The following is a 72,089-nucleotide window of genomic DNA, read 5'->3' on the forward strand; positions in this document are numbered from 1 at the left end:
CCTAAGAACTCCTAGATATGAGATCCTACTCACTCCCCATCAATCACAGCAGTGATATAAAACAAGAATTACAATTAAAAGAATACACTCTTCAAAGACACATACTTGATCTTGCTTAAAAGCTTCAATCAAGTAAACACACACTCATGCTTCAAAGCTTAGAGTGGACAAATTACAACTCAAAAATCAGTCAAATTCAATCATATATGGATGAATGAATGGCTTACAATACACATGACCACACAAACCTAAAACCCTTATTCTCTCTCAATATTTCGTTCGTTATTTCTTGTGTATAAAACCAGGTTTTCCATGTCCTTTATATAGAAGTGTTTGGCTGGGCTTGGACATCATAAAACCCTAAAACTATTTTCCATTCATATCTTCTCATGTCAGCTGATTATATCTCGTTGGGAAATAAGTCAATCTGGTTGTAATTACTGATTGAGGGTGCGTTCAAATACTACATCAATCACACATAGATTAGCACAAAAAGCGCAATCACACAATACATAACATTCAGACTGAATATTCTGTATACAGATGTCATGACATCGGGTCTGACATCTCAGTAATATTTTGCATATTCACATTTTAAACACCTGATCGCTCGACTTTATGAGTCGAATTGGGGTACAAACTGCAAGTGCACAGTTCTATCGCGTAGTTTTAAAAGATATCGATCCCACAGGGACTTATGAATCGATATACCGTTATCTAAGGTTACTTCGTAAAGCTAAGGCAGATGATATTTTGATTGTTTGGGGGAAACGTTAAAACTAAAATAAGATCTAAAATAAATATCTAATAAGCGGATATCGGTATGTAATTCGTCGTAATTTGGGAATCAATTCTTTATTGGTTTCTTGGTTTTAAAGTAAATCTTTTCAGTTGACACTATTGGTTAAAAGTTTTATCTCAAACTCTCGCTCTGTTGAATAAACTATGATTTTATATTAACGTAGCTGTCACTTATAGTTAAGTCAAAAACCACTTTTTGAAAACAGTAGAATCCGCAGAAACTCTTTTTAAGAAAATACTAATCGTTTAAACACCCTTATCTCAAACTCTCGCTCTGTTGACTTAGGTTATATAATTAAACTCAAATGCTTAACTCTCGCCCTCACATTCAATCTTTAAAAATACTTTTTGAAAAAGGTTAGAATTTAATTAACTCTAAAAATTGCACTCGCCCTGATCTAGAATTAATGTCCAATTTACACTGTCCAGTCAAAACCTCAAACTCTCGCTCTATTGATTTTAACTTCTTTATGTCTTTTACTTTCGTACAAAAACTTTGTTATTAAACCTGTAAATTGAGACCGTAAAAAGAGTGATTTTAATTTTAAACTTAATTAAACCAACTTAGTTTTGATTCCTTCATTCCGCTTACTTTACATACCGATACCTAAATAAATCAACCAGACATGCTAAACAGACTTAAATAAATAACATGCATAAACAGATTCATCACAGGCAAGCAGCAAAAATTAATAATAAAAACAAGCATATATAAATTCAACAAATAAATAAAGAACCTGAATAATTAAATAGCAGTCTTGAACACTCCACCACAGACCGGTTGGATTTGTTCTTGAGTTCTTCAATCAGGCAGAAAAATAAAACGAAGGAATAAAAAAAACTAGATTCTAACGTAAGGTTAGATCCGGTAAAAGGTACACAATAGTTTCCGGTGTAGAAACTATTGTGCGAAAAATTAATTAAGAGCTGGAAAAGAAAATAGAATTGCAAAAGGAAAACAATATAAAATTTTTTCAAAGTAATACTGTAAAAATATGCCTAAGTTGCTGGAAGAAGAAAAAATGCGAAAATGGCAAAAATCTGGAAAAAGCGTGGAACCCTGAGCTTTCCAAAAAGCTACTATTTATATGCCACCTCCTGCAACTGCTTCCGCGTCAAAAGTCTTCAACGTGCAGAATAGTTGGGCGTGGAAATAGGGCTCAACTCTCTCTCAACGTCTCTGAAGCGTTCCTTGTGCCTCAAATATAGGGGAATGGTGTGACGTCCGTCACACCATGTGTGACGCTCGTCACACAAGTGCATATAGCGTGACGCTCGTCACAACCTCTGTGACGCTCGTCACAGGCACAACGCCTGTGCCTTCTTTGGGCTGGGCTTGGCTTTTTCTATTTGTTTCCAGAAACTTCTTTTTGCACCTCCTTTTCTTCCTTTTTTTACTTTTCCTTCAAATAGATACCTGAGATAAATAGAAAGGAAATACCGCGTAATATCTGATAAAATGAAATAAATTAAAGTAAATAATAATATAATTTAATTGAATTAAGTCCTAAAATGTGATATAATTTCATGTTATCAAACTCCCCCATACTTAGATCTTTGCTTGTCCTCAAGCAAAATACGGTATAGAACTTAAAAAATTTAGCCAGATGAAATTTCAAAACACGCATCAATTCGTATTAGGTTGCATGTAAACTTTGTTTAGAAGTGACTTGAGTTTAATCTTGACATTGACAACCACCGCCACATCCTCAGATAACCTCACCTCATGCAAACCAGTTCAAGTAATGCCCTTATAGCTGTCCTAGTTCCTTTACTTTATTTCACCCGTTTTCATTCTAGCGAAATCACATTAAGCCCTTTATCTTTTCGCGCACATAGTGGAGTAACCGGTTAGTGATTCTGATCCCCTTTTAGCTAGAAGTTCTGGTACATAAGTCGGATAACTTCGTTATTCAGTCCATTGCAAATTGCGGGGGATCGGACCGTAGTCCGCCCTACCAAGTTCAGTACCAGATACCTACTGAACCAACTCATAATGGATCTCTCGTATTATGCTTTTGTATGATCTGCAACCTTTAGATTAAATGATCTGGTAAGGATCACCTAACTTAATTAGTGCATTTCCTGATATATATTTTTTTATGTTACTTTGGGAATCATTCACTTATATTCATCGGCTCTCCACGTAGTTTGCTATTAAGATGGTGTTGACTTCTCGTATAAACTACTTGGGGTTACTATAAGGTTAAAAGTCCATGGACTTGATATAATAGGTACTTATCCTGATCTAACGTGTTGAGGTTCTCAGAGCGTTGTTATGGTAATAATTTTTGTTTTTGATTTCATTCAAGTTTTATAAAATAAGCAACCTTTATACTTATCGGGTGTGTTGAATTTTTGTTATGGCTCATGAAAATTTGAGGGGAAATAGATAATAGAAAGTTTTTTCATGCTAGGTACTTAACTTAAAATAAATCTATATTATTATTATATATATATATATATATATTTTAAATAAGAAAGGGAAATAACAATGAAAGGAAAAGTACATACTTGAAAAGGAAAGTGGAGGATAGAAAGAACATGGTTTTTCCCCCCATACTTAAATTAAACATTGTCTCCAATGTTTTAAGGAAACGAAATGAAATATGAAAGAGAAAGGAAAAAGGAAAGTTAAGGTTGCCTTCCGCCTATTGTTCTTGGGCCTGGTGATCGCTGACGTAAGTCTAAGTTGTCGAACCTGCTAAACAACTCAGTGAACCGCTGATTGGTTATGGTATTCCTCTCTTCCTGCTGTTGTTGCATTTGACGCATCATTTGCATCATCTCGACATTATGTGCTTGCATACCATCAATAGCATCCATGATGTCATCGTTGGTTGCAGGCCTTCTTCGTCGACGACGTCGGGAGGATGGGCCTGCTGCAGTATCGGAAGGGTTGAGCGGAACTGATTGTTGTGCAGGAGGGTTATCACCTTGCTCCATTTCTTCGAACTCGTCTGCAGACGGGTTTGTATGCGAAGGCTCGGTAGCTTCGGGAGCATTCAGATCATAGAGGTGGCGGTTGGGATTGGTGACATCGGTTAGGGAAATGTTGGGGAGAACAACGCTTGGGACGGCCTGGTTATTCACCATAAGGTAATATTTTCCGCCTATTCGGTTCTTTATTAGGCGGCTGGACCGACGGTAGCCTATATCCATAAATAGGGAAGGTAAAGATTCTAAAGTTTGGAGTCGGTCCCCTAGGTTTAAGCCAAGTGCTATGGTGGTGATTAATCCACCAATTATAAAAGGTTGCCGGCCTCTAGCACATAAGGTGCGGATATGATGAAATAGAAAGGAGGCGGCGTTTACTGTAACACCCCGATAAAATAAGATAATTATTTAATTTAAGTTAATATTATATTTATTAATTTAATTAAATAATTTAGAATATTATTGGATTTTATTATTGGAATATATAAGTTGGAATAAGAAAAAGAGTTTCATTTGGTAAAAAAGAGTTTTCACGTGAAACAGAGAAGCGATTGAGAAAGTGGAGAAAGGGCAAAGAGGCAGAGCAAGAGGAAGAAGATTGGAGAAGAGAAAAGCTTGGAGCTTAGAGATTGCCGGATTAACTCAGGTAAGGGGGGTTTATCGTCGTTTAATGGGTATTATAGGTTAACATGTAATGGGTAGTGATAAACCGTTGAATTGACCCTAATTGGGATTAGGAATGCTAACAATTGTGATGAATAAGTTGTGTTAAATCTGAAATTGAATCGGTAATTGGATGGGTAGTGTTTTCCCGAACGTATAGCTTTTTACGGAATTGGAATCGGAGGTCCGGAAGTCCTCCAACGGCGGAAAATGCGGAGAATTCTGCATTCTGCTTTGTGTTAGCGCAGGAACAGCTTTCTGTCTTGCGTTAACCGGTTAACCCAGGGTGTTAACCGGTTAACACTGTTTTGAATTGTGTAAATTTTCTGTTTTGTCTTCGTTAACCGGTTAACCCAGGGTGTTAACCGGTTAACACTGTTGTGAGTGGTGAAATATTGCTGTTCTGTTTGCGTTAACCGGTTAACCCAGGGCGTTAACCGGTTAACACTGTTGTGAATTGCCAGGAAGCGTGTTCTGCCTGCGTTAACCGGTTAACCCAGGGCGTTAACCGGTTAACACTGTTGAAAAGTGAAAAAAATTGTTATTTAAAATGTTGTGTACCTATTTGATGGTTGCCTATATCGGTGTGTGATATAGTAGGGATTATTTCCCGCTGTTTTGAGCAGTATAGGTATTAGTAGAGTGTGCTAATACTGTGATTGAATTATTTGACATGATATGATGTTTTGAGACATATGTTAATGATGTATGATTGTATGCAAAATGCTTTGAATGTATCAGTTATGTATGCATTTGTGAATAGATTGTTTTATGGCTTAGAGTGTGAGCATATGTCTATTCTTGGGTTGTTGTTGATGTTGCATTGCTAGGTGATTAGCATGCATATTGTGGCCGTTATGGTGGTAGCTAATTCCCATGGTGAGGAATTAGTGAGTAAATCATTTTGGATTTGTTGTTGATGTTTGCATGCTAGGTGATTAGCGTGCATAGCATGGCCCTTGAGGGGTGGTAGCTAATTCCCGTGGTGAGGAATTAGTGAGTGAGTCACTAGGTCTCAAATGAGTGGGACTAGTGGGCTTGGTAGCCGTGCCTGGATTTGGACGGTGAGGTGAACTATATGTTCACAAATAGTCGGTACCGCATGCATGGAGTCTCATTGCATAATATATGTATGGCGTATAATATGAATGGATGTATTCCAATATTATACGTGTAATTGTGTTGATATTGAGTATGACTATGAGTTGTATTGGTATTGAATACGATGTTTGAGTTGATGTACCGTTACTGAATGTGTTATGTGATTAGGGTGATTAATGTGTTAAATTACTTAACATGACATGATATTTTATAATGCTTATTATATCGATTGAGGAACTCACCCTTACAACTATTTTTCAGGTAACGAGCAGTGATTGAGTAGAAGCTAGCGCTTAGAGTCTAGAGTAGTCTCCTTAGTGGGTCATGCTCTGATAGATGTAACATCGGGATGGGATATTTTAATTGTTTGTTGTGGTTGTTGAACCAGTTTACATGTACTGTGCTACATGTTTTGAATGATCGATTTGATCTCTATCCGCTGCGTATTGTGCAATGCTTTATGTTTTGAATTAAATAATGAGCATGACTAAATATTATGATGAATGGTGTGAAATAATTGTGTGACACCCTTGATTGCATATTACTCTGATTGATATGTTGTTATTTTAATTAAATATTTGGGGTATTTTAGAAGGGTGTTACATTAGTGGTATCAGAGCATAGTCGGTCGAGTCGAGTCGTAATTATTCTGTTCCCCTGTACGGGATAGGTGTTGTGTAACCCTATCAGTACTTATTGTTTTAGCTTGTTGGGTTTTCAGACTAGAATGGCTGGAAGAGGTAGAGATGATGCTGCGATTGCTGAGGCTCTGGGTATGCTAACTGGAGTACTTGGAGGGAATCCGAATGTTGTGGGAATGGGAGCTGCTCGTCAACTGAGTGAGTTCCAGAAGAACAATCCTCCAATGTTCAAGGGAGCATACGATCCAGATGGTGCTCAGAAGTGGTTGAAGGAGATCGAGAGAATCTTCCGAGTGACTGAGTGTGCCGATAACCAGAAGGTCAGGTTCGGTACGCATATGCTGTCAGAAGAAGCAGATGATTGGTGGGTGGCTACCCGCACTGAGTTGGAATCTGCTGGGAATGCTGAGATCACTTGGGCTGTGTTCAGAGAGAGATTCTTGAGGAAGTATTTTCCAGAGGATGTCAGAGGAAAGAAAGAGATAGAGTTCTTGGAATTGAAGTAGGGCAATCGGTCTGTTACTGAGTATGCTGCTAAGTTCACAGAGCTGTCAAAGTATTACACTCCCTATGATGAGGCTACTGGGGAATTCTCGAAATGTGTGAAGTTTGAGAACGGGTTACGTCCCGAGATCAAGCAGGCTATTGGGTATCAGCGGATTAGAGTGTTTTCTGACTTGGTTGACTGTTGCAGGATTTTTGAACAGGATACCAAGGCCAGAGCGGAGAGCTATCAGCAGAGGGTTGATAGGAAAGGCAAGAATCAGAATGATCGTGGGAAACCGTATGCAGCTGGCAAAGGTTTCCAGAGACAGAGTGGGATGAAGAGGCCTAGTGGGGGAGACTCCAGTGCCCCTGCTAAGTGTTTCAGATGTGGTCAAGCTGGACATCGTATCCATGAGTGTACCAGTAATGAGAAGAAGTGTTTTAAGTGTGGCAAAGGTGGTCACTTGGCTGCAGAGTGTCGGTTGAAGACTGTGACTTGTTTCAACTATGGAGAGGTGGGTCATATCAGTCCACAGTGTCCTAAGCCGAAGAAAGAGAACCAATCGGGAGGCAAGGTCTTTGCTTTATCGGGTTCTGAGACTTCTGCAGATGATCGTTTGATCCGAGGTACGTGTTATATTAATGGCTTTCCTCTTGTAGCTATTATTGACACAGGTGCGACTCATTCCTTTATATCTTTGGATTGTGCTGTGAAACTTAAGTTAGAGATATCTGAGATGCATGGAAGTATGGTGATTGATACTCCTGCGAAGGGTTCAGTAACTACTACTTCAGTTTGTTTAAATTGTCCTTTGAGTATTTTTGGTAGAGACTTTGGAATGGACCTAGTGTGTCTTCCACTAGTGCAGATTGATGTTATTCTGGGTATGAACTGGTTGGTGTGTAACCGAGTCTATATCAACTGTTTTGATAAGACTGTGATCTTTCCTGAGATTGAGGAAGGAAAGAGTTTGTTTCTATCAGCAAGGCAGGTGAATGAGGAAGTAGCCGATGGGGCAGAGTTGTTTATGCTGTCAGCGACTTTGGAGGCTAAAGATAAACTGGTGATTTGCGATCTAGCCGTGGTGTGTGATTTTCCTGATGTGTTTCCGGAAGAAGTGAATGAATTACCGCCAGAGCGTGAAGTTGAGTTCTCGATCGATTTGGTACCTGGTACTAGACCGATATCGATGGCTCCGTATCGTATGTCTGCTGTTGAGTTAACTGAATTGAAGAGTCAGTTGGAAGATCTACTGGATAAGAAATTTATTCGTCCGAGTGTGTCACCGTGGGGTGCACCAGTGTTATTGGTTAAGAAGAAAGAAGGTACTATGAGGTTGTGTGTGGATTACAGGCAACTGAATAAAGTGACGATCAAGAATCGGTATCCTTTGCCGAGGATTGATGATTTGATGGATCAGTTAGTTGGTGCGAGTGTGTTCAGCAAAATAGATTTGAGGTCAGGATATCATCAGATACGTGTGAAAACTGAGGATATTCAGAAGACTGCTTTCAGAACAAGGTATGGACATTATGAGTATTATGTAATGCCTTTTGGTGTGACTAATGCGCCTGGAGTATTTATGGAGTATATGAATAGGATTTTCCATCCGTACCTAGATAAGTTTGTTGTGGTGTTTATTGATGACATATTGGTGTATTCGAAATCTGAAGAAGAGCATGCTGAACATTTGAGAGTGGTTTTAGGAGTTCTACGAGAAAAGAAGTTATTTGCTAAACTCTCTAAATGTGAATTTTGGTTAGAAGAGGTTAGTTTTCTTGGTCATGTGATTTCAAGAGGTGGTGTTGCTGTTGATCCTTCTAAGATAGAAGCGGTATCTAAGTGGGAAGCTCCTAAGTCTGTTGCTGAGATTCGAAGTTTCCTTGGTTTGGCTGGTTATTATAGGAAGTTCATTGAGGGATTTTCTAAGTTGGCATTACCGTTGACGATGTTGACTAGAAAGGGGCAAGCGTTTGTTTGGGACTCAAAATGTGAAGAAGGTTTCCAAGAGTTAAAGAGAAGGTTGACTACTGCTCCTATTCTGATATTACCGAGTTCGTCGGAATCATTTGAGGTTTACTGTGATGCTTCATTGTTGGGTTTGGGTGGTGTGTTGATGCAGAATAAGCAGGTTATAGCTTATGCTTCGAGACAGCTGAGGGTTCATGAGAGGAACTATCCGACACACGATTTAGAGTTGGCAGCTGTGGTATTTGTTCTGAAGTTATGGAGGCATTACTTGTATGGGTCAAGATTCGAGGTTTTCAGTGACCATAAAAGTTTAAAGTATTTGTTTGATCAGAAAGAGCTGAATATGAGACAGAGGAGATGGTTAGAGTTTCTGAAGGATTATGACTTTGGTTTGAATTACCATCCGGGTAAAGCAAACGTAGTGGCTGATGCATTGAGTCGGAAATCATTGCATATGTCTATGTTAATGGTTAAGGAATTGGATTTAATTGAGCAGTTTAGAGACTTGAGTTTGGTGTGTGAGAGTACTCACAATAGTGTTAAATTGGGAATGTTGAAGTTAACGAGTGGTATTCTGGATGAGATTAGAGAGGGTCAGAAATTCGATGTGCTTTTGGTTGATAAGTTGACTCTAGTGAATCAAGGTCAAGGTGGTGAATTCAAAGTTGATGAGAATGGTGTTTTGAAATTTGGTAATCGGGTGTGTATTCCGGATGTTGCCGAACTTAAGAAGAGTATTCTTGAGGAAGGACATCGTAGTGGCCTGAGTATTCATCCTGGAGCTACGAAGATGTATCATGATTTGAAAAAGTTATTTTGGTGGCCGGGAATGAAAAGAGAAATTGCGAGTTTTGTTTATTCCTGTTTGACTTGTCAGAAGTCAAAGATTGAGCATCAGAAGCCGTCTGGGCTAATGCAACCGTTGGCTATTCCAGAGTGGAAGTGGGATAGTATCAGTATGGATTTTGTGTCTGGTTTACCGAGGACAATTAAGAATTTTGAAGTTATTTGGGTGATTGTTGACAGATTGACAAAATCAGCTCATTTCATTCCGATCAGAATGGATTATCCGTTAGAGAGATTAGTTGAGTTGTATATTGAGAAAATTGTAAGTTTGCATGGTATTCCGTCGAGTATTGTTTCGGACAGAGATCCTAGATTTACATCGAAGTTTTGGGAAGGTTTGCAGAAGGCTTTGGGAACTTGAGAGTCAGATGAAGGAGTCTTATCCCGAGTTATTCGCTTGAGGTATGTTTTCGAGGACGAAAACTCTTTTAGTGGGGGAGAGTTGTAACACCCCGATAAAATAAGATAATTATTTAATTTAAGTTAATATTATATTTATTAATTTAATTAAATAATTTAGAATATTATTGGATTTTATTATTGGAATATATAAGTTGGAATAAGAAAAAGAGTTTCATTTGGTAAAAAAGAGTTTTCACGTGAAACAGAGAAGCGATTGAGAAAGTGGAGAAAGGGCAAAGAGGCAGAGCAAGAGGAAGAAGATTGGAGAAGAGAAAAGCTTGGAGCTTAGAGATTGCCGGATTAACTCAGGTAAGGGGGGTTTATCGTCGTTTAATGGGTATTATGGGTTAACATGTAATGGGTAGTGATAAACCGTTGAATTGACCCTAATTGGGATTAGGAATGCTAACAATTGTGATGAATAAGTTGTGTTAAATCTGAAATTGAATCGGTAATTGGATGGGTAGTGTTTTCCCGAACGTATAGCTTTTTACGGAATTGGAATCGGAGGTCCGGAAGTCCTCCAACGGCGGAAAATGCGGAGAATTCTGCATTCTGCTTTGTGTTAGCGCAGGAACAGCTTTCTGTCTTGCGTTAACCGGTTAACCCAGGGTGTTAACCGGTTAACACTGTTTTGAATTGTGTAAATTTGTTGTTTTGTCTGCGTTAACCGGTTAACCCAGGGTGTTAACCGGTTAACACTGTTGTGAGTGGTGAAATATTGTTGTTCTGTTTGCGTTAACTGGTTAACCCAGGGCGTTAACTGGTTAACACTGTTGTGAATTGCCAGGAAGCGTGTTCTGCCTGCGTTAACCGGTTAACCCAGGGCGTTAACCGGTTAACACTGTTGAAAAGTGAAAAAAATTGTTATTTAAAATGTTGTGTACCTATTTGATGGTTGCCTATATCGGTGTGTGATATAGTAGGGATTATTTCCCGCTGTTTTGAGCAGTATAGGTATTAGTAGAGTGTGCTAATACTGTGATTGAATTATTTGACATGATATGATGTTTTGAGACATATGTTGATGATGTATGATTGTATGCAAAATGCTTTGAATGTATCAGTTATGTATGCATTTGTGAATAGATTGTTTTATGGCTTAGAGTGTGAGCATATGTCTATTCTTGGGTTGTTGTTGATGTTGCATTGCTAGGTGATTAGCATGCATATTGTGGCCGTTATGGTGGTAGCTAATTCCCATGGTGAGGAATTAGTGAGTAAATCATTTTGGATTTGTTGTTGATGTTTGCATGCTAGGTGATTAGCGTGCATAGCATGGCCCTTGAGGGGTGGTAGCTAATTCCCGTGGTGAGGAATTAGTGAGTGAGTCACTAGGTCTCAAATGAGTGGGACTAGTGGGCTTGGTAGCCGTGCCTGGATTTGGACGGTGAGGTGAACTATATGTTCACAAATAGTCGGTACCGCATGCATGGAGTCTCATTGCATAATATATGTATGGCGTATAATATGAATGGATGTATTCCAATATTATACGTGTAATTGTGTTGATATTGAGTATGACTATGAGTTGTATTGGTATTGAATACGATGTTTGAGTTGATGTACCGTTACTGAATGTGTTATGTGATTAGGGTGATTAATGTGTTAAATTACTTAACATGACATGATATTTTATAATGCTTATTATATCGATTGAGGAACTCACCCTTACAACTATTTTTCAGGTAACGAGCAGTGATTGAGTAGAAGCTAGCGCTTGGAGTCTAGAGTAGTCTCCTTAGTGGGTCATGCTCTGATAGATGTAACATCGGGATGGGATATTTTAATTGTTTGTTGTGGTTGTTGAACCAGTTACATGTACTGTGCTACATGTTTTGAATGATCGATTTGATCTCTATCCGCTGCGTATTGTGCAATGCTTTATGTTTTGAATTAAATAATGAGCATGACTAAATATTATGATGAATGGTGTGAAATAATTGTGTGACACCCTTGATTGCATATTACTCTGATTGATATGTTGTTATTTTAATTAAATATTTGGGGTATTTTAGAAGGGTGTTACATTTACCTTAGTATCCGGTTCGAAGACGCAATGGAGGAAGAATAACTCCTTTGAGTTGACCTTGCTGTTGTTCGGTCTTCCAAAAACGGTGTTTTGCAAGATGCGGATAAAGTACCGGATAGTTGGGTTATGTATGTGGGAAAGAAGGAGCTCTTCCCAGTTGTTGGCATCAATACCGGAAATTCGCTTGAAAAGATCGAAAACGGCAACTGTGTTCCAGTTTGAGTTTGGAGGTATTCTGGGGTGTACCTGACCTTCTATGGGAAATTGTAGCATGGTACTCAATTGGTTTTAGGTTAAGGAGTACTCGGTGTTGAACATACGGAAGGTTGCGGTACCGGTTAAAAATTCGTCTTCACCGGCGGGAGTGGTGTATTCGTATGAACTTAAGAATTCTAAGGTTAGGGAGGGGTAGGTGGGTTGGTTATGAGTGCAAAGGAAGGTTAAGTCGGCAAGGCGGAGCATCCACTCGATACCTTGGAGTAATCCTAATTGTTGTAAACAAGTTAAATCGGGATACCTGGTGGAGACGACGCCTCGCTGTTGGAAACGCTCGAATTGCTCCCTTTGATAATTTTCATCTTCGGATCGGAAGATGATATTTCCGAAATTCTGGTTTTCTGCCATAGTGATGAATGAATTTGAAGGAGTAATTTGGAAAGAAAAGAAATGTATTTGATATTAGAGAATGGTTTGTGGTGAATGAAGGGAGGTTTGGTGGGTATTTATAGGAAAGAAATTTGGAAATTGGAAAGGAGGTGGTTGAAAAGTAAATAAATGTGGGTAAATGTGAATAAATGAGGAAGATAAAAAGTTGAAGGGTGTAACGTTCGTCTCCAACGGCACTGTAACATGGAGGGTGTTACGCTCGTTACAGATGCATGACGGGCGTCACAAGTACTTGGCGTGCCGTTCGTCATAGATTGTGTGACGCTCGTCACACAGTCTTTTTGGCAAGGCTTCAGCTAGCGTTCTTCATAGTTACTTTGGTAATATATTTATTTTTATTATTTTGTTTTGCTTTTGCTTTTGATTATTTTATTTTGCTATTTAATTTTCCTGCACGTCATTCTACTTTGCACAATGATGCATATATATATTGTTCTTTAATAAGTCATGTAGGCAGCAACAGTAGAGAGCATAATAGATATTACATAATAAAATGAATAAATAGCTTCAATAAAATAATCATAATGTAACAAGGAGAAAAACAAAAAGTTTGAAAGAGAAACAAATACGAATATAATTTGAAATAACATTAACGAATTAATCTAGCTTAAGACTAAATAACTAAGAAAAACAAATAAATTCTATCCATCTGCACGATCTCTGGCCGGAGGAGCAAAGGAGTTAACACGGTATAGCAACTCGTGAAACTGGTTTGTCATACTGTTCATGTATCCCAGAAATTCGTGCCTCAAGCTAGTGAACTCTTCTCTGAGGGCATCTTGTTCTGACATCAAAGCTTCCATGGCAGTGTTATAATCAGTTCCGGGCATATGATGTCTAAGGTCGGGTATTGCCGATTCTTCGGTCTGAGCAGGTTGAGGAGGAGGATCAATATCATGATATCCAGATGGTGTCTGAGGATCTGATTCAGCATAAGGAATCTGGTCATCATAAGTCTCATAGTCATCACAAATCTCATAGTCCTGGATGGATTCAGTGGATCTAGCAGGAGAGGGGGTTTCGTTCAGATTGTAGAGCCAGTTGTTGCGGTTGTGAACACTAGTCCTAGGATCGGGCATGGTGAATAGGCAAAGAACTTGGTTATCAATAATAAGCTCAAACTCATCAGACCCTAGGTTTGCTATAAACAAAGTGTTGAAGAGGAAGGGTATACTCATAGTAGTAATGCCACAAAAAGGGCTTAAGTCAAGTATAGGCTGACGTAATCCAATAGCATTACCTATCATAGTTATCAAACCGCCTATTCGGATTGGTGCTCGCTCATCTTGGATAAGGTGGTCCAAATTTGCTAACATAAAAGTGGCACCGTTTACTGGACGGTTCTGGGAAGCACAAAATATGATGAAGAGTTTATCACGTGAAACTGTGGGACTGTTTGGCTTCTTCCCAAATAAGGTGTGGGTCAGGATCTTATGGAAATAGCGAAAGGCCGGGTTATGTATGTTTCCAGAGAGAAACTCATGTTCCTCGGGATCGTCATTTCCAGTCAAGTTACCCCAAAAGTGTTCAAGTTCTCTATATTCGAAAAGTTCCTCTTGGCTCACTGTGAATGTGTCAAAGGATGTAGGGAAGCCTAAAAGGTTGGTAAAATCTTGAATATTAAATTGGTACTCCATGTTAAACATTCTGAACTGTATAAAACCTCTGCTTATTCCTTTTCCATGGTTGGGTAGATAGATCAGAGAACTAAGGAATTCTAGAGTCAGTCTCCGGTAAGTGACAAACTGTCTACGGATAGGAGCGGTTTCCCACCCTATCTGATTCAGCAAATACAGGACACTTTGTCTTAGTCCAAGGGCATTCATTGCCCAGTCATCAGCATACAGGCTAGGTAGCATCTCTCTCGTGGCTAGTTCCTCAAACTTTTGTTTCTGAGCTGTTCCTCTGAATTTGATACCCATACGATCAATATGTCCCATCAGGCTAGTGTTAGCTAGAGAAAAGAAAAACAATAGTTTTAGTCAGGATTTGGCCAAATGCCGAAAGAAGAGAAAAGTTTTTAATAAATTAAGAATGAATACTAAACAGAAATTAAAAGAATCATTAAGGAAGAAATAAAAAAATAATAATAATAGAATAATAAAATAATTTGTGGGATGTCTCCCACTAAGCGCTTTGTTTAATGTCGCAAGCTCGACATAAAAACAATCAATTATAATCTATGATTTCTGGAGGCATTTCGTCTAAGTGCAAGACTTGCGAATCTTCATTGTTTTCTGCATAGTGATAATGTTTTAGACGTTGCCCGTTTATGATAAATGGTTCCATAGATTTACCTTTAATTTCTACTGCTCCACTGGGAAAAACATTAGTGATTTGAAAAGGACCTGACCATCTAGATCGTAGTTTTCCCGGAAATAACTTTAGTCTGGAGTTAAATAAAAGGACTGTATCGCCTTGTTTGAAGATTTTCCTTGATATGCGCTTGTCATGCCATTGTTTTGTTCTTTCTTTGTAGATTTTGGCATTTTCGTAAGCGTCTCTTCTGAGTTCCTCTAATTCGCTTATATCAAGGATTCTCTTTTCACCGGCGGATTTATAGTTTAAATTTAGATTTTTAATAGCCCAATAGGCTTTATGTTCTAATTCTACCGGGAGGTGACAGGATTTTCCATAAATTAGCTTAAATGGGGTTGTCCCTATGGGTGTTTTGTAAGCAGTTCGGTATGCCCATAAAGCTTCTGGTAATTTCAATGACCAGTTTTTCCTTGAAGTGGCGACTGTTTTTTCTAGTATCTGTTTGATCTCTCTGTTAGATACTTCCACTTGCCCACTGGTTTGAGGGTGGTAAGGTGTCGCTACTCTATGTCTTACGCCATACTTAAGCAGTAGTTTTTCGAGTACTTTGGATATGAAATACGATCCACCATCACTGACAACTATTCTTGGGACACCAAACCTTGGAAATATTATATTCTTAAAGAGTCTAGTTACTACTCGTGTGTCGTTTGTTGGAGAAGCTATAGCTTCAATCCATTTTGATACGTAGTCAACTGCCACGAGTATGTATTTGTTGCCGAAAGAGGATGGAAAAGGTCCCATGAAGTCTATTCCCCACACGTCGAAAATCTCGACTTCCAAAACGCCCTTTTGTGGCATCTCGTCACGTCTAGATATGTTTCCTGTGCGTTGACATCTGTCACATTTCTTAATAGTTGCAGGTACATCCTTCCATATACTTGGCCAATAAAAACCGGCTTGTAGGATTTTAGAGCAGGTCCTGGATGTACTTGCGTGTCCACCATAAGGAGTGGAGTGACAGTGTTGGATTATACTTTCTACCTCTTCTTCGGGTATACACCGATGGAAAATACCATCGGGACCTCTTTTAAAAAGTAAGGGGTCATCCCAGTAATATTGTTTTATATCATAGAAGAATCGTTTCTTCTGTTGGTACGATAAGGTAGATGGAACTATTCCGGCAGCTAAATAATTGACGAGGTCAGCGTACCACGGTGTAACAGATATTGCTAAGGTAGTTTCTACCTGTTTATCAGCGTTATTTTCTTCTAAAGTAGCTATAAGCTTATCGTACGAGAAATCATCGTTAATTGCTGTTCTTTCCGGTTCAAGGTTCTCAAGTCTAGAGAGGTGATCTGCTACTACGTTTTCAGTTCCTTTCTTGTCCTTGATTTCCAAATTGAACTCTTGTAGTAACAGGATCCACCTTAGGAGTCTAGGTTTTGCATCCTTTTTAGTTAAGAGGTATTTGATAGCAGCGTGGTCAGTGTAGATGATTATTTTGGCTCCGACTAAGTAAGAACGAAATTTATCTAGCGCAAACACTACTGCTAGAAGTTCTTTCTCGGTTGTGGCGTAATTCATTTGTGCTTCATCTAGAGTTCTACTTGCGTAATATATAACATGAAGCTTTTTATCTTTTCGTTGTCCTAAAACAGCACCTACAGCGTAATCGCTGGCATCACACATTATTTCGAATGGTTCATTCCAATCTGGTGTCTGCATTATGGGTGCGGAGATCAGTGCTTGTTTAAGCGTTTGAAATGCTTCTAAACATTTATTGTCGAATATGAATTCAGCATCTTTCATCAATAATCCGGTCAACGGTTTAGTTATTTTAGAGAAGTCTTTAATGAATCTTCGGTAAAAACCGGCATGTCCTAAGAAGCTTCGTACTTCTCTCACAGTCTTCGGAGGTTGAAGGTTTTCGATTACCTCTATTTTGGCCTTGTCTACTTCAATTCCTCTATTTGAGATGATGTGTCCTAAAACAATTCCTTCTTGTACCATAAAGTGGCATTTTTCCCAATTAAGTACTAGGTTTACTTTTACACATCGCTCTAGAACTTTCTCTAGGTTTTCAAGACATTCTTCAAAGCTTTGTCCGCATACGGAAAAGTCATCCATAAATACTTCCATGATGTTTTCTAGAAAATCGGCGAATATTGCCATCATGCATCTTTGGAAAGTTGCAGGAGCATTACACAAGCCAAACGGCATTCGTCTATAAGCGAAGGTACCAAAAGGGCACGTGAACGTTGTCTTTTCTTGGTCATCAGGGTGAATTGGTATTTGAAAGAAACCTGAGTAACCGTCTAGATAGCAGAAATGTGAATGTTTTGCTAATCGTTCTAACATTTGGTCAATGAATGGTAAAGGGAAATGGTCTTTTCGGGTTGCTTTGTTTAGTTTCCTATAGTCAATGCACATTCTCCATCCCGATTCGATTCGTTTGGTTATAGTTTCTCCTTTTTCATTTTCAATGACTGTTATGCCTCCTATCTTTGGTACTACGTGTATAGGACTAACCCATTTGCTATCAGATATAGGATATATGATACCTGCCTCTAATAACTTGGTTATTTCCTTCTTCACTACCTCACTTAGGATCGGGTTTAGTCTTCTCTGGTGTTCCCTAGAAGTTTTACAGTCTTCTTCTAACATGATGCGGTGCATACAAATAGAAGGACTTATTCCTTTAAGATCGGTGATGTTGTAACCTAATGCGGTTGGATATTTTCTTAAGATATACAGGAGTTTTTCTGTTTCGAGTGTTCCTAGGTCAGCATTAACTATCACTGGTCGTTCAAGCTTTAAGTCTAGGAATTCATATCTCAGATTCTTGGGAAGTGTTTTCAGGTCTAAGGTTGGTTTCTTGAGGCATTGCGTAGGGTCCGGTGTTATTGCTAAACATTGGTTAAGTTTGTCTTCTACAAGGTAGTCAGATGATTTGTCTTTTTCTAACTCCGTTTCTTTTATGCATTCATCGATGATATCCATGAAGTAACATGTATCTTCTATTGCAGGTGCTTTCAAAAATTGGGAAAGGATGAACTCAATTTTCTCTTCCCCTACTTCGAAAGTGAGTCGTCCTCATTTTACGTCTATGATTGCACCGGCGGTTGCTAAGAACGGTCTTCCCAGTATAATGGGTGTAACTTCATCTTCTCTAATATCCATAATTATAAAATCAGTTGGAATGTAGAATTGACCTATGCGCACTGGAACGTTTTCAAGAACTCCTACAGGATATTTTACGGAACGAACTGCTAGTTGCACAGACATTTTAGTTGGTCTTAATTCTCCCATTTCAAGTCTCTTGCATATGGATAAAGGCATAACACTAATACCGGCTCCTAAATCGCATAAGGCTTTGTCAATGACAAATTTTCCTATGTGACAGGGTATAGAGAAACTACCTGGGTCTTTAAGTTTAGGAGGCATATTCTGTATTATAGCGCTACATTCAGCAGTAAGTGTAACCGTTTCGCTATCTTCAAGTTTCCTTTTATTAGAAAGAATTTCTTTTAAAAACTTGGCATATGAGGGCATCTGCGTAATAGCTTCTGTAAACGGAATAGTGACGTTTAATTGTTTTAGTAGGTCGACAAATTTTTTAAATTGGTCCGCATCTTTGGTTTTAACAAGCCTTTGAGGGTAAGGGATAGGTGGTTTATAAGGTGGTGGAGGTACATAAGGTTCCTTCTTTTCTACGGTTTCCTTATTACTCTCTGCCTTTTCCTTAGGTTCACTTTCCTCAGTTGACCTTTCAGAGTTTTGGTTTTCTATCCTTGGGTCAGACGGTCCTTCCACTTCCGTTCCACTTCTCAGTATAATTGCATGAGCGTGGCTTCTTGGGTTAGGTTGGGGTTGGCCAGGAAATGTACCAGTTGGGGCAGCAGTATGCGCTTGTTGTTAAGCTACTTGTGATATTTGCGTTTCCAGCATTTTGTTATGGGTAGCCAGGGCATCTACTTTACTTGCTAGTTGTTTAATTTGCTCGCCAGTGTGTACATTCTGGTTTAAGAAATCTTTATTGGTTTGCTGTTGAGAAGCTATAAAGTTCTCCATCATGATTTCCAAGTTAGATTTCCTAGGGGCGTTATTGTTAGATGTAGATGGGGTCGGCTTCTGATATCCCGGAGGTATAGCTGGGGCTTGATTTGGAGATTGTCCAGGTGCGTATAGAGCATTATTACTCTTATATGAAAAATTTGGATGATTCTTCCAATTTGAGTTATAGGTATGCGAATAGGGGCTTCCTTGAGCATAGTTTACTTGCTCCGCTTGGATTCCTGTTAGGAGTTGACAATCTGCAGGAGTGTGACCTTGGATTCCACAGACTTCGCAATTCTGAGTTACGGCAACTACTGTGGCTGGAGGTGATACATTTAAACTTTCAATTTTCTGGACCAGAGCATCCACTTTTGCATTAACATGATCAAGGTTACTTATCTCGTACATGCCAGTTTTCGTTTGAGGTTTTTCCACCATTGTTCGTTCGGTTCCCCACTGATAGTGGTTTTGAGCCATGCTTTCGATAAGTTGGTAAGCGTCTGCATAAGGTTTGTTCATTAGCGCACCACCTGCGGCGGCATCTATTGTTAACCTCGTGTTGTACAGGAGACCATTATAGAATGTATGAATTACTAACCAGTCTTCTAAACCATGGTGTGGATAAAGTCTCATCATGTATTTGTATCTTTCCCATGCTTCGAAAAGAGACTCGTTATCTTTCTGTTTAAATCCATTTATTTGGGCTCTTAACATAGCTGTTTTGCTTGGCGGAAAATATCGAGCAAGAAAAACTTTCTTCAACTCGTTCCATGTGGTGACTGAGTTGGAAGGAAGAGATTGAAGCCATCTTCTAGCGCTATCTCTTAGTGAGAAAGGAAAAAGACGAAGTCGAATTGCCTCTGAAGTGACACCATTAGCTTTAACAGTATCAGCGTATTGGACAAATACGGATAAATGAAGGTTAGGATCCTCGGTAGGATTCCCAGAGAATTGGTTCTGTTGCACTGCCTGCAACAGTGAAGGTTTGAGTTCAAAGTTGTTTGCTTCGATTGCGGGTGGAGCAATACTTGAATGCGGTTCATCTTGCGATGGAGCGGCGTAATCTCTAAGAGCACGAGCTGGTTCTGCCATCTCGGGTATCGAAGGGAAAATATTTTTGAAATCAGGAAGTTCTACAGGAGAGAGATTGTTTGCAGCACGATATTCCCGAATTCGTCGTAAGACTCGGAGATATAGTTCGATATCATTGATTCGTAAGTAGAGCGGTTCGCCTTGAGAGCGAGTGCGTGGCATACAAATCAACGAAAGAAAGAAAAGAAAAAGAAAAGCCTTAGTCTCTACAGCGTAACAGGAGAGTTACGATATCGACTAAATAAAAGTCCCCGACAACGGCGCCAAAAACTTGATCGCTCGACTTTATGAGTCGAATTGGGGTACAAACTGCAAGTGCACAGTTCTATCGCGTAGTTTTAAAAGATATCGATCCCACAGGGACTTATGAATCGATATACCGTTATCTAAGGTTACTTCGTAAAGCTAAGGCAGATGATATTTTGATTGTTTGGGGGAAACATTAAAACTAAAATAAGATCTAAAATAAATATCTAATAAGCGGATATCGGTATGTAATTCGTCGTAATTAGGGAATCAATTCTTTATTGGTTTCTTGGTTTTAAAGTAAATCTTTTCAGTTGACGCTATTGGTTAAAAGTTTTATCTCAAACTCTCGCTCTGTTGAATAAACTATGATTTTATATTAACGTAGCTGTCACTTATAGTTAAGTCAAAAACCACTTTTTGAAAACAGTAGAATCCGTAGAAACTCTTTTTAAGAAAACACTAATCATTTAAACACCCTTATCTCAAACTCTCGCTCTGTTGACTTAGGTTATATAATTAAACTCAAATGCTTAACTCTCGCCCTCACATTCAATCTTTAAAAATACTTTTTGAAAAAGGTTAGAATTTAATTAACTCTAAAAATTGCTCTCGCCCTGATCTAGAATTAATGTCCAATTTACACTGTCCAGTCAAAACCTCAAACTCTCGCTCTATTGATTTTAACTTCTTTATGTCTTTTACTTTCGTACAAAAACTTTGTTATTAAACCTGTAAATTGAGACCGTAAAAAGAGTGATTTTAATTTAAACTTAATTAAACCAACTTAGTTTTGATTCCTTCATTCCGCTTACTTTACATACCGATACCTAAATAAATCAGCCAGACATGCTAAACAGATTTAAATAAATAACATGCATAAACAGATTCATCACAGGCAAGCAGCAAAAATTAATAATAAAAACAAGCATATATAAATTCAACAAATAAATAAAGAACCTGAATAATTAAATAGCAGTCTTGAACACTCCACCACAGACCGGTTGGATTTGTTCTTGAGTTCTTCAATCAGGCAGAAAAATAAAACGAAGGAATAAAAAAAACTAGATTCTAACGTAAGGTTAGATCCGGTAAAAGGTACACAATAGTTTCCGGTGTAGAAACTATTGTGCGAAAAATTAATTAAGAGCTGGAAAAGAAAATAGAATTGCAAAAGGAAAACAATATAAAAAATTTTCAAAGTAATACTGTAAAAATATGCCTAAGTTGCTGGAAGAAGAAAAAATGCGAAAATGGCAAAAATCTGGAAAAAGCGTGGAACCCTGAGCTTTCCAAAAAGCTACTATTTATATGCCACCTCCTGCAGCTGCTTCCGCGTCAAAAGTCTTCAACGTGCAGAATAGTTGGGCGTGGAAATAGGGCTCAACTCTCTCTCAACGTCTCTGAAGCGTTCCTTGTGCCTCAAATATAGGGGAATGGTGTGACGTCCGTCACACCATGTGTGACGCTCGTCACACAAGTGCATATAGCGTGACGCTCGTCACAACCTCTATGACGCTCGTCACAGGCACAACGCCTGTGCCTTCTTTGGGATGGGCTTGGCTTTTGCTATTTGTTTCCAGAAACTTCTTTTTGCACCTCCTTTTCTTCCTTTTTTTACTTTTGCTTCAAATAGATACCTGAGATAAATAGAAAGGAAATACCGCGTAATATCTGATAAAATGAAATAAATTAAAGTAAATAATAATATAATTTAATTGAATTAAGTCCTAAAATGTGATATAATTTCATGTTATCAACACCCTGCAGGTACATGTTATCTTATGTCAAGATAACCCTTGTGATAACTTGTGAACACTCTATGTTTTACCAAAATTGCCTCCAACACATATAACCAACAACGTCGATTCATCGTCCCAGTAGCGGTCAAGATAACAGTGGATATCAAGAGTTGGTAGAAGGATTAAGGATCAATTGGATTCAATGTAACCCTTTTCCATGTAAATTACCATTTTCAACTTTGTAAAAATCTATGGAGTCTTGTCATTTACAGACTACCATCCCATTAAATAAAGTTGAACTTTTGTCCAATTGTTTCTACTCTTATTTACTTTAGCCAATAGTTTAAATTTTATTATGATCATTTTGGAAATATATATTTTTAATCAAAATGATTTTCTTAAAACATATAAAAACAAGAATTTTTCAAAGCAATTTAAAAAGAGTATCAACAACACTTCAAAGAGCAGCAAGTCCTTAAGTGCGAAACATCTTAGGTTCCCCGAGTAGTTAATCCTTCGGGTATTCCTAGTTGTCTGTGTTGATCCGGTTCCCCTGCGAAGTGTTTGTTCCCTTGCAGAGTTCCGATTCTTTTCCCCAGCTAAGTTGGTTGATTCAGTACCTTGCAGCGTGTTATTTCCCCGGCAGTGTTTCTGTATTCCCCAGCGGAGTTCGCGTTTCTTCAACAGGGTTAATCTTCAGTAGAGTAAGATGTTTTCCCCAATAGATCGCATTGGTTTCCCCACCAGTTGCCATCCGACTCGTTCCCAGTCAGAGTTCTCTCCTGGTTTTTGAGCAGCTGTTTTATGTTTATCTTCTGTATGGTTGTCTCCCATTTGATATGGTGTTGACCTTAAATTCCTTGTAGACTCGATAACCTCTCCTCTCCTCAGCAGATCTCCTTCATCGGCTAGATTTGAGCCTTTGGGTTGTTGATTTCTCTGTTCTCCAGCAGTTGTCTCCCTCTTTTTGTGGATTGACCAAGGATTGTACTGATGATTCAAATTCTTTGCGACACCTTTGTATCCTTTGTGATCGTTTTTTCAAGCATAATCATCATATACATATACATTCATATAATTTCATAATTGCATATTGGCACCATTATTTTTATGTGATTTGAGATTCTTATTCTTTGTATGGCGGTACTTTATCCCCATACAAGTTCGGTGTGTGTCCTCCATCAATTGTAGAGTGTCATCCCCTTAGGCAGAAAGACTTTAACCTTTATCCTCCTCCCCACTAAGTTATTCCTCGTGGATGATTATTACTTCAGTTTCCTCCCCAGTTGTTTATCTGGATGGAATCACTCCCCTTGAGTTATATCCTCATTGGGTTGAGTCTTGATTGACTGTTTCTTTCTAGCTCCTACCTAGATAGATGCTTTAAGTCTCCTAGGAGCTTATTACCCAATAACTGGTAATATTCTTCTTAGTTTGCAGTTTGTTACTTCTTGCCCAATACCTGACAAAAGTACCCATGTTTTCCCAGCAGTGGAATCCCTAGTAGATTCATTTGTTTCTGATTCTCCAGGAAGTATATCCTTGATATGTTCACCCTGACCAGTGAGACATATCTTTCTTTCCCCTGCCTGAGTTTATCCTTGATATATTCATCTTAACTGATGATGGATATTCTCATTTGTGGTGTTCTACCCAGTAAAAAGGTAGTTGTAATCCCTATTGTGTTCCTCAGAGAGTTAATCCTTGATATGTTCATCCTAACTGATGAAGGGTTTCCTTCTCTTTATTGGTATCCTACCTAGTAACCGATAGTTGTAAACCCTATTTTTTCCCGTAGAGTCAATCCTTGATATGTTCATCCTAACCGGTGATGGATTTTATCTTCGATGGTATTCTATCCAGTAAATGATAGATGTAATTCCTATTTCTCCCCCCTCTCAGAGTCTATCCTTGATATGTTCATCCTAACCGGTGACAGATTTTCTCTTTGATGGTCTTCTATCCAGCATTCAATAGATGTAATTCCTACTTTTTGTTCAGTTGGTTTATCCTTGATATGTTCATCTTAACCGATGATGGATATCCTCCTTGACATTCCAAGAAAGTTTATCCTTGATATGTTCATCTTAACCGATGACAGATCTTCTTCCCTGTTGAGTTTATCCTTGATATGTTCATCATAACCGATGACGGATACTCTCATCTTTGGTTTTCTTCCCAGTAACCGGTAGTTGTAAATCCTGTTTTCTATAGTTTTCCCTAGCAAGGCTATTCTTACCCAATATCCGGTAGTGAATACTCCCTCCTGACTTCTCCCAGCGAGTCATCCTTAATATGTTCATCCTAACCGATGACGGATGTTCTCTCTGTCAGATCTTTATTATCTCCTCACCTAGTAACATGTAGTAGATAATAGATTCCTGCTCCTCCTGTGTTGAAGTTTATTTCTTCCCCAGTTGAGTTGAGTGCGTGTTTCCTTAGTGAAATCGCTTCCCCTGCATGATTTAAGTATTTTAGTTTTATCCTGACTTACTCGTATCCCCTGCAGATGTTGTTGTTCCCCAGCTGAGTATTTTCCATGTTTGTATGAAATTCCTCTAGTCCCCCAGCAGTTTTAAGTCGTAGCCTGGCCTACGCATAACTCCTTTTCTCCCTAGAGTCTCTGTCTCCCCAGTGAGTTTTCCTTACGGAATGCATTATACTCCTGTGGACTTTCGGTCTCTGATTTCTTTTCCTTCGTTGCAATATTTCCCTACAAAGAATTTACTATTGCATTCATATCATATGCATCATGAGGTCTCTTAGGGACCAAAATTTGTTTCTATATGTTGTTATTTAAGCCCATTCTACTGAGTCGACATGAAGATTTTAACCTTCGCCTCCTCAGTTAGAATGTCCTTGGAAACCCTATGTTATTGTATCATACTTATATATTATCATTTTACTAACCAAAATACCAAAAATATGTCTTTGCATTTGCCTAACTCCTCTGTAGGTAGGGCATGATCTCCATAGATCTATCAAGTTCATATTTAGGGTTTGAGGACCTCATGACAAATAGCACAACCATGATTTGATATAAGAATGGTTATGAGCATGATATATGAGTTCCGTTGATTCCTACATGTTATATTGATCAAATTTTCTTCAAGAGTTTGAAGGTGGTTTGCCTTGGAAACCCTAGTTTGACTGGGTATCTTGAGTAACTTCTCCAACAAGCTATCTTACCAATTGATCAAATTTCTCAAAGGACACTTCAAATTTCATCATCTTATGCATATATTATCTACCATTAGCCAATAAAGTCAAGATAATTGAAGGTTAGCAAGTTGGTTGATGGTGGTTGGCCAGATGAATTCATCTGATCAAAACTGGGTCTCCCTAGACCCTATCTACTACACTTTTTATCATATGAAAATGATTCCAAGGTAAGCGTTACTCTAAATCACATTCCAAACAACTTTCATGTTGATACCTAGAGCTAGTTTTGCTTGGAAAATCATTTTCTACGTTGAAACATTATAAGTCATTTTGTCTAAACCCTAATTTGAAAGTCAAATTTCCAAGGCCATAACTTGCTCAATTTTTATGAGATGAAATATTTTCGAGTTGAACAATCCAATTCAAGATGTCTACTTAAACTTTTATGTTTGGAGTGGGAGATGATTAAACTTTTATGAGCATGTGATATGAGGTTACATTATAGGTCATTTCTGACCTATACCATTGAACAAGTGATTTTTCCAAACTTCAAAAATGCATAACTCTATCATTAAAAATCCAAATGAAATGAAATTGGTGACCATTTTGAAGGTATTTGAAAGAGATACAACTTTTATAAAGACACATTTCTCATTTGAAGCTCACATAAAAAGTTAAGTGAGGTGGAATATTGAGGTATATGGCTTGGCACTTAGAAAAAATTTCAACATGTTGAAATTTCCAAACATCCACCTCAAAATTCTCCATGGTCCAAGCTCGAAATGAAAAAGTGTTGAACATCAAACTTGTTCCCCTTGATCTAAGCTTTCCAAAGAACCCAAGTTCATGCGTTTTGGATGAGGTTTGCTAGGTCTTCCCATGGCTTTAACAGGGATGCATAATTGGAAAGAATCAAACTTCAAAACTTCAGTTCACCTTGCCTTGCCAATCAAGCTTCCATTCATACTTCAATTGGAATCATTTTGGACCTTTTTGCATTGCATCATGGTCCTGTACATGCCCATGCACTCGTGCCATCAACATTGCTAATTTTGGACAGTTTTTTGAAGTGTGCAAGTATCATTCATTATGCTATAAATACATGACCTCTGTGCTCATTTGAATCACACTTTACGTGCCAACTTTGCCCCCATTGAACCCCTCTCATTCTAAAGGAAACCTAAGAAATTTCAATTTGAAATTTGAGTTTGAATCTCAACTGTGGGAGATTCAAGAACTCCAGGATCCAAAGCCTTGCAACCTCTCTAATCACTTCCTGCTAGCTTCTCAAGTGTGATCAGATCGTGTTTGGAGCAAGCAACATCAAGAACTGCATAGCATTGAAGGTAACTTTTAGAAAGCTTCATCTCTTCGATTCTCTCTCAATTCTACTCAATTCTCTTGGATCTTTGGTTGTCTGAAGTCCTACCAATGTAGGCAAGAAGATTGAGTTGCTTAGAGGTCAAATTGAAGCAACTCAATTGACACGACTCAAAATTCAACTCCTCATATCTTTCTATATATGTGGAGTTAGTTGAAATTGAGGTCAGATTCGTGCTCTAGGCCATTTTTTATTTCAAATGATGTCCCCCGTTTTCATTTATGTGATGGTGATGACTAAACCAGTCCGGTGAGCCTCGCTTGAGAAGGTGACCGGAGGTCCATCGCCGGTGGTGTGCTGGACAGGTTCTGAGCCACATGATTATTTCAAAATGTTTTAATCTCACGTGTCCATTGTGATTACCATTCGTGCAGCGCGCTGACTCGTGTGTTTGGTGGAACACGCGTTTTAGGCCACTTGATCTGCCACCTCAATTAATGAGGGAGATTAAGTGGCTCACGTTTTTTCACATTTTCTGATTTTTGTTTTATTCCTTTTATTATCATTAATTCATATTAATTTTAATAATGATCCAAAAAATATGAGAGTTTCACCAAAAATTTACAAATAATTTCGTCTTTCGTATTCTGAATTGAAATTACTTTTTGGATCATTATTAATATTTTTCATGATTTAATTGATTTTGTGTTTATTTTTAATTATTTAAAAGTACTTTTAAGTCTTTAAAAACTCTGAAATTTTTTCTCCAAGGTTCTTTGACCTTGTTTGACCTATGATAAATCTCATGGATATTTCTTTGGTGTTTTGATGAGGTTTTAGGAATTTGACAAACCATATTTAATTTAAATGCATTATTTTAGTATTTTTAATTTGAATAAATGCCAATTAATTGTGTTGACCAGTTGTGATGACTTTTTGAGTTTGACTCTTGTTGTTGGGTGTAGCACCTCAAATTTGCACCTCCCATTTTGTACATTCATTTTTCATTTTAGGTCATTAGCATTACATTGGCCACTGCATAGCATTGCATTTTCCGTTGCCCTAGTGCAAGTCATCAGTCAAGACTGGTCAGGAGATCCAGTTGTGCAAGCAAGCAAGTTCAATTCCAATTGAAGCAAAGCCGCAGGGTTGGTTCATTGAGTTCATATGACCTAGGGATCATTTTGAAGTGGTTTGACCAAAGATTGGAGGCTCAGAGATCATCAGTCAAGATGCAAGTCATCTGAAACCCTAGAAAGTCAACCAAAATCAACTGTGCATGCAATCATGGATTTGAAGGTGGGAGATGGTTAGAGAGGCCTCATTCATGTCCATACAAGTCTCATTTGACATTTCAAACATCAACAATGAAGAATTTGAGGTCAGATGAAAAGTTTCCAAAAATAGTAAGTGACCTGTAATTTGAAAAATGGAAAGTGACCTGTAATTACATCATCAAGCAAGTCTCAAATGAAATTTTGTCTAACATGAAAGTTGAATATCTTGCTCTCACCTTTCCAAAAAGTCCAAGAACATGAATTTCTCATGTATGGTTGAGAAGTTATGGATCAATCATGGTCAAAGGAATTTGAACTTCAAGAAGGCATAACTTTTGAACCATAAGGCCAATTGAAGTGGTTCTTTTTGCAACATTCTTGTTTTGACATGCATTATCCAATTCATGCATCATATTTCATGCATTTTGATCACAAAAATATTGGACTTTCCATTTGAATTTTGGAGGGAAAAGTCAAATTCAAAAATTAAGCATTGTTTTCACTCCCAAGCATTGCATTTGGCTCAAAACAGGTTTTTCAGGTGAATTAGTACAAAAATCATGCACTGTAGCATCCATTTCATACACATGAGGTGAATTTGCAAAATTGGTATCACACCTTCATTTCACTTAATCCACTTGCATTTGGCTAATTGTGATTAAGAGCATCATTAACATACCATATATATAGCATAATCATAACTGTTTTGTGATTAACACTTCATTTTGCTCAGATCTAGATCTAATTCACCAATCTTCACATTTTTTCCTCTCACTTTTTCATCAAAATTCTTCACAAACATTGCTTTGTTCTTGATCAAATCAACATCCATAAGCATATTTGAGTGTTTTGGAAGCAAGGTTTCAAGGATTTCGTGCAGATTTGGAACTGTTGAAGCTCACCTCCATCCATGGCAGTTGAAGATTCAAGCAAGATCCAGTGCAATTGAGCTATCAACATTCATCCATTCCATTGTTCAAGAGTGTTAGATCACCTGTTTGGACATTACAAGGCCTGAAAGCTGCGATTCCAGTTCTGCACTTCCAACAAGGTTAGATTTCGCATGTCATGATTCTTAAAATTGATGGATGCATGTTGTAGATCCTTCATTGGTGATCACACTGAGCTTTGTATCGTGGATTTTCATTAAGAAATAAGCAAGTTATGGTAGATCTAAGTTTGGCACATGAATGTTCTTGCATGCGAATCTTTTGATATAGTTTGATTTAGCAAAATCCAAGCCTATCATGTTAATGTATGTTGAAAGACGGGTCTATTGGTGTGCTGGTTGTGAATTTCTGGATAAAAGTGTTCTTGAGCCTCAAGAACACTATGAATGCGCATGAATGTTAGGGTTTCTATTTTCCAGAATGCATTTGATCTTCATGAGCGTGCTTTGCATGAAATTTCTTGTTTCTGGCCATGCATTGGTTGTTTTAAGTCCAGCGTGGCGTTATGATTGGATGAGGGCGCTCCACGCAGACTTAAGTGAAATGGTGCGTTTCACTTAAGGGCGCCACCTTCAAATACGCACTCGGTTCGAGTCCTGGCCTTGGCTTTTGTCCAAATTGCTTTTACATTTTTGCTCATATGTTCATACCATGCTTCATCATCTTTTTTTTTATTTTTTCTATTCATTCAAAAAATCATAACTCATTGATGGATGATCCAAATGACCTGGGAATTTTTGCATGCTGTTCCTCATAATGTCTAGTATTTTATGAGATTTTTTCCAGAAATTGTGCACGGTTGGATTTTAATTTTGCTTAGGGATTGTTCACATGTATGATTCTTGTACCTTGCTTTCCATTTTCTTTGTGAAATGATCAATTATAATCCAATGCTCAAGACTTTAACTCATTGGCCATTGATGGAAAGAAAGGGATGAAGATGAAAGGGAAGGGGTAAGAAGTCAACAAACAATCCCAATTGATCAAGGGATAACTCATCCTTGATCAAATTCATTCATATTTCTAGGTGATGATCCTTAAGGATTTTAAACCACAAGATTCAATGAATTTGATCAAAGTTGAATCCAATCAACACAAAACAGAAGAGAAATCAATATAACAAGTCAAGAAGTCAAATATATTTTTTTGGTATTTTTTGAATTAAAATAAACTACAAATAAAAAATAAATAAACCAAAAGGAACCTCAAATTTAATTCAAAGCAACTTCAAAAAGTCCAATTAAATTCTCATAGGTTCAACATAGTCAAACAAGCTTTGACTAATTTTCTCACAAATTTTTGAAATCAGAAAGTAATTAAAAACAATTAAAAACAACTAAAAATAGCATAATATGAATTAAAATCTCAAATAATCTCAAATCAAATAAGAAATTGTTGAGACTAATTTTCATTGACTTATCATGATCCATAGATGCTATGAAAATATTTTTGTATTTTTTAAAAGTCAAAAAGTATTTTAAAATGAATTAAAAGCATTAAAAATCAAATAATCCATGAAAAATATCAAATGAAGTCACAAAAATAATTAAAAATCATAATATGAAACTAGATTTTTCAAGATTTTTTTTGGAGTTGGTCTCATATTTTTATGACTTCAAATGAATTTTTAATGAATTTTTGAAAATAAAAGGAATTAACAGAAAATAAATGGAAAATGAAAATAAACAAAAAAGCCACAGCCATCAGATGCGCCTTCATTAATTGACGTGGCACTTGGCACGGTTCAGATCTGATGGCGCACGATACATCCAAGTCAAACGCGCCACATCATGAATTGAAATAAGTAAATAACACGGACGCACGCGATTAGATCCTGAAAACAAGATCCAAAGGCCAGGAGTATGCACACATGGTGATGGTGGTGGAAGCCACCATCTTCTCCGGCCAGACAACAAATTTCGGCCACCATTTGCAGAAAAATAAAACTTAATGAAAATTAAACACAAGGCCATGGAAATGAAGCTCGTGTGATGGAGATCATCATTGTACCAATGGATCTCCCTCACTCTTCCTATATTGGGAGAAATGTGAAGGAGAAAATCATGGTGGTCATACTGATTGTTCATGAAATGGTAAATTAAATGCATCAACATCTTGCCTCAAGTGTGAGGACTTCAGAAAACCACAGAAACACAAGGATACTACATTGAGTTAAGAGTTCTAGATCCAAAAAGTTTGAGATTATACCTCTGAATTGATGAACTTCTGGCCATGAATTCTCCAAGATCCTTGCTCCTCTTTGATCTATGAATGTAATGGAAGTGATAGGCTAAGGAATTTGGCTTTAAAACTCAGCTAATGATGCTGAATTTCAAGCTCGAAAAATTGAATAAAAGTGATTAATTCCTTTAGTGATGACTATGGTTTGACTTCTGCAGCACTTGGGATCTCCAAAAGGTTAGCAAATGAATGAGAGGAAGCCTCTATTTTTAACTGAATGCATCAGCTGATCATGCTTTGTTCATGTTCATGGCAAATGGAATTTGAATTGCATGGGCCTGTGTAGGCGTGTGGAAGACCCAATGATGGCTGAAACAACTTGTTGAGTTCATGTGAAAAGAAATTGGACGTGTACATTGGATGGAATGTGCTTGCAATTCAAGTTATAACATAAAAATACCAAAATGCACATATATGAAAATAAATTCAAAACTCACAAATGGTAGATCCAAATGTGTATTGTGAGTAATGGTTGGAAAGCTCTTGAAATAAGGAAGAAACGTCATGTTGGGCAAAAAATCATTTGGCATTTTCAAATTGATGAAAACTGGCTTGGAAAATTCAAGTACAAAACATATTCAAGTCATTTTGAAAAAAGTTCACCAAAAGTAAGCTTAATCAAGCCCTTCTGTTTTCATGATACAAGCTTCAAATGAGAAAATCTCCAACATAAAAGTTGTATATATTTTCAAGATGGTAAATCTAGACTCAAATTTTGCATTATTTGGATTTTCTATTACAAAGTTATGGGCATTTGAAGTTGGTTACTTTTTCAAAGATAGGTTGCATTTTGGTCAAGAAAATAACCAAAAGTCAATACAAGTCCCTCCCCCTTTTGTTTGACATGGAAATTTTATGGAGCTTGGCTTACTAACCATGATCTCTAACTTGTGTTCTTTGCCTATATTCTTATTGACCGACCTCAGATAGGTGTGACTACTACATTAGTCCACTTACGATCGCTTAACATAGCGCTACATTTTCTTATGACAAGCTAACATAACCTTACTAATTACTAACTTTAATTTGAGCTTTTAATTTCTTGCCATTTACTTTTAATGTCATTTATTTCTTGCTCATTATTTATATTGATTTTCATCTTTTCTCACTTGAGCACATATTTTATGTTTATGTCATTTTTCTTTTGCTCATTTGAGCTCATTATTGTATATAAATATATTGCTATTTTGTGTTTGTTGTGTTTGTTTTTTTGATGTGAGCAAAAATGCAAAAGGAGAAAGGACGTAGAATTAGGATTTACCCATGCTTAAAGGAGTTCAAGAGCAACTAGGCCTCATGCCTTTAGAATGCAAAAATTTGTTGAAGAGCAACTAGGCCTCATGCCTTTAGAATGCTAAAATTCAAAGTTGACCTCAAAAGGACTTCTCCTCCAAACTTATTCTCTATCCATTCCCTTTATTGTGTTGTGAAACTTTTGATGTTTGCTTTTGTGTGATAGGGATACCATCTTAAGATTGTGAAAAGATGACCATTGTCATGAGTAGCCAAGTTAAGAGTCAAGCAAAATGGAGATCCAAGGAGCTTCAATTCAATATTTTGATTGCTTATTTGTGTGCTAAGTACAAAGGAAAGGAGCATCTTGAGTCATCTCTATGACTCCAAGAAAAGGAACTCCAAGGGTTTTTCTTTCCCCCCCTTATCTTTGTATGCTTTAGGAATAGCCCTTCTCTCTTCTACCCACTCTAACCAAGCCAAAAATCATTTTCAAAACTTTGACTTTATTTCAAATTAGAAACCTAGGCCTTAAGCCTTTAACTTTTCAAAACCATTTTTCATAAATACTCATTGTGAATAAACTTTAATCCAACGTTGACCTTATTTTGTAAATAAATATAACTTATAAATATGACTCATTTCAAGTTGTTTTTGTGGTTCCAATGGCCACTTGTTAAAACCTTTTCATAAACATTAGTCATAGGTTTGAGTTATCATAGTGGTTGATGTAAATCTCACCTCATCCTTAGTGTTGGATTATAAGTCTTCCATGCTTATTATAGGGTTAACCCCTCACTAGCATGTTGAAGCCTTCCTCACATGGTGGATTGTTGGTTTAGGTATGAGTTTTATCCCTTTGATAACAAAAGACCTTAAGGCTTTTGACTAAAATCAATTCACCAATCTTTGAGATTTTTACCCCGAACTACGAGGTTTTGATCCTCCTTTGTGATGGTACGTAGGCAATGGGTTCATCCATTCAAACAACAAAATTTGTAAATATAATTTATTCTCTTCTCATCCCTCCAATCTTTTGCAAAAATCTTTTCATAAATACCAACCTATAACACATATTTGAAAAAAGGGTTCCCTTAGAGTACTAAGGATGTTTTGGGTGCATAAAACCTTCCCATTTCATAACCAACCCCCTTACCTAGATCTCTGACATTTTTATTAGTTTTTGATTTAAAAAACTTCTTACTTGGCTTTTGTTCGCTTTTTAGCCTTTCCGTTGGACAAATGAAAGTGCGGTGGCGACTCAAATTGCATGTTGACTTTTGGTTTAGTCAATAAACCTAAAGGTAACGAAAACCCCGCTACAGAAAAGTGGCGACTCTGCTGGGGAAACAAAAACAAGCCCTATGGGTTTAACCTACTTTTTGCTTGTATGTGTTGTATGTTTATATTTATTTGTGGCATACGATCGCAAGTTTCGATGATGACAAAAGACCATCATGCACGTCCACAAACAAATGAAACACATTACCCACCATATCCTTTTCTACGTTTGTCTAAACCTGTTATAATGATCAAAAACATATGTGGACAAAGTGTGATCATGACGAAATGCATGAAAATCACAAAACACAGTTTTATGCAGATTTGAAGGCCTTGAGTCGACCATAGGGGTCAGCTCAAAGCTCACGGGTCAGCGCAAAGCTCAGCAGAACTGAGATTGGTCAGCGCATGCTCCTTTGCGTCGACCATAAGGGTCGGCGCATAACTCACGGGTTAGCGCAAAAACTCCTTGCGTCGACCAGAAGTCAGCGCATGGCTTAATGAAGTAATCCTGGGTCAGCGCATGGAACCATGGGTCGACCATAGGGGTCGGCGCATCACTCACGGCTCAGCGCACGCCGACCTATGGTCGACCGCTCGTGCGTAAACTCAGTTTTCTGAGTTATTTCCAATGTTTGAAATTCTGTTATTTTTAATTGGTTTTGTCTGTTACTATATATAGAAGTTAAAACACTTTTATTAACTAACATTTGCTAATTGAGTTCAAGTGTTCAAGGAAACAAGAAAGAGTGAAAAAGGTGTCCAAGACTCATCATCTTCATCTTCAACATTTCACAACTCATCATCTGCAAACAATTACTTTTGATGTGGTTCGTGATCGAACAAAGGTGATAAGGTTCGAAGCTGTGATCGAAGAATCCAGTTCGAGTTGAAGCTTGTGGCAGGTTCTTTCTTGAATAAAACCGTTAGGGTTTTGTCCTCCAATACGGGTTTGTGATTGGGGGTTTTTGCACGAATCGCTTCATCAATATTCAGCCGAGCGAAGGTGATTGAGAAGAGGAAGTCTTCATCAGTCTAGTAGCGGATTCGGTGGCATTGAAGTGAAGGATTTGGGTTCGACTCGTTGTGTTTGAGATCAGCCGGGCCGAGGGTTTGAAGAACGGAAGATTCTTCAACAAAGGGGCTGGAATCGGAGGTCTAGCATCAACGATCGAAGATCTTGATTCATCTTGAATCAAGGAGCAAGGATAGGAAGCATCATTCAACACATTGGAAGTTCTGTTGTTTACATGCTTTGCAATCCTTGTATAAACAATTAAATTTCACAGGTGATATCTAATTAATCATCTCAATTCTATTTTTAGAATTGAGGGCAGACGTACCCCGAAGCGAGGACGGCGGGGGAACTGCCTCATCAAATCTCTGTCTTCTTTAATTTTCTGCATAAGTGCTTTTCAGCTTAAAAATTAAGTGATTTTAGTTTAAGCAATTTTCCCAAACTTTGATATAAGTTGAGTAAGAAACTAAAACTGCTGTTTGAATACAAAGTACAATAGTTTATTGTACTAGATAAAATTGAACTACTTACTCAACTCAAATATCTCTTGGAGTGTATGCACACCAAGTGTTTGTGAATTTGCATAAGCCAAAGTTGTCTTAAGTTTACATCCAGTTTAATTTGGTATTTTGGATCATTGGAACTAGGCTTGCTAATTAGTGAAATATATCAATTGAGTGTGCAAATAGTGTAGTGATTAGTATTTCATTTTATCTCTAATCCATTAGCTTAACCCATATCCGGTTTTCCAATAACGGTTCGTTTTAGACTAAAATTTTCCTCGGCTGCTTCCGCACTTAAAACATTTTTAAAACCAATTTTCTTTTAAATTGGTAGCGCCGACTCAAGTTTTTAATTGGGATCTATTCAACCCCCCCTTCTAGATCCGTGCCATAGTCTAACAAGTGGTATCAGGAGCTCCGGTTCACTCCGTGCTTCAAAATACAACGTTGATAGAAAATGGCTAACGAACCTAAAGGGGCTTACAATAGAGCTCCCGTTTTCAATGGTGAAAATTATAGTTATTGGAAAGACTGTATGCTGGTAGACATAAATTCCATAGATAGAAAAATATGGAATGTTATTCTCAATGGTCCAATTCAAATAACCATGACCAATGAGAACAACGAAGTTGTGCCTAAGCCCGAAGCACAATGGACCGATGATGATGAAAAGAAATACAATTATGATTGGAAAGCCAAAAATATCCTTATCTCCTCATTAGGTGTAGATGAATACTATCGTGTATCCCATTGTCCTACTGCTAAGGCCATGTGGGATTCACTACAAATTGCCCATGAGGGGACAAATGATGTTAAATTGGCTAGAATCAATACACTAACACAAGAGTTTGATCTCTTTTTCATGGAGCAAGGGGAAACCATTGCCGACATGCAAAAGAGATTCACTCATCTCATCAATCGATTACATTCACTTGGTAGGCCTGTTTCCAATGATATTGCTACTAATAAGATCTTAAGATGTCTTAACAGGGAATGGCAGCCGAAAGTGACCGCCATAAAAGAGGCAAATGATCTTACCACATTGGACTTGACAACATTGTTCGGTAAACTACAAGAGCACGAACAAGTTCTCTTAAGCCTGGAACAACACGAAAAGAAAGACAAGAAAGACAAAGCAAAGGTGAGTGAAAAGAAATCAATAGCTCTAAAGACTTCCTCCTCAAAGTCTCAAGCAAAAGAGCAAAGTGATTATTCATCGAGTGACGAAGAAGAAGAGGACAAGAGTGAAGATATGGGGTTGTTCGTCAAACGCTACAACCGTTACGTGAGAAAGAACGGCATCCAACATTCCGAGAAGAACTTGGTAAACTTCCGGAAGCAATCTAGGTTCTCCAAAAATGATGACTCAAAAGGAAAAACAACTAGAGGGTCGTGCTATAAGTGTGGAAAGCCGGGTCACTACAAACCGGACTGTCCGATGAACAAAAAGACAAAAGAAAAAGATTCATACAAATCACACAAGAAACCATCAAAGCCAAGGAGAGCATACATAGCTTGGGAAAGCGATAGCGACTCCTCCGATGATGAAAGTTCTAGTGATGAAGATGAAAATGCAAATCTATGTCTTTCTGCTCATCAAAAGAACAAAAAGAAACAGGTACGACATGCTAAATATGAAAAATCCTCTAGTATGTCTCATCATGAATTGCAAACTGCTTTTGATACTTTACACTATGAAGCGAAAGAGGCCTTTAAAAGGCTTGCCTCAAATAAGAATTTTTTTTCTCATTTGGAACATAAAATTCAAGAGTCCGAACGGAAACTTGAGGCACTTAAAGCTTCCATAGTGGAAAGCACAAAAACAAGTTATGAGGACCTTAAAAGTAGAATGATGAACTTTGGGTGTGATACTTGTTACATTTGGCAAGGTGAAGTAAGAAACCTAAAAGCCAAACTTGACAAGGCTCTTGAGCCCAAGATTACTTTTGCTATCAACAAATCTAATTTCCGAAAAAGTATGGTTAATCCATATCAAAAATATAAATATGTTATAAAAGATGAAGATAGCAAAAGCAATCCAAATGTAACTTTCTCTTGTCTCTATTGTTGCAAGAAAGGTCATTCCATTGCTAAATGTAGATTTAGGAGGTTTCTAGTTCCTAAAGGCATTTATCAATGGATGCCCAAATGCAACCATTTCGTTCCTCACCACTCAGGACCCAATAAGCAATTGGGTACCTTCTCTTGTTAATTATCTTGTCACAGGTACAATGCCTCGAGACTACCGAGAGAAGATGGTTTCTCGACAGTGGATGCTCAAGGCACATGTCAGGTGACATATCTCTCTTCATTGACTTTGTGGCTAAGAAGAAGGGATATGTAACTTATGGTGACAACAACCGTGGAGCAATACTTGGTAAAGGTAGTGTAGGTAATCCCTCCTCTACTACTATTTCTGATGTTTTGCTTGTCGAAGGTCTTAAACACAATCTACTTAGCATCAGTCAATTATGTGACAAAGGATACAATGTATCATTTTCAAAAGATTGTTGCAAAATTGTACATAATGATGATAAGAAGAGCATGTTTAATGGTCTTCGTGTGAACAATGTCTATATGCTTGACTTAAATGAAGTATCGTTAACAAGTGACAAATGCCTTGTAACAATGAGTGAAGATTCATGGTTATGGCATAGACGTTTAGCACATGTTAACTTTGACTTACTCAACAAAGTAGTCTCAAAAGATCTAGTCCTAGGTCTTCCCAAAATTAAGTTCACCAAGGATCATCTTTGTGATGCTTGTCAAAAGGGGAAGCAAACGAGGATCTCTTTTAAATCCAAAAATATCGTTTCAACAACGAGACCTCTCGAGCTTCTCCATATGGATTTATTTGGGCCATCTAGGATTAAAAGTCTAGGAGGAAACTATTACGGTTTCGTAATAGTGGATGACTTTTCTCGATTTTGTTGGACTATTTTCTTAGTAAGTAAGAGTGACACATTCGCCACCTTTGAGCGATTTGCTAAGCTTTCCCAAAATAAACTAAATACAAACATTGTTGCAATTAGAAGCGATCATGGAGGTGAATTTGAAAATCACTTATTTGAAGAATATTGCGGTAACCATGGTATTGATCATAACTTCTCTGCTCCACGTACTCCTCAACAAAATGGGGTTGTGGAGCGTAAAAATCGAATTTTGGAAGAATTGGGAAGAACAATGATCAATGAAAGTGGCTTACCGAAATATTTTTGGGCTGACGCCATTAGTACGGCTTGTTACGTTCTGAATAGGGTGCTCATTCGCCCCATTCTAAACAAAACACCGTATGAACTTTTAAAAGGGAGAAAGCCAAATGTTTCTCACTTACATGTCTTTGGTTGCAAATGTTTTGTATTGAACAATGGAAAGGAAAACTTAGGGAAATTCGATTCCAAGGCCGACGAAGGTATCTTCCTCGGATACTCCCAATCTAGCAAAGCATATAGAATATACAACAAGCGATTACTTACTGTAGAAGAGTCTGTACATGTCAATTTTGATGAATCCAATCCGAGAAATGTCGGAAAGGGTAGTGTTTTACATGGTGCAGGTACATCTACTGAAGACATACTCAAAGGTGGCGAGCCGGGGATTGATCAACCCGACATAGTCAAAATTGAGGAGGACAAAGATGTACACCATGAGGAAACCGAGGTAGTTCATCCGCCTTCAAACGATGATCTTCCTCAAGCTTGGAAGTCTTCCAAAGATCATCCAATAGACAACATTCTCGGGGACATATCAAAGGGTGTAACAACTCGATCTAAGCTAAGTAACTTCTGTTATCACTTCGCTTTCGTTTCGCAGATGGAACCTAAAAACCCTAAAGAAGCCCTACTCGATGAACACTGGTTTTTATCAATGCAGGAGGAACTTAATCAGTTCACCAGAAATGAGGTTTGGGACCTCGTCCCTCCTCCGCGAGATCATCGAGTAATCGGCACCCGATGGGTGTTTAGGAACAAGCTGGACGAAAACGGGGTAATAACCCGTAATAAGGCGCGTTTAGTCGCGCAAGGGTATAACCAAGAGGAAGGCATCGACTATGAGGAAACTTATGCGCCGGTTGCCCGACTCGAGGCTATACGCCTTCTCCTTGCTTTCGCTTGTGCGAAAGACTTTAAGCTATTCCAAATGGATGTCAAGAGTGCATTCCTTAACGGTCACATAAATGAAGAGGTTTATGTCGCACAACCTCCGGGTTTCGAATCCCATGAGTATCCTGATCATGTCTATAAACTAAAAAGAGCTTTGTATGGCCTCAAACAAGCTCCTAGAGCTTGGTATGAGAGACTAAGCAAATTCTTACTCGATCAAAAATACTCAAGAGGAAAGGTTGACACAACCCTCTTCATAAACGTCAAGGAAAGCACTTGATATTAGTGCAAATTTATGTAGATGATATCATATTTGGATCTACTAACATGAATCTTGTGAGAGATTTTTCTGACCTTATGCAGGGCGAATTCGAGATGAGTATGATGGGGGAGCTCACATACTTTCTCGGTCTGCAAATCAAACAGCTCAAAGAAGGAACTTTCGTGAGCCAGACAAAGTACTGTTTGGACCTTATCAAGAGATTTGACATGGCAAAAGCTAAGGCCATAGACACCCCCATGCCTACGTGTACAAACTTTAACAAAGATGAAGACGGTAAGGAAGTAGATGTAAAACGGTATAGAGGTATGATTGGTTCACTCCTTTATCTTACTGCTTCTCGTCCCGATATTATGTTTAGCGTATGCATGTGTGCAAGATATCAATCATGTCCCAAGGAATCCCATCTAAAAGCCGTCAAACGAATACTTCGATACCTATCCGGTACTCCGAAGTATGGACTATGGTATTCCAAAGGTAATGATTGTTCATTGGTAGGTTTTTCCGATTCCGACTTTGCCGGTTGCAAATCGGATAGGAAGAGCACCAGTGGCACTTGTCACTTATTTTCAAACTCTTTGGTCAGTTGGCATAGCAAGAAACAGGTTTCTGTTGCTTTGTCAACCGCCGAAGCGGAATACGTTGCCGCCGGTGGTTGTTGTGCCCAAATCCTATGGATTAAGCAACAACTATTGGATTTTAACCTCAAACTTGAACGTATTCCCATTTTTTGTGACAATACAAGTGCCATTAACCTAACCAAGAATCCTGTGCTACATTCTCGCACCAAACATATCGAAATACGACACCACTTTCTTCGGGATCATGTAGAGAAAGGTGACATTGTGTTTGAACATGTCAATATTGAAAATCAACTAGCGGACATTTTCACAAAGCCGCTAGCCACTGAACCTTTCTTTCATATCCGCCGAGAACTTGGCATTCTCGATATTTCGGAACGGGCACTGTAATCTGCTGTTTTACCTTATTCCATATAAGACTTTAATCTTGTACCTCTAACCAATCTATGTTGTTGTAAGCACAAGTCTACCGTTCACTAAGTCACTCAGGTATTGAGGTGATATTGTTCCTCTCTTTCTCTCTCTGCAAAATCTCATGACTAAAATAGTTATATCTCATAATGATGTTGTTTATATATATATACATGATCTCTCTCTTTGGATGTTTATTTCTGTATGTTGTGTTAATTATGCATCAAACCTGTCATCACATGTGGCAAATAGTGAAAAATTGAAATTTGGATTGTATGAGTCGACCAGGGCTATGGTCGACGCAAGCAAAATTAATTTCTGCATTTTCTCAAAAACCAAACAGTATGCGTCGACGCATACAGGGCTATGGTCGACGCATCGCTCGAAAATTTCGTTTTTCTGCAGAAAAATTTAAATCGTTTTTTATGCATTCCCATCCAAAAATCATCATTAATTGTGCATTTACATTCCATCACCTTTCAAACTACCCACTACTTTGTACCTTGCATCTACCTAGTGGCTATTGTTCTTTGATCTTCCATCTTCCCAAAACCCTAACCTTTCCACTATAAATTGGGAGAAACCTCTATCTAGCAGAATCACTCTCAAAACCCTTCTTAAACCTTCTCTCTATACCCAAACACTCCGTTTCAAACTTGCTCAAATGGCTACAACATCACGCAGACCTTCCGGCAAGAGATCCCGAGAATCATCCGCCGCATCTCTACCCATATCAGTTGTATCACTCGTTCCACCCGCTCGCGTCGAAGTCTTCAACAGAGACATCAGCAAAAGAGGCGTTGTGCAACAACATGCGTTCTACAAACTTACCGCTGAACGCATGCACCTTCCTGAAGTCCTGGCTCTGCTGCAGCATCAGGGCTTTATCAACTTCTTGGAATGTAATACCAAATACAGTGAAGACCTTGTTCGCGTGTTCTATGCCGGCCTTCATGACAACTTTCGCGGGCACAAGTTTCACTCTAGAATTGGTCCGACAAAGGTACCGCTTAAATCAAATATCTGGAACCAATATTTTGATATGTCTGTTGATGATGCTGGAAACCCTCTACCTGAGGTAACTGACTCTCACCACGTAGATGGCTATGAGTTTAAGAGTGCATTGAATAACATGCTGAGACGACCCTATACTGATCAGTTTGTGAACAGTGACGCGTTCCCACGAACTGTCACTGCCGGCAAGCTGAAAGCCGGAGAAAGGATCCTTCAGTGGGTTGTCTCACGAATCCTGCGCCCAAAGAAGGGAGGCCTCTCCAGAGTCGAACCGGCCGAGGTTCATCTGATTTACATTCTGAAAAATAAGATAAAAATCAACTGGCCGTACTACATTGCCAGTAGAATGTTTGGGCTACGTGACTCCGGACGAGGAACGGCGCTTGCCTACGGATCCTTCATTCAAGAGGTCCTGACTGCAGCTAACGTTCATCATCCGTCTTTCAAGTACACTTCCATCTCATCTGACAAAGAGTTCAGCACAAAAACCATGTCTATGATGGGATATCTTTGGTGCAATGAGCGGAGAATGTATAAGTTTATTCGGAGAGCAAATATTCCTGCAGATGATGATAGTGATGAAAGCGAAGACCAAGAAGATGAAGAAGAAAATGAAGAAGAAGAAGTCGGGCACGATGTGGATCACAATGGTGGAGATGATGATCCTCCATCCGTTGACACTCACGACTACTCAGACTCCGCTTGGGCTCAGCAGTCGCATTCAAATGAAGAAGATGCTCCACGCTGGGGTGGCTGGGGTGAATGGCAACACAAGGGTTGGTCAACTCAACGTCAATTTTACCAGCCGTATTACCAAGATGAGGAAGAATCTCCTCCGTCCCCTCCACAGCAAGCAGATTCTTCAGAACTGTTGGATATGATGCATAATATGCAGATAGCTCAACAGTCCTTCATGCAAGCTCAAGATGAGCGCTATGCTCATATCAACGAGCAAATTCAAGCCCAAAATGAGCATCTCGACTCCTTCTCTACAAGCATGAATGACCGGTTTGCAACCTTTTCGGCTTCATTTGAACTTCAAGAAAAGTCGATCGACGTGAGTCTCAAGAATCTGAACGGTGTCACCGAATACCTATCATCTCTGGCTGACCCTTACAAAAACCCGGGAATTTGTTATCATCCAGGACACCGCCACTAGGACATAGACATTCACATGCATTATGTAGTTTGACTGTTATTTTGAATGTATTTCTATGTTTTACTTGTTTTTCTTTATAAATGACTATTGCTCAGAAATGACATTGGTGTGTTATTATTATATGTTTATGTTATTTCCTATGAAATTTCCTTGATATCTTGAAAAATCACGCTGTCTCTCTTTTTGATGTTGTCAAAGGGGGAGAAAAGTGCACAAAGCAGGCAGACAAAAATGCCCACAACTAACAGTAGCTTTCTGCAGATAGCCTTAGATTACAAAAGAAAGGGGGAGTGTGGAAAATGTGTCAATACCGCATGCTGTTTGTCACATTGATCTATACAGGTTGTCATCATCAAAAAGGGGGAGTATGTAAAGACAAAGAGTCAGACAACATACGATCGCAAGTTTCGATGATGACAAAAGACCATCATGCACGTCCACAAACAAATGAAACACATTACCCACCATATCCTTTTCTACGTTTGTCTAAACCTGTTATAATGATCAAAAACATATGTGGACAAAGTGTGATCATGACGAAATGCATGAAAATCACAAAACACAGTTTTATGCAGATTTGAAGGCCTTGAGTCGACCATAGGGGTCAGCTCAAAGCTCACGGGTCAGCGCAAAGCTCAGCAGAACTGAGATTGGTCAGCGCATGCTCCTTTGCGTCGACCATAAGGGTCGGCGCATAACTCACGGGTTAGCGCAAAAACTCCTTGCGTCGACCAGAAGTCAGCGCATGGCTTAATGAAGTAATCCTGGGTCAGCGCATGGAACCATGGGTCGACCATAGGGGTCGGCGCATCACTCACGGCTCAGCGCACGCCGACCTATGGTCGACCGCTCGTGCGTAAACTCAGTTTTCTGAGTTATTTCCAATGTTTGAAATTCTGTTATTTTTAATTGGTTTTGTCTGTTACTATATATAGAAGTTAAAACACTTTTATTAACTAACATTTGCTAATTGAGTTCAAGTGTTCAAGGAAACAAGAAAGAGTGAAAAAGGTGTCCAAGACTCATCATCTTCATCTTCAACATTTCACAACTCATCATCTGCAAACAATTACTTTTGATGTGGTTCGTGATCGAGCAAAGGTGATAAGGTTCGAAGCTGTGATCGAAGAATCCAGTTCGAGTTGAAGCTTGTGGCAGGTTCTTTCTTGAATAAAACCGTTAGGGTTTTGTCCTCCAATACGGGTTTGTGATTGGGGGTTTTTGCACGAATCACTTCATCAATATTCAGCCGAGCGAAGGTGATTGAGAAGAGGAAGTCTTCATCAGTCTAGTAGCGGATTCGGTGGCATTGAAGTGAAGGATTTGGGTTCGACTCGTTGTGTTTGAGATCAGCCGGGCCGAGGGTTTGAAGAACGGAAGATTCTTCAACAAAGGGGCTGGAATCGGAGGTCTAGCATCAACGATCGAAGATCTTGATTCATCTTGAATCAAGGAGCAAGGATAGGAAGCATCATTCAACACATTGGAAGTTCTGTTGTTTACATGCTTTGCAATCCTTGTATAAACAATTAAATTTCACAGGTGATATCTAATTAATCATCTCAATTCTATTTTTAGAATTGAGGGCAGACGTACCCCGAAGCGAGGACGGCGGGGGAACTGCCTCATCAAATCTCTGTCTTCTTTAATTTTCTGCATAAGTGCTTTTCAGCTTAAAATTAAGTGATTTTAGTTTAAGCAATTTTCCCAAACTTTGATATAAGTTGAGTAAGAAACTAAAACTGCTGTTTGAATACAAAGTACAATAGTTTATTGTACTAGATAAAATTGAACTACTTACTCAACTCAAATATCTCTTGGAGTGTATGCACACCAAGTGTTTGTGAATTTGCATAAGCCAAAGTTGTCTTAAGTTTACATCCAGTTTAATTTGGTATTTTGGATCATTGGAACTAGGCTTGCTAATTAGTGAAATATATCAATTGAGTGTGCAAATAGTGTAGTGATTAGTATTTCATTTTATCTCTAATCCATTAGCTTAACCCATATCCGGTTTTCCAATAACGGTTCGTTTTAGAATAAAATTTTCCTCGGCTGCTTCCGCACTTAAAACATTTTTAAAACCAATTTTCTTTTAAATTGGTAGCGCCGACTCAAGTTTTTAATTGGGATCTATTCAACCCCCCCTTCTAGATCCGTGCCATAGTCTAACATTAATGTCACATGAGTAGTCGTGGTTAGGCATTACTCTTTCCAATATAAACCCTAGAAGCCAAGGACCTTAGATACCTAGCCCATCTTGGCCTATTTTAGGACGTAGTGCGAAGGTCGTTCAAGTGTGTAAGACTTGATACGATTGTTACACGATACTACACTCATAAGAGTCCCTCTTGAGAATATTTTTGGAGGTTGAGTATTCGTTTTATCCGATAATATCCGAAAGATAGGATGATGACTATGGGAACCTGTTAGAACATGATTGTCAGGTTTAACCATAGTACACTCCTGTTGAGTGGTTCCTAACCGAGACTCCGTGCCCGTGACTCACAACAAACCCGTGATTCGCGGTCGATCCGTTCTCGTATATCCTCAAAATCAATGGAACTTGGGTGTTGATAAGGTATAAACCATAACCCACCAAAATGGATAATTGATATTGACGATGACTTGAGCCATCCCGTGACCTTTGTGTGGTGTGACTTGCTTGATCCTTGAGTGTGTTTGTTGCATCCATGCATTCATGCATTCATCCGCATTCATGTCATCAATAATAAAGATTTTACAAGGAACTTAAAAGGTCTATTTGCAAATTTTTAGACATGGATAAGCAAAGAAGGAATACGAAGAAGTAGACATGGCAACATAACCCGTACCCGCGGGTACCCACCCGAACCCGCCCCGAAGTTGACGGGGAAAATCCGTTTTGACTGGGTTTGGGTTCAGGTTTGGGTTTTCCCCGATTATAAAATATGGGGACGGGTCGGGTAATGGGGATACTAGTACCCACCCCGAACCCGCCCCATTTATTTCATTATGTACATTACTATTTATTTTTGATAATTTAGAATATTAAATATATGATCAACGTTTTTATATTTTTAATTTTAATTTATTATTTAAAATATTTGAAATGAATGTATGAAAATTTTTTAGATTGTTTTATTTTATTATACGTAATGTAGTTTTATTTTGAAAAAAAAAAATATTTCTATTAAAAAAATTGATTTCACTAAATGAATGGTGTTGGGGCGGGGATACCCGAACCCAACCCGAACCCGTTTGGGACGGGTTTGGGTTTTGATTCTCCATCCCCGTTTGGGTTTGGGGCGGGGAACGAGGATTGTTTGAGGATTCGGGTTTGGGTTTGGGGGAGGTAAAAACCGTCCCCGACCCGCCCCGTTGCCATGCCTACGAAGAAGTACAGTTTCAGACAACCCGACTTGAAAGAGTTAAGGAGTTTGACATCTTATGTATTAGAGCCCTTGGAGTTCAAAGCTCGCCATGGAAAGCTTCTAGCCATTCTTTCTACCAAGGTGGATGAGGGTCTGATGAGTGTGTTGGTGCAGTTCTACGATCCTTTGTATCGGTGCTTCACTTTTCCGGATTTCCAGCTTTTGCCTACATTAGAGGAGTATGCCTATCATGTGGGTATACTTATTCTCGACCAGTTTCCGTTCAGTGGTTTGGAGAAGATTCCGTCTTCTCAAGAGATTGTTGGCATGCTTCATATGGAGGTATTTGACATTGTTGCCAATATGACTACCAAGGGTGGAATTCAAGGTCTCCCATCCGATTTTCTGATTGCCAAAGCTACTTTGTTTGGGAAGGCCATGAGTAAGGAAGCTTTTGAAGCCATATTTGTACTCCTCATCTATGGACTAGTGTTATTTCCCAACATCGACAACTTAGTGGATGTGAATGCTATTAGGATTTTCTCTTCTCTTAATCACGTTCCGACTCTGTTGGGTGACACTTATTTCTCTTTGCATATGAGGAATGCAAAGGGTGGTGGTTCCATTATATGCTGTCAGCCTCTGTTGTACAAGTGGTTTATTTCGCACTTGCCTCAGACGCTTGCCTTCAAGGAGAACAAGGGATGTCTACGGTGGTCTACGAGACTTATGTATCTCACTAATGATGATATCTCTTGGTATAATCATGTTTATGATGGCGTTCATATTATTGATTCTTGTGGTGAGTTCTCCAATGTACCTCTTCTTGGTACATGTGGTGGAATTAACTACAACCCTGATTTGGCTCGCCATCAGCTTGGGTTCCCCTTAAAGGATAAACCTAACAACATTTCGTTGGAAGGATTATTCTTTCAAGAGGGTAAAGATCCCCAGAACTTGAAGGATAGGATGGTCCGCGCCTGGCGCAAGGTTCATAGGAAAGGAAGGAATGAGCTTGGTCCGAAGAATTGTGTTACTTTGGAGCCTTACACCTCTTGGGTAAGGAAGAGAGCTCTTGAGTACCGCATGCCGTACGAGTATCCGAGACCTACCCCTATGATTATGGTTGGACCTTTAACCCTCCCTAATCAAGGAGTAAAGGAGTTGAGAGACGAAGACCATTCGCGTGCTTGGGTTCGTGAGCGTGAGGAGCTTCTTCAGCAGCTCAAGGATAAGGATGCAGTGATCGAGTTTCTAGAGCATCAGGTTATTGCTGAGTCTGATGATGTGGTTACTTCTCTCCTTCCTCACTCGTATAGGTTTGGGAAGAAGAGGTATGATCAGCTCGCCAAGGAGAAGGACGACATGGAAGCAGCTTATGAGAGAGAGGTGAAGAGGCTTCGTGCGACGTATCTTCCGATCTCGAAGGCTTTAGAGGACTGATTCTAGGGCTCCATAGGATGTTTATTCTCCTTTTCTCTTGTATTGTATTTGGTTACCGATACTGTACTACTTATTTGGTGTAAAAAGTTTCCAAATATTATATTGCTACCGAGACTGTACTACTTCTTGAGGACAAGCTGATCAACAATCTTCTTCCAAGCAACGGAAGGCTGAGGCATGCTAGAAGATGAAACCTCTGGCTCTCTCTGTCTCTTCGTCACTCGGTCTTTAAGTATCTCAATAAGTGCATCTTTGTCCTTAGACTCCAACTGCAACTCTTCATGCTTTTTGCTCAAAGCATGGAAACGTTCTTCCCACATATCCTTCTCTTACCTCATCTTGGTGAGTGTGTCTTCCAACTCCTCTATATCTTGGTTAGGGAGAGTTAATGGCTCAACCACAACCATAGACATAGGTCTTTCACAAGGATATGGCACCTTCAAATCCAAAGCTCTCTTCTTCACCCAAAGAGTGTAAGCTTCCAAAGCTACACAATTGCACGGTCAAAGCTCAGATCTTCCTTTCCTATGCACATTATGCCAAGCATGCACAATCTTCTGCTTCAAATGTTGAGGATCTTTACCCTCTTGATAGAAAAGACCTTCTAACAAAGTGTTATTAGGTTTGTCTCTCAAGGGGAACCCAAGTTGACGACGAGCCAAAGCAGGGTTGTAGTTAATTCCTCCTTGTATACCAATGAGAGGCACATTAGAGAATTCACCACAACTATCAATAATCTCCAAACTGCTTAAAGACGGATCATACCAAACTATATCATCATTAGTGAGAGACATAAGTCTCTGGGACCACCTTAGGCAATGTTTGTTCTCCATAAAAGCAGGTGTCTGAGGCAAGTGCGAAATAAACCACTTGTACAGAAGAGGAATGCAACAAACGATAGTTCCACCACCCTTAGAATTCCTTAGATGCAAAGATAAATACATATCACCCAGTGTGGAAAGGGTCTCCACTAAGTAGATGGATCTCAAGTCAACTTGTTAAGGACTACTCCACACAAGTCGAACATGAATATACCATCCTCATATCTTAATTGCACTCAAGTTCGGGTTAGAACTTATCTTACCACTCAGAGATCACCAAGCACAACAAGCAGATTATATCGCACATACATATATACAAACATCACATAAATACAATTATATACACACAAAAAAGTAGGCTAAACCCATTAGAGACTACTCCCCAACAGAGTCGCCACTTAATTTCTGTAGCGATAAATTCATGATCATCAAGCTATGGATAAGCTAGACATCAATAAAACTAGAGTCTCCACCGCGCTTTTATTGTTTCCAAGGGAAAAGGGAAAAAGTATGAACAAAACCCAAAAGTAAGAAGTTTTCAAATAAAAACTAATAAAATGTCAGAGATTACAGGTAAGGGGGTTGGTTACACAGAGGGAAGGTGTTAGCACCCAAAGTGTCCTAGGTACTCCTAGGGAGCCCTTTTTTGTGTGCATATGTATTTGGTACAAAATGATGTTTACAAAAAAATAGAATGGGTGGATGAGAAAAGAATTCATTAATTATATTTTTGTGTTTGACAAGACCTTCGGACTTGTGCCTACGTACCAACATAAAAATGAGGGATCAAAACCTCGTAGTTTGTGATATAAATTTCAAAGTGGATGCATTGCTTTTAACAAAAATTAAGTTTGAAAGGCACAAAGGCCTAAAAATGGTTTGAATGAGTTAGTGCTTTTTGGCCTTTTTTGAAAGTTTAAGTCAAGTATAGTTAAGTTTATTTACAAATTTGATTTAAGAAAAGAAGTTTGAAAATGCAATGGCATAAGGCCAAAGTTTCTATCTTTTTGCAAAGTGGTCAAAGTTTAGAACAAAATAAGTTCAAACAAAGAAAATTTTAAAAGGAGGGAGAAATTTTGAAATTTAAGAAATGGGGAGAAGATGAAGAGACTAATCCTATGCACAAAATTAAAAGTTAAGAGTTGAAAAGATCTGACCAATGGGTAGCAATCTAATAGACAAGAATGTCAATAGAAAACCAGATTCCCTTGGACATTTAGAATCAAGCAACACACAAATGCACAATTATATCAATCTTGAAGAGCAAGCCATCAAATAAAGATAGCCATATCCAAGCTTAGCCACTCCATGATCTTCTTCAAATTACCCCATGTAACAGATGAATTCCATAAGTCACGGGTTCAAAATAACAGCTTCACAATGATCATGTTGCATATGAACTCAAAGGGATCTTGAATGATGTATCAGATGAAGTTTCAAATTGCAATCACTTGGTTTCACAAAAGTTGGCATTGGCCTAGTCCTTTAGCATAGGAATGTTGCCTAAGTTCTAAGTCCATGTGTCTAAGATCCAGTCAACAGTCCACATAAAAGTTTTTTAATATTTTCGTTGTTATTATGTACATTAATGGTCAAAGACCACACAAACAAACAAAGTATACATAAAATGGAATATATCACACAATATGGTCCAAGTGGACAAACTGAAAATTGCATTAATATAAACAATTAGAATGGTCTGAATAATGGCAAATAAATAAAGACTAAAATTAAATGACATTAAAGTAAATGGCTTGAAATTAAAAGTTAGTTGTTAATGAGTTAGAAGTTAGTATTGTTTTGCTTTTGCTTTTCATTTTTAAGTCATTCTTTGGAGAACACTCAACCCACTTATCAAAAGCATGGATCCTTGAGCCAAGACATCTTCCAAAGGAAGAAAAAAAGGCCAAGTTTCCACACGATACCATGAAAAAGGGGAGACTTACAATCTCCCTAACTAGAATGTTATGTCTTTTGTGTCACAAATTTAGAGTTATGTTAAGCAATCGTAATTGGACTTATGTAGAAGTCACAACTATTTGAGGTCGGGCAATAAAATTTTAGTGTTAATCCATGTTAGAGACATAGTATAATGGTCTATGCTCATGAAACATACCACACACAAAAAGAATATGCAAAATATGTGGCCTAATCTCATCCATACTTATTTAATTTTTCAATCAACTAGCCTTAGGACTTAGAGATATCATAGGCCAAATGAGATGAATGCATAAAGAATGGGAATGAGATGAAGAGGGAGGGGAATGGATCAAAACTCAAATTGGTCAAAGGAGGACTTTTACCAAATTAATATCATCCATTCATTTTGAGAGATGGAATGTACATTCCATCAATCCCCTAAATCCAATAATATTAACTTGACAAAGTCAAATAAACCTTGACCAAGGCCCAACAACAAGAGTCAAACTCAAACAAATCATCACAATTTGTCAACACAATAAATTGGCATTTATTCAAATTAAAAAGACTAAAATAATATATTTAAATTAAATATGGTTTGTCAAATTCCTAAAACCTCATCAAAACATCAAAGAAATAGCCATGAGATTCATCATAGGTCAAACAAGGTCAAAGGACCTTGGAGAAAAAATTTCAGAATTTTTAAAGACTTAAAAGTATTTTTAAACAATTAAAAACAAACACAAAATCAATTAAATCATAAAAATATTAATAATGATCCAAAAAATAATTTTAATTCAAAATATGAAAGAGGAAATTTTTTGAATTTTTTTTGTGAAACTCTCATATTTTTTGGATAAATATTAAAATTAATATGAATTAATGAAAATAAAAGGATTAAAATGAAAATCAGAAAATAGCAAAAAACGTGGACCACTTGATCTCCCTCATTAATTGAGGTGGCAGATCAAATGGTCCTCAGTGTACTATCCACATTGGACACTAGTCAATGCATTGCAGGGATGGTATTTAAAACCAATGCACGAGATTAAAATGTTTTGCAAGGATCCTATAGTTTGAGACATGCCAACACACGGCCGGAGATATAGCTCGGTCTTCTTCTCCGGTGGACTTCACCAGACTGGTCCATCCTCAACCATCACCAAAATAAAAAAGGAGAACATGATCTGAAAGAAAAAAAGGCGTAGAGCACGAATCTGACCCCAATTCTAACTAACTCCACATATATGGAAAGATATGAGGAGTTGAATTTTGAGATGTGTCAACTGAGTTGCTTCGATTGGACCTCTAAGCAACTCAATCTTCTTGCCTATATTGGTAGGACTTCAAACAACCAAAGATCCAAGAGAATTGAGTATAATTGATTGAGAATCAAAGAGATGAAGTTTTCTGAAAATTACCTTTAATGATATGCAGTTCTTGATGTTGCTTGCTTCAAACACGATCTGATCACACTTGAGAAGCTAATAGGAAGTGATTGGAGAGGTTGCAAGGTTGTGGATCCTGGAGTTCTTGAATCTCCAACAGTTGAGATTCAAACTCAAATTTCAAATTGAAATTTCTCAGGTTTTCCTTTAGAATGAGAGGGTTTCAATGGGGGGGGCAAAGCTGGCGCGCAAGGTGTGATTCAAATGAACTCATAAGCCTTCTATTTATAGCAAAAGAGAATGATATTTGCACACTTCAAAATCTGTCCAAATTTGGCAATGTAGATGGCACGAGTGCATGGGCATGTACAGGCCCATGATGCAATGCACTAAGGTCCAAAAATGATTTAAATTGAAGTATGAGTGAAGTTTGAGTGGAAAGGCATTGTGAACTGAAGTTTGTACAATTGATTCTTTCCAATTATGCAACCTTGTAAAAGCCATGGGCAGACCTAGCAATCTTTGTCCAAAATGCATGAAATTGGGTTCTTTGGAAAGATTGGATGAAGGGGAACAAGTTTTATATTGAACACTTTTTCATTTGGAGCTTGGAACATGGGGAATTTTGAGGTGGAAGTTTGGAAATTTCAACATGTTGAAAATTTTTCTAAGTGTCAAGCCATATATCTCAATATTCCACCTTGCTTAACTTTTTATGTGAGCTATAAATGAGAAAAGTGTCTTTGTAAAAGTTGTAGCTCTTTCAAATTCCTTCAAAATGGTCACGAAGTTCATGTCATTTGGATTTAGAATGATAGAGTTATACATTTTTGAAGTTGAGAAAAATCACTTGTTCAATGGTATAGGTCAAAAATGACCTATAATGTATCCTCATATCACATGCTCATAAAAGTTGAATTTGTTTTAACTCCCAAAATCAAAGTTGAATTAGACATCTTGAATTGGATTGTTCAACTTCGAAATGTTTCATATCATAAAAATTGAGCAAGTTATGGCCTTGGGAAGTTGACTTTCAAATTAGGGTTTAGACAAAATGACCTATAATGTTTCAACATAGAAAATGATTTTCCAAGCAAATATAGCTCTAGGTCTCAACATGAAAGTTGTTTGGAATATCATTTACAGTAACTTTTCTCTTGGAATCATTTTCATTATGGTGAAAATTGTAGGAGATAGGGTCTAGGGAGACCCAATTTTGATCAGATGAATTCATCTGGCCAACCACCATCAACCAACTAGCTAACCTTCAATTCTCTTGTCTGTCTTAGTTCATGGTAGATCATATATGCATAAGATTATGAATTTTGAAGTGTCCCTTAAGAAATTTGATCAATTGGTGAGATAGCTTGTTGGAGAAGTTACTCAAGATACCTAGTCAAACTAGGGTTCCAAGGCAAATCACCTTCAAACTCTTGAAGAAAACTTGATCAATATAACATGTAGGAATCAATGGAACTCATATATGATGCTCATAACCATTCTTGGATCAATTCATGGTTGTGCTCTTTGTCATAAGGGTCTCAAACCATAGATATGAACTTGATAGATCAATGGTGATCATGCCTACCTACAAAAGAGTTAGGCAAATATAAAGATACATTTTTGGTATTTTGGTTAGTAAAATGATAATATATAAGTATGATACAATCACATAGTTCTTGGTGATCTCTCCCAAAACAAACCCAATGAAAGGGGGATAAGAAGGATGTCAAGGTATGATCCCAATGCTAATGCTTATGATGAAATTGCATGAGGGGTCTTAGGGTCAAAATTGGGGTCTTACAGGGTTGTTGAAGCTGCAAACAAGAACATCAAGAAGATCATTCAGAAGATGGTTGTAACGTACAAATATTGGCATGAGATGCTCCCATTTGATTTGCATAGGTATCGTACATTTGTCCGCACTTCAACATGAGCAACCCCTTTCTCACTTGTTTATGGTATGGAAGTTATGCTCCCCATGGAGGTTAAGATACCATCATTGAATGTCTTATTGGAAGCCAAGTTGACTGAAGTTGAATGGTGTCAGACCAGATATGACCAGCTGAACTTAATTGAAGAAAAGAGGTTGACTGCCATGTATCATGGTCAGTTATATCAACAGAGAATGAAGAAGGAATTTAATAAGAAGGCCAGACCTCGTGTATTTAGAGAAGGTGACCTTGTGCTCAAGAAAATTCTATCCTTCAAACCTGATGCTAGGGACAAATGGACTCCTAACTATGAAGGCTCGTATGTTGTTAAGAGAGCCTTTTCAGGCGGTGCTTTGATTCTTACAACTATGGACGGTGAAGATTTCACTCGTCTTGTGAATACCGATGCAGTCAAGAAATACTTCTCCTAAAAAGCAAAGAACAGCTCCCTAAGTTGAAAACCGGAAAGGGTGGCTTAGGCAAAAATGAGCGCCTCGGTGGATTGAAAACCCGAAAGGGCGATCACGCAAAAGTTAGAGACATAAAATAGAAAAATCATCTCGATAGATTGAGTACCCCGCCTTGGGGAAATCTAGGCAAAAATTAGGGATTATGGAAAGTAACTGCATTTTTTTAGGCTGGATCATTAGAGACAGTTTAGAGCAAGTCATTTGGTTCTGATTCGTCTTTATCAACCAAAGTAGAAGAGTACAGTGGATATTGAAGTGGGTGGGGAGAGTAGTGATCATTGTATTCAATGTAGCCCTTTTTCCATATAAATTACCATTTTCAACTTTTGTAAAGATCTATGGAGTCTTGTCATTTACAGACTACCATTCTAATAAATAAAGTTGAGCTTTTTATCCAATTGTTTTTACTCTTATTTATTTTTCCGCTAAATAAAATTGAATTTTTGTGATGATAATTTTGAAATAAATAAATTTTTCTTAAATAATAAAGGCAATCACTTTAAAAAGCAGTAAATTTCAGTAAGGAATATCAACAGCAGTCTGAGAACAAGCAAGTCTTAACAATGCGGAGCCTGGTTGGTCTTCCCCAAGCAGCTGGTTTGATAATTCCATAATGATTCATCATTTATTCCCCAGAAGAGTTGAATTGATGATTAGGCCATTTTGCAAATCATTTTCCCAGCTGAATTGAAGGCTCACATCCTCAGCAGTTTACCTAGATCCTCCGAGCAGAGTTTTATCTCTTGTACTCCCCGACGGAGTTCATCTTAAGATACGGCAGTGTTGATTCTGAGCAGTATTTGATTTGGTCCCCTGTGAGGTCGTCTCCCATTTGATATGGTGTTGACCTAAAAATCCCCGCTGAGTTGACAGCTCGAATCCTCAGCAGATCTTATCTCTTTCCCCCCAGCCAGAATTGAGATATTCAGAGCCAAATTATTTATGTCCATCCCCAGCATCTTCTCCAGTTGGTGCTTCCATTTTATTGAGATTAGCCGAGTGTTACAGCGATGATTCAAATCTGCGATAGTTGTATCCTTTGCGATGGTTTTGTCAGCATAATCATCAATCATATATATACATATTCACGCATAAAACACAACATCAGATATTTCATTGTGCATTTTTATTGCATTTTATTCCTTATGTCTGATTCCCCTCTTTGGTGATATTATTTCCCTATGCAGAATTGGTGTGTCTAACCTCCTTCAATTATAGAGTGTCAGCCCCTTAAGCAGAAAGAATTTAACCTTTCTCATTTCCCCACAGAGTTATTTCCTCGTGGATGATTATTGTTTCGGTTTCCTCCCCAGCTGATTATCTGGATGGAACCGCTCCCCTTGAGTTATGTCCTTATTGGGTTGAGTCCCTGTTTGACAGTTTCTTTCTAGTTCTTACCTAGATAGATACTTTTGGTCCCTTGAGAGTCTGTTACCCAGTAACTGGTAATTCTCTTCTCGATTTGTGAGTACTTTAATTTTGCCCAATACCCGGTAAATGTAATTTAATTCCTATTTTTTCCCCAGCAGATTCATTTTCACATTTCCTCAGGCAATCTATCATTGATATGTTCATCCTAATCGATGACGGATATTATCCCTTTGTGGTTTTCTACCCAGTAAAAAGGTAGTTGTAATCCCTATTTTCATTCCCCAGAGAGTTAATCCTTGATATGTTCATCCTAACTGATGACAGATTCTCTCCCTTTTTGGTATTCTATCCAGTAACTTGTATATATAAATCCCACTTCTCCCCTCAGAGTTAATACTTGATATGCTCATCCTAACCGATGACGGATTTTCTTCCTTTGTGGTTTTCTATCCAATAAAAGGTAGTTATAAATCCTATTTTCCCCTGCTGAGTTTATCCTTGATATGTTCATCCTAACCGGTGATGGATATTCTCTTTTTGGTATTCTATCTAGTAACTAATAGATATAACTCATATTTTTCCCCGACAGTCTATCCTTGATATGCTCATCCTAACGGATGACAGAGATTCTTCCTTTTGAGTTTATCCTTGATATGTTCACTGTAACTAGTGACAGATATTCTCTCTTTGGTCTTCTGCCCAGTAATCGATAGTTGTAAATCCTATTTGACTTATTTTCCCCAGCAGGTTGTTCTTACCCAGTAGCTGGTAACGAATACATCTCCTGTTTCTCAGCGAGTCATCCTTGATATGTTTACCGTGACCGGTAGCGGATGTCCCTCTGTCAGAATATGTTATCTTCCTACCCAGTAACCGGTATTAGATAATATATTTTTGGTACTCCTATGTTAAAGATCTTTCTTCCCTAGTTGAGTTTGGTTCCAGTATTTCAGATTTGTTCTAATCTACCCGCTCCTATGTAGATTTCCCCTTATCCTTAACCGAGTCTTTCTATTGATTTATTTTCATGAAATTCCCCTCGTGTCCCCAGTAGTTTTTAAGTCGTAACCTAGCCTACACATAACTGTTTATCCCCAGAGTCTTTGCTCCCTAGTGAGTGTTCCTTATGGAATGCATTATGCTCCTATGGACTTTCAGTCTCTCCGGATTCTTTTCCTTTGTGGCAATATTTCCCCACAGAAATTACTTTTAACATTCATACCATATGCATCATGAGGTCTCTTAGGGACCAAAATTTGTTTCTATATGTTATTATTTAAGTTCATTCTACTGAGTTAATACGAAATAACCTTCAAATCCTCAGTTAGAATGTCCTTAAATAGGGGCAGCTGTAAGACCCTAATTTTGGCCCTAAGATCCCTTATGTCATCTCATTATATGCATTGGCTTTGGGATCACACCTTGGCATCCTCCTTACCCTTCATTCATTAGGTTCGCATTGGGAGAGATCACCAAGCACATTTGATTGTATCATACTTTATTTTTCATTATTTACTAACCAAAATACCAAAAATATGTCAACGTATAGTTTGTTGCTTTTGTAGGTAGTGTGTGTGCTTACCTATGCTTCATCAAGCTCATATCTAGGGTTTGAGACCCTCAATGCAAGGAGACTAATCAAGAGATGGTTTACATTGGTTCTATACATCATATATGGGTCCCCATGATCTTCACATATCATTTTTATCAATAATTCATCAAGAGTTTGAAGCTTGTTTGTCTTGGAAGCCCTAATTCATCTGGGTATCTTGTGTGACTTCCTTAGCAAGTTTCTTCATCATTTGATCAAATATTTCAAGGGATATTTCACATTACATCATCTTATGCATATATTATCCTCCATGAGTCCCAAAAATCAAGAAAGTGTCAAGCTAGCAAGATGGTTCATGGTGGTTGACCAGAGAAAGTAAACTCGTCAAAACTGGAGTTCCCTAGACCCTATCTCCTACAATTTTGTCATATGAAAATTATTCCAAGAAAAACGTTACTCCTTATGACATTCCAAACAACTTTCATGTTTAAGTCAAGAGCTAGTTTTGTTTGGAAAGTCATTTTTTATGGTGAAAGATTATAGGTCATTTGGTCTGAACCCTAGTTAGGAGGTCAACTTCCCAAGACCATAACTTGCTCAATTTTTATGATATGAAATCCATTAAAATTCCATGATTAAATTAAAGGTGTTCTTTTCAATTTTTATGTTTGTAGGAAGTTAAAATTCAACATTCAAATTCCTTTTCCAAGAGGAAACATTATAGGTCATTTTGAACCATTACCATTGAACAAGTGATTTTCCTCAACTTCTAAAATGCATAACTCCTTCATGACAAACCCAAATGAGGTCCAATTTGTGACCAAATTTAAGATGTCTGAAAGAGATATAACTTTGATGAAGGAACCTTTTCCATTTGAATCCCATAGCAAAAGTTATTCAAGGTGGAAGAAGTGAACGTTTGGCTTGGTACTTAGAAAATGTTCAAATATGTTTGAATTTCCAAACTTACACCTCAAACTTCATCATGATCCAAGCTTCAAATGGAAAAGTGTTCAACATGAAAGTTGTTCCCCTTGATTTCACCTTTCCAAAAAGTCCAAGATCAACTCATTTGGATCAAAATTAAATAACTTGAGCATGGGTGAAATGCATGGCCCCATTTGGAAGATTTTCATGACCAATTTCCATTCCATATTGCATGGCTTCATGAATTGCTTTTAGCATCACATGTGCATGATTTTGGAACCTTTGACATCACTATTTGGGATTTATTCATGCCCATGCAAGCATGCATGAGTTCATTACTATTTTTGGAGTTTGAATTGAATTGTGCAAAAAGCATTTGAAGAGCCTATAAATACAAGTGCCATGAGCTCAGAAAGGTATCAACACCTTGCCCAAGCTTTCCCAAGACAACTCAGACCCCTCACTCCATAGAATTTCTTGAGGATTTCATTGAAATCGAGTTTGAATTTCACCTTCTGTTTTGAAGTTCAAACTCCAAGAATTCATTGCCCTTTCCATCTCAATTGATCACTGCAAGCAAGAGGAGGAAGAATCAAGCAAATCTAGATCAAGATCAAGCTGAATTGAAGCTACTCGAAGGTTAAATTTCAGAAACTTCATGTCTTCGATTCTCTCTCAATTCTTCACTATTCTTTGTGATTTTTGGTTGGCTGAAGTCCTATCAATGTAGACAACAAGATTGAGTTACTTTAAGGTCAAATCGAAACAACTCAGTTCATGATCCTCAAAATTCAAATCCCTGTATCTTTTTATATACTTGGAATTGGAGGAAATTGAGGCCATATTCGTGATCCTAAGCATTTTCTCTTCAAATTAGTGTCCTTGTTTTCCATTTTTCATGAAGTTTAGGTTGGACCAGTCTGGTGGTTCTCACCGGAGAAGATGACCGGAGCTAGGGCTCCGGTGGTGTGTTGGCAAGGTTCCAACCATCTGATCTTGGTCTAGCGTTCTAATCTTGGCCATTGGTTTTGATTACCACGCGTGTGGCGCTTTGACTCAAGTCCACCATGGATAGCGCACGCGTGGCCATCAAATATGCCACCTCAATTAATGAGGGAGATCTGATGGGCCTTGTTTTTTTGTATTTTATGATTTTTCATTTAATTGCTTTATTTTATTTAATTCATAATAATTTCATTTTTAATCCAAAAAATATGGGATTTTCACCAAAAATCTTTAAATATTTTTCTCTTTCATTTTTTGAATTAAAATTATTTTGTGGATTAATTTTGATATTTTTCATGAATTAAATATTTTTGTGCATATTTTTAATTATTTAAAAATACTTCTAACTTTTCGAAAATCATGAATTTTTTTGTCTAATGTCCTTTGACTTTGTTTGACCTAGGATAAATCTCTTGGTCATTTATTTGGTATTTTGAAGAGATTTTAGGTTTGGACCAAATTAACTTGAATTTTAATGCATTTTTAATTTGATTTTTAATTGATTAATTGTGTAAAAATTATGTTGAGCCATTTTTATGGTCTTGTGATGTTTGACTATTTGTTTGGGCCTTAGTCAAGGTTGATTTGACTTTTATTGAATTAAAATCGTTGGATTTAGGGGATTGATGAAATGTACATTTCATTTCCCAAAATGAATGAATGATTTTAATTTGATAAAATTCCTCCCATGACCAATTTGTGTTTCTCTCACTTCCCCTCCCTCTTCATATTCATCCTTGTTTTTTCCCATTCCTTTCATTGACCAATGAAGTCTGAATATCCTAAGGCTAATTGGCCCATCAATGACTTTGTGTCAGATGAACCAATACAAGTATGGATGAGATAGGTACATCCCTTTTGATCTTTTCTTTTAATGTGTGGTATGTTTTAGGAGTTTGGTTCATTATACCAAATCTCTAACATGCACTAACACCTAAATGTTTATTGTCCGGCCTCAGATAGTTGTGACTTCTAAATAAGTCTAATTATGATTGCTTAACATAGAGCTAAATCTGACCCTAAAGGCATAGCATTCTAGTAAGTGAGATTGTAAGTCTCCCATCTTTCATCGTATTGTGTGGAAACTTGGCCTTTTTTCCTTCCCATCGAAGATGTCTTGGTTCAAGGATTCATGCTTGTGAATAGATGGTTGAGTGTTTTCCAAAGAATGACTTAATCAAGTGAATAGCAAAACTCTACTAACATCCAATTAACTTTGACTAACACTTGACTAACTATTGTTAATATTGCTTTACTTTGAAGTAATTTACTTTATGCAATTTAATTTCTAGTCATTTATCATTCATTGGCATTTACATTTCATTTAACTTTTTTATTTTTATGCTATTTTCATTTTTTGCTCATTTGAGCCATATTTTGTGATTGTTAATATTTTGTTTGTGTATTTTGATTATGTTTATGGTCTTAGGACCTTAAAATACTTAATAAACAACAAAAACCCTAAAAAATGTTTGGTGGACTATTGATCTTGATCTAAATTTTTGGACTTAGAACTAGGCAACATTCCCTGTGCAAAAAGGACTTGGCCAATGCCAATATTTTGAGACCAAGTTATTGTGAACTGAGCCTTCATCTGATGCAAGTATTGGGATTCATTTGAGCTTATCTGCTACATGGTCTTGTGTAAACTATTATTTTAATCTTGTGTCTAATGCTTCATTCTAAATGGATCAAAGAGTATTTCATATGATACATGGGAAGACAAAGAAGACTACTAGCTATGGGATTTCCTTGCTTGGATGTGGCCATCTTTATTTGATGCCTTGATCTTCATGATGTCTGATATTGCTAATTGGTTGTGGGTAATTGCTTGATTCAAAGTCCAAAGGGAAAGTGGGTTTTCTATATGACATTCTTGTTTGTTGGATTGCATCCCATTGGTCAGATCTTTTCAACTTTTAACTTTTAATTTTGTGCTTAACATAGCCTCTTCATCTTCTCCCACTTCTTAAATTTCAAATCTCTCCCACTTTTCAAAAACCTTCTTTGTTTGTGATTTCAAACTTAGACTTTGTTTTAATATTAGAAACTTTGGCCTTATGTCACTGAATTTTCAAACTTTTTCTTAAATCAAATTTGTAAATAATCTAATCATATTGACTTAAAATTTCAAAAGAAAAAAAAGAACTAACACTCATTCAAACTTTTGGGCCCTTTGTGCCTTTTTCCACTTAAATTTTGTTAAAAGCAACTCACCCATTTAAAATTGATACCACGAACTATGAGGTTTTGATCCCTCATTTTATGTTGGTACGTAGGCACAAGTCTGAAGGTCTTGTCAAACACAAAAATATAATCAATGAATTCTTTTCTCATCCCCACACTCTATTTTTCTCAAACATCATTTTATACCAAACACATATATACACATAAAAAGGGCTCCCTAGGAGTACCTAGGACACTTTGGGTGCTAACACCTTCCCTTTGTGTAACCAACCCCCTTACTTGTAATATCTGGCATTTTATTAGTTTTGCTTTGAAAACTTCTTATCTTTGGGTTTTGTTCGTACTTTTCCCTTTTCCTTTGGAAACAATAAAAACGCGATGGCGACTCTGGTTTTATTGACGTTAAGCTTATCGATAGCTTGATGGTCATGAATTTACCGCTACAATCATGAGACTGGGACATTGAATACTTGAAAGAAATAACCAGTTGTGCTTCTTTGATCTTACTTATCTTCACACTAATAAGCATCTGAATAGTAATTAATCAAAGCTTCTTTGCTTTCAGAATCTCATGGAAACATGATTCCACTATTTATTGATCCTTTTAGGTATCTCAATATTCTTCTTATATCCTTCACGCGTGACACCTTTAGTTCATTCATGTATCTTTTACCATTCTGACTGAGAAACCTATATTAGGTATGCTATTGCACACTTACCTCAGACATCCTACAATTTGTTTGAACAAAGTGGCATTGACCTTGTCTTCCTCTCAATGCTTCTCTAGTTTCATATTAGGTTCGACTGGTGAGAATTCATAATTCAAATCATCCATCCTGAATCTCTTGATTATTTATTTGACATGCTTCCTTTGATGCAGTACCATACCTTGCATGGTAATTTGAAATTCCATGCCTGGGAAATACAAAAAGTTTCCCAGATTTGACATTTTAAATCCCCTCGTCATCAGCTATTGGAATTTCGACAAGTTCTCCGTGCTATTTCCAATCACTAGCAAGTCATCGACATATAAGTAGATGATAGTTATATCTTGTTCCATGACATGTACATAGACACCTTACTCAGACCTACATTTGTTGAATCTCAATTCAACTAAGTATGAGTCAATTTTCTTGTTCCATGCCCTAGGTGACTGTTTAAGACTATAAAGGACTTTGTTCAACTTGTACATTTTCCTTCCTTCCTCGTGTATCACAAACCCATGAGGTTATGTGGCATGCACGACTTCATCTAAGGGACCATTCAAATATTTTTATTTCACATCTAAGTAAAATGTCAACCAACCTTGCTTGCATGCCAAGGCTACCACCAATCTGACAGTCTCTAATCTTGCTATTGGTGCATATACTTTAAAGTATTTGAGCCCCACTCTCTAAAGAAAACCTCGAGCTACTAGTCTTGCCTTATATCTTGTAATTAACCCATCAGGATTGTGCTTCAGCTTGAACACCCATTTCACTTTGATAGCTTTTGCTTGTGTTGGAAATTCAATTAGCTCTTGTGTATTATTTATTTTGATCACTTGTAACTCTTCGACCATAGCCTGATTCCAGTATTTATTCTTTAAGGCCTCACTATAGTTGATTGATTTAGAACCAACAAGTAAATCAAAATGAACCAAATATGCATCTGGTGTGACTTCATCATGAACAACCACTTCGCAGTCTTGAAATCTTGCTGAGAGAACTCCGATTCTTTGAGGTCTTTGGCTTGTGTTCATGCTCACTGCTTTCTTCATCAAAGATATAGCTCACCAATGGCTTACATCACCTTAATTCAAATCCTAGACAAAGTTCTCATCAATCACAACGTCTTGACTCATAACTATCTTATCATTCATTGGATTAAATAGCCTTTATGATCCAATCTAATGATATCCTACCAGAATCATAGCTTTACTCTTATATCAAGCTTTCTTCTCCTTGCATCGGGAACATACTTGTATGAAGTAGAACTAAACACCTCTATATGACTCACTAATGTCTGTTTTCCACTTCATACTTCTCCAAGAACCATGTTCTTCAGTTTCTTGGTAGGGCACTGTCGTACCTCGAAAAAACGATCCTTCGCGAAGCGTATTATGCGCTTGCGAAAAATAATTTGAACAGAGTCACCACCATACTTTATTTATTCCAATTAAGGAAAGGGGAAATATCGATAAAACATTTAAAAGAATGACTAAGATATGGTCACTGGAACCAATTTTGGGTTCGGGAGTCGATCACGCAAGGGGAAGGTATTAGCACCCCTCGCGTCTGTTGTACTCAACGGGTACCTTTTAGTTAACTTGCGATTGAATGTTAACTTATGTTATTTGTTTCCTTTGAGTGGTAAAGTATTAAAGAAAAAAATAAAGGGGTCGCCAAACCTTTTTATTAATGTGCCTGACAAGATTGCGGGTCTTGCTCCTACGTATCTCCAGGTGCAATGGAGAACTCAAGGCTACATAGTTCTGGGTAGAAAACGTTTGTTTGTTAGTAAATTTTAGAGAAAGATAGTTTGTCTCAATAGATGGAAAAACATTACTTGCTACACAAAACAAGTAGAGAAGGGAACATTTACATCACGACATAATGGATTTTCAAATCAACATTCGCGGGAAACGTCGCTAGCTTACTTACACATTCAAGTGGATGAAGCTTTATCTTGCATCATTTCAAGATGAAATACCTTTCGTTTATGAAAAGGGTTTGAAGATCATCGTGCGAGGCGAGAAAAGAGTTTGATTTGTTTGAGTATGTTTTAAAAGACGGGCATTCATGACTTATAAGCGGTTACCCCTTAGGCCTGATACTAGGGACTATGATTGGACCTTTCACCTAGGTATTCTTTTTCTTTCTAATTATTTTGTGAAAATGTTTGAATATTTACAAGTTTTTTGAATGAAAGAAGAAAATTTGAGCTTGCAAAAGATTACCACTTGCACTTAGTATTCGGGACTATGATTGGACCTTTCACCCAGATAGTCTTTTTCTTTCGATTTATTGCAAAAAGGAGACACATTTTATTTTAGTGAAAGACAAGATATTTATGGCTTGCAAGCTATTACAACTTGGGCCTAATACTCGGAACCATGACTGGACCTTTCACCTAGGTAGTCTTTTTCTTTCATTGTTGTTTGAAATGGTCGAGGTATGAGTTAGTCATTTTGATTGTGATTATGAAAAGAGCTTGATGTTGGATTAAGCGTTTGATTTGCGTTGGCGGATAGAATGGTGAAAATGGTTTACGGAATAGTTTGAATCAATTGTGAAAATTGTTTAAGAAATGTGAGAATCGAAACGGAATGAAATGAGTCAATCAATATTTAATTAACAAAATTAATTGATTGAAATTCGGTTATATCGATTAATTAAGCTAATTAAGATTAACTATCAAAATCATTCGATTAAATAAAATAATCAAGTGAATTAAAAATAATTAATCAAAATTAACTAATTAAACCAAATTTAATTAAAACAAAAAAAAATGAAAATAAATAACAAGATCGGGTGCAAAATGATTGAAGCGATTTAACATGCGGAAGTGAACATAATGTGCTCACAGCCGGTTTATACGTAATGACGACAAAAGCAGAATGTCGTACACAAGGATCATAACACGGCGAAATGTCAAATCAATATGTCAAAACTGAAATCCAGCGAAACAACGACATAAAAATATCAAATCTGCAGATTAAAAATCTGATTTAAAATGCGATGAAATAATCAAAACAACACCAACACAATATGATATTACAATGTTTACAAAATTACTACAAAGCTCAAATATGAAATAAGTTCGCACAAGCACGACATTGACGAACTGACATCAACAATGTTATATTAATATATTAAAAAAGAAATTGGCGGCATAACGACATATATTTGATGTCGAACCACAAATTAAATTCGTTTTGAAACGCAACTCGGAAAAAGTAACACAAAACAATAGCACACAATATTATATTTACAATATTACACTGTATTTACAGAATTTCAAGATGTTACAACATCCGAAAAAAATCAATAACTCAAAAACATTAACACAATTGAACCGAAATAGGCAATTGAACATCAAATACAACACTATGCAAAAGGAAATACAATTCAAAATGTTACCAATCACTGAAATAATAGCCTATCGGATGAATCTTGACCCCTACTCAATGTGATTGTGAGATAAGCAAGGATCATTTGGCCAACCTTTAGAGTTCTATCAAGTAATCTCCATAGCTCGGCAGAGCTCCCTTGTCCCTCCAAGTAAGACACTAGTCTTCTACACTTTAAATGGAGAAACTAACGAGGAATAGCATCGATTCAAATGAAGGAAGGAACACGCCATCGTTGATGAAGGAACACAAAACAAGGTGAGGACGCAATCAGAGTACTGAGTCACAGCAGAAAGGAGTAAGCGGAGTATGGTGGTTTGCAGTTTCGATGGTGTTATATGGTTATTGAGTGAGAGGGGGCAAATCTGAAGCTTATGAGGTGGAATGGGTGATTAAAGGTTGAAAGGTGGTGTGGATGTTGGTGATGATATATGGTGGTGCGATATGGATGTTTGATGGGAGAATGGAAAAGGGTCTCTGTTAAATCTAGGAGGAAGAAGAGGAAATCGCTTTTCTTTCCGCTTTTTTTTCTTTCAATTTCATGTTACTTATTTAAACACACACACACACATACAGAGAGAGAGAGAGAGAGAGAGAGAGAGAGAGAGAGAGAGAGAGGAATGTGTCATAAAAAATGAGAGATATTTTATCAACAGTAGTAGTCATTTTCGTGATGAGGAGAGATGAGTATCATGAGGTCTCATTCCATTCACGTGAGATATAAAGGATATTATCTAAGGCAGTGTTTGGCTTCTGGGCTTAAGGAAAAATTATTTTTTTACTATCCTTCTTCACATTTCCCGCTGAAAGACTGGGAGGACTTCCCCCAAAATATGTGTGTGCGCCACGTGTCACGCTATATGTGGAGGGCTTTTCCAATTATTTTTTTCTCTTCCTTTTTTTATTCTTCATTTTGATTGGATTAGGGGAGAGACATGGATGGTTAGTGTGAGCCTTTGATCATTTGAATTCGATGGCCATGATTAAAACAAAGAAGCACAAATTGTTAATCAAATTAAAATGCATGCAATGTCCCTTCTAGATGCTTTATGAAATCCAAACCCATTTAAATCAATTAAATCAAATAAAATTCATACCTTTTTAGATAAATAAAATAAAATCGAAATAAAAATATGGATAATTCTATTTAATTCTTCTGAACCATTTGATAAAAAGACAAAAATAAAAGGGATTAAAATGAATAAAAATATGGTGCAAAGGTGCCCAGAAAAATAGAATGAATGCACCAAAATGATCTGTGCAAAATAAACTTATGGAAACCAGACAAATTTTGATCAAATTTTGAAGTAAAATAACTTGGTTGTAAAGGCACATGCTGATAAACATGCAGCCACAAAAGGAGTTACAAAAATAAAACGAGCACACCATGTTAAACTACGTGAATCATAGGTTAATAAAACTGATGTATGCAAGCTCAATCTTGAAATATTTTTCCCGCTAAGTTTATGTACATTTTTCATAATTGATTCAACCAGTTTTGTCTATATAAATAAAGTTTTATTTCGAGCTACTTTCTAAGCATTATGCTGAGAGAAATGCATGATATGATATGGATGATTCAAATATCTTGTGAATGTATCAGTTTATTGAATGAGGGTAAAAATTGGAGTGTGACAGACGTCTGTTCAAAATATAAACATCAGTAGTAACTGTTTCACCCCATGAAAGATTTTGGCAAGTTATTTTATTTTAACACGCATCTTGCCATATCCAATATGGTTTGATTTCTTCTTTCTACTATTTCATTATGTTGGGCGTGTAAGGAGTAGTTACGTCATGATCAATATCATGTTCTGCACAAAACTCTTCAAATATCTTGAATGTGTATTTGCCACGTCCATCTGTTCGCAGAACCTTGATCTTCTTTTTACTCTGGTTTTTGACAAGCATTTTGAATCTCTTAAAGATTGAAAACACTTCGTCTTTGCGCTTGATCACATAGATCCAAAGATTTCAAATGTACTCATCGATAAATGACACAAAATACTTGTTTTCACCAATGGTATGATCCTCATATGGGCCACATACATATGAATGTACTACTTATAGTATGCAAGCAGATGTCATTGGCATAGTTGAAACGAAAGACTTATTGGATTGCTTCTCTACTAAGCAAACTTCATAGAGTTTGTCACGCATCACAAGACTTGATATACTAGTCACCATATCTTGTCTCTTTTTACCTTGAACTTGATGGAACCACCATTTTTTTCATTTATGGGCCTGAAGTACTTGTATCGAATCTTGAACCCATTTCCTCTCGACAATCTTTTAACTCATGTGCCTCTAACGAACCAACCAAATCTTCCAGTTTCATGGTTTCAAGATTACTGAACTCTTGAATGGCTATGATAAGATGATCAAAGTAAGAGGTCAATATACATATTACCTTTTGCACCTTAGAGACATAGCCTAAAATCTTTTCATCTTCTCCTATTTTTAGTAACTCATACTGCCTTCGCAGTGTCTCCAATTTGACAACTTTAACCTTCTCAACGCCTTCATAATACTTAACAAGAATATCTCATGTCTCCTTCACCGATTCAACAGGAGAAATTCGATCAAAATTCATTGTATCTATTGCAAATTGAATACATAACACAACCTTGCAAGTTTTCTTCTTTGTATCCTTGTGAGTAACTCTATGAGTGTCATTTGTGTTTTAGACAAGCTCAGGAATGCCATTAGTAACAATTTTTAGGATATCATGAAAACCAAACAATGATTACATCTATTTTCTTCATCAGGTCCAATTTTTGCCGTCAAGAATCTGAAGAGAATTGGGAATACCATTGCTACCATTCATCTTTGCAACAAACATGATTCACGATCCCTGGAAACACGACCACCGATGTTCAGTTCTTGAATTCACAATCAAGAAAAAGAACCAAAAGCTTTAGATATCAATTTGTTGAGTTAAGATCCTGTCCATTTTCCCTCTCCAATACTATAGTTTTGAAGATATTTATAATGTATTAAAAACTAGTGGATCCATCAAATGTCACATTATTACACTTACATTTATAAAACTTTAGTAATTGACAAAATGGAGAAGAGAAAAATGGAGAGGATATTGACTCCAATTTGTTAGTGTTGATGTACTTGAATGAGAAATGAATGTGTATGTGAGAGAAAAATAATAACATGGCCTAATTGTTATGACAAGCATAGACTCGTTTATAGAAGTCTTGTTGAAGGATAAATAAATGTTTTTTAAGGAGACTACTTTAATGGATTTTTTTACCAAAATAACCCATTTTTTCATTAAAATTCCCAAAATACCCCTAGTTTCAAAAAAAATCCCAAACTACCCCATTTTTAGGAGGAGTCGCCAATTGAATTGGCGACTCCTCTTAAAAATCGAATGGAGGCGCCAATTGGATTGGCTAGGGCATGTGCCCTAGCCAATCCAATTGGTGCCCCTGTGTATAACTTGGCGCCTCAGTGTAAAATGCAATTTTTTGTTATAAATAGATGTGTTGTGTGAATCATTGTTTCACATCTATTTTAGTCATTTGGCAATCATGTTTGGTGTTCGTCACCGATATGGAAGGGTGATTTATCGAGAGACAAATCTCAGATGCTGATGTTGTTCTGGAACATCACTACGTTCGATCAACTGAAGAGGAAGCTGGTTTGTTGGTTAGATGGGAAAATACCAGAAGGGAAAAAAATTAAAAGTATCGAGAGACTCAATAGTATCTTTGGTTGGGTGTGAATGAATACTGATAAGGATGTTAGGGAAATGATGTTCGGTCGAGATGACATCAATTTGATTGTTGTAATCAGTTAGAAATATTTATGTTTTCATATAGCTTATTTTGTACTGATGTTTGTTGTGAACCTCGTTGTAACAAAAAACTAATGATATATAATGATTGAAGGTTACAGAAATGCAATGTTACAAAAAGCTTAAGACCCAGATGATGCTCCTCGATTAGGACAGTTGTTCTTGTTGTGTCCTAGTTGACGACAGATACTACATAATCTTATCATTTTATCTGTGGAATCCATTTCTGTCCTGATACGTGTGTTATTTGGTCTTCCTTTTTTCTTTCTACGCATCTCGTCGTTGTGCCAAACTATATCACCTTCATATGGAGGCTAATATTCCTCCATTGATAGTACCGAGAAGCTTTAATTATATACATTCATGACAATGACGGCCTTGTACACATCATATAAATGGTTGTAAGCGTCTTGAAGAGTATAAGCGCATGCTGCAATGACATCACTCTCATTACTTCTTCTACAATACTTCCTTTACAATTTCATCTGCAACAACTTCTTGTAGTTTCATTTGCACCAACATCTTTCTTCCCCGACAAAATGTCTATCCTCACAATGGGAGAAACGCATAGAGGAACGGTTGCAAACATAGCAACTTATGTAAGTTTTTTTCTTTTGTTATTTGTTTTAATAGAGGTTCCTTTTATTTTAACATACCAACTTAGTCAAGTTTTTTGTTCTTTCTTTTATAGGATGTTTCAAGGTTCCGGACTCGGGTCCACGAACATGTTCATATGGACCCGATGATTCAACCTTATGTTGAACTCGTCGATTTTGGTCACATAAGCAAGATTTTGTCTTGGCCCGTAGATAACAAATTCATTATTTCTTTATGCGAAAGATGGCGTCTAGAGACACACACATTTTGGTTCCCAACCGGTGAGTGTACCGTGACGTTAGAAGACGTCTATATGCTTTTGGGACTGCCCATTGAAGGTAAGGCTGTTAATGGTAAAGCCAACTATGCAAATTCAATTTGCATGGACCTCTTGGAGACTGATTTGTTAGATGATAACGCAAGAGGTCAAGGTATACTACTTTCACGCCTTAAGTCATACTATAATAGTTTATACTTAGATGAGCATTCTAGCAAAGATGCTCGAAAAATAAAAACTAGGTGTTACATTATGCTGTTAATTGGTTCGTTTTTATTTCCCGAAGGTAGTGGTTCTAGCATGCATATTATGTATTTACCTTTACTTAGACCTGTAGATAGAATAGGAAGTTACAGTTGGGGATCTGCTTGTCTAGCCTATCTCTATAGCCCCTTGTGCAAAAACTCACACAAAGACACGTCTACATTTTCTGCATGTTCTGTTTTACTACAAGCATAGGGTTGGTCAAGACTATCGTCCCTAGCACCCGTCAACAACAATCCTTTCACATTCCCTTATGCACAAAAGTAAGTTGTTTAAATTGCTATATCTTTACTTACTTCTTTAAAGATTATTATCTCTAACTAATATTCCTACCTTTTTGGTGTAGATGGTCTGCACGAGGAATGAGTTATAATAGATACCCTAGACACTATATTACTCAGCATCGCAATCTGTTGGATCACCTTCGACCGACAGACGTAAGGATAATAACTTAATTTATTTCGTTATAATTTGTTAACTTCTTCTACCTAGATTATAATCCTATCTTCTTTCACATTTCAGTTCATTTGGCGTCCATACCTTAATTTGGATCATGACCATGAGGTCAACGCTGAAGATGCGGCTGTATGGACTGCATGCACACCGATAATACGGTTCACAACTGTGGAGATGCACAACAGTGATCGTGTGAAGTTGCAGTTCGGTATGCCCTAAAACATCCCAGATCCCCCAGCAAGCCTAGGAGAGTGGCATCTGCGTAAAGTTAACGACCAATGGAACTTCAATCCATGGCAAAGCTTCGCAAGATCGGAGTGTCGCAAATGGAAGCACCGTCATGACCATGTCTTAACTGACGCAATCATGGCATATGAAGAAAAACCAAGTCGTACTTATATGGCTTGGTACAGATCGGTTTGTTTTCAGTTCATCGCTGAGGATATGTACCTCTACGACCCACGCCAGATGACTTACACACCTGACACCTCAACATCAAACCCCCAACAATAGTGTCAGACCGAATACACACAACCCCCTGTCCGTCAAACGTTTCGTTCAACCAACACACAAACATACAACCAAAACATGTCATACACCCAACCCCAATACCAAGAGCATACCCCATACCACCACCAACAGATTGACCATCAACCTGGGACCCAACATTGCTTCGCACCCACCCCATCACCCTACCAAAGTCGTCTTAGCCAGAACACCCAACGATCATTCAACACCAACCACCCCTCCTCCTACCATAGCCAAGAAGCTCAAACCTCACAAAACCAAAACATCCAACAACCTTATCTCTATCAAACACCCCAACAACCTTTCCAACCTTTCCTCGACGCATCATTCATATCCATGTCTCCCTTCAACCGTCTCGGTCGCCCACCAATGAGTCAACCACAATCCAACTACTCTAGCATGGGTCATGAACTCAGTTACGGTGGTACACCCTCGATGCATACTGAAGACTATGCTGACTTGTCTGACTGCCTCAACAGACCATTTCCCGTAGTTGGTAGTGACGCTCCTGGCCCCTCAGATGCTCAAACACCAGTGGTAAATCATCAACGTGGATTAGGGTCACGGGTTAGGGTAGCTAGGGGATGTGGAATCAGAGGTCGGTTAGGTGATTTCGGTCATCACCATTAGGCTTTTTTGTGTAAACGGAAAATTTTATTAATATCAATTGGTCTTATTTCAAATTTATGTATCACGTAGACCATTTACCAAAAAAAATTGCACTTTACATTGAGGTGCCAATCCAATTGGCGCCTCCTATCAAGTAATACACATGGGCTCCAATTGGACTGGCTAGGGCACATGCCCTAACCAATCCAATTGGCGCCTCCATTCAATTTTTAAGACGAGTCGCCAATTCAATTGGCGACTCCTCCTAAAAGTGGGGTAGTTTGGGATTTTTTTTGAAACCGGAGGTATTTGGGGAATTTCAATGAAAAAATGGGTTATTTTTGTAAAAAATTCACTTTAATGTGTATCCACTGTAGAGGACTAGTTCACATATAAATATATATATATATATATATATATATATATATATATATATATATATATATATATATATATATATATATATATATATATATATATATATATATATATATATATATACATGCATTTTTTATGTTTATTGGATTATTTTGAAGATATATCTTTGACTTAGTTTTTGACATAAATGGAATGTGTCTCAATTGCA

At 37.6% G+C, this 72,089-nt stretch overlaps 1 non-coding gene across 1 annotated transcript; it reads left to right on the forward strand.

The window, feature by feature from the left end:
- Nucleotides 1–19,472: 19,472 nt before the first annotated feature.
- On the forward strand, nucleotides 19,473–19,579 carry LOC127099338 (small nucleolar RNA R71). The gene has a single exon (XR_007793854.1). It is a non-coding gene; the product is annotated as a small nucleolar RNA R71 (small nucleolar RNA).
- The last annotated feature ends 52,510 nt before the right edge of the window (nucleotides 19,580–72,089 follow it).

The sequence above is a fragment of the Lathyrus oleraceus genome, chromosome 6, assembly GCF_024323335.1.
Source record: "Lathyrus oleraceus cultivar Zhongwan6 chromosome 6, CAAS_Psat_ZW6_1.0, whole genome shotgun sequence".
NCBI classification, from domain to species: domain Eukaryota; kingdom Viridiplantae; phylum Streptophyta; class Magnoliopsida; order Fabales; family Fabaceae; genus Lathyrus; species Lathyrus oleraceus.